At 30.9% G+C, this 61,478-nt stretch overlaps 2 protein-coding genes across 2 annotated transcripts in view; one reads left to right on the top strand and one right to left on the bottom strand.

The window, feature by feature from the left end:
• Positions 1-4,552: 4,552 nt before the first annotated feature.
• Positions 4,553-7,196, bottom strand: LOC124835762 (cytochrome P450 81E8-like). The gene is made up of 3 exons (XM_088101844.1): positions 6,668-7,196; positions 5,698-6,064; positions 4,553-5,320 (listed from the first exon to the last, which is right to left on the bottom strand). The coding sequence occupies exons 1-3, from the start codon at positions 7,180-7,182 to the stop codon at positions 4,697-4,699; spliced, it is 1,506 nt and encodes a 501-aa protein (XP_087957970.1). The 5' UTR covers positions 7,183-7,196; the 3' UTR covers positions 4,553-4,696.
• A 39,027-nt stretch (positions 7,197-46,223) lies between these two features.
• The window catches only part of LOC124837235 (cycloartenol synthase), a 24,527-nt gene continuing 9,272 nt past the window's right edge, over positions 46,224-61,478 (top strand). The window contains exons 1-11 of the mRNA XM_047312545.2: positions 46,224-46,501; positions 46,647-46,832; positions 47,862-47,951; positions 48,029-48,223; positions 48,303-48,387; positions 49,128-49,294; positions 58,390-58,578; positions 58,780-58,893; positions 59,248-59,370; positions 59,463-59,585; positions 60,747-60,845. Coding sequence (XP_047168501.2) covers positions 46,304-46,501; positions 46,647-46,832; positions 47,862-47,951; positions 48,029-48,223; positions 48,303-48,387; positions 49,128-49,294; positions 58,390-58,578; positions 58,780-58,893; positions 59,248-59,370; positions 59,463-59,585; positions 60,747-60,845 — 1,569 coding nt within the window. The 5' untranslated portion in view covers positions 46,224-46,303. The remainder of the gene's footprint in view (positions 46,502-46,646; positions 46,833-47,861; positions 47,952-48,028; positions 48,224-48,302; positions 48,388-49,127; positions 49,295-58,389; positions 58,579-58,779; positions 58,894-59,247; positions 59,371-59,462; positions 59,586-60,746; positions 60,846-61,478) is intronic.

Here is a 61,478-nt window from a genome sequence, read left to right as displayed (position 1 = left end):
GTCCACCTACTTCATCTTCTAGTGCTATATAAACAACATAAGGTCTCCTTTGTAAGTACACCTTCAAATTTGAATATAAAAAGTGTTTTGCATTCAATTGCATTCCTTCTTTGAGATAGAATTATGTCTCTTAGTCTAAATTTGGATCTTATCTTATGAAGAACTAGTGGCGATCCTCCTTGGTATTTATCTTGGTTCTTTTCAAGTGGCATGACTTCTAATTCATAAGTTTCCTTTCCTTTAAAAGTTGTAAGTCATTTATAGTTTCTAATTCATTTTCTATGTTATTGAATGATCTAAATTCTTAACTATTTAGTTTGTCATTTTAGTGTAACCAGCAGCTAGATTCATGGGAATGTGGCTTCTATGTGATGTGTAAGACCATCATTCGAGCTGTCATTACAGATGACTGGAATGAGGTAATGATGTATACCTTGAATACATTACAAATCAAATTCATCTTCAAACATATATGAAACCATAATGAATCTTTCTTGAATTTTGCAGCGCTTCAAGAGTACATCGCCTATTCCAGACGACACAATTAAACAGATAAGGCAGGAGTGGACCGCTTATCTTCTTCAAAGATGGAGTTAGGAATAGTTTTATTTGTTGTTGAACATTGCTTAGTTTTAGTTTAAGTTTTATGTTGATAGTTTTAGTAGTGGATTATAGTTTACATTAAGTAGAACTTTGTTTATATGAAACGATTATTTATATTATTGCAAAATTGTTCTAGGACAATTTTCTGCTTTTCAGGTGTGGTTTTATTGCAAAAATAAATTAATTTTAAAAAAAAAACGCCCAGTAGACGTCGGTTAGTGCACTATCGGACGTCTATAGACGTCTGGCAGTGCACAAACGGACGTCCAACCCTAGCCCCTACCACAAAACAATCAGGCAGGTAGACGTCGGGGGAGGGAGGAGACGGACGTCTATGGGGACGTCAGACGGGCACGTGGGGACGTCTATATGGACGTCCGGCCTGACAAACCGGACGTCTATATACACGTCCGGCCTGACACACCGGATGTCTATATACACGTCCGGCCTGACACACCGGACGTCTATATACACGTCCGGTGTGAACCCCCGACGTCTGAGTAACGTCACCCACAAAGACGTCGGGGGAACGTCGGACGTCAAAAGGCCAAAAGAACGGACGTCTAAAGCCCTTGTTGCACTAGTGTTTCTCTTACAGTTTTAGTCTTTTGATTCCATTTCCTAGTTATTCTTGTTTAGTTCTTAGTTTTATTTCTATTTAGGCCTGTTGTTCTATATCATCATCCTATTTTCATTTGCCTTGAGCATACAATTATACCTTTCCCACATCACGTTATACCCGAATGAATAGAAAAACATCATACCATATACAAGCAATCAATAAAAATTGGAATAGCTCCCCATACCTAGAATTTGTTCTTCCTCACAACAAAAGCACTACCACTATGCTCCAAAACCCTTTGTGTCTCTCTCTCAACTCATTCTCTCACTCTTAAGCTACTAGAATGTTTGCTTTGCATGCTTACACCCCATTCTCTCTCGTCCATTCTATAAGTTTCTCCTCACACCCCCAAAATGAATTATTGAACCCTAGAATTATAATATCCTAATCTTATATTCCCTAAACCCTAAAGAAAACACAAAGAAGTAAAAGGAGAAAAAAAGTTTCATTGCCAGTTAGGTTCGAACCCACTCATAAATAAGCATACAACATACAACCACTAAGTCAAGCTTAATTCATTGATTATATGTCCATTAAATATATATTTAAGTTATCTTATTTCTCCTATTTCACATTTTATACAATTTAACTTAAACAATTTTTTTTACAACACATAGACATTTGCATGAGACCTTTACCCCCACCATACTAAGCTCTGACTTATTAGCAACATGGTACTTTTATAATTTATTTAAAAACAAACAAGATTCTCATACAAATCAAATATCCAATGACGTCTACAACCAAAGACTTACATATAATACGTCACTTGAGTCTCTTTAAAGGGACTTTATGGATATTCACATCATGTAAACAAGCTACAAAATTCTCAATAAAAATTAAATCAAATCTAAAACAATTTGAGCATACGTTATGAAACCATGTACAACATTATACTCCTCCACAAGAATCTCAACAACCATTCACAACATAATTACAACAAGTTACAGATATACACAACAAAAACTAAACGAACTCACTTTTCAAGACCCAAAAAAATTTCAAAAATTTGTCTCACCACAAATGCAACATCCCAATTTAGGATGTTAGTAGGAAAATATAGTACCTCTACCAAAACAAGACTTTCATGTTTACCAAAATAAGGCATACTCATCAAAGTAGGACTTTCCTAATCGCCAAAGCATGACCTATTTACCAAAATAGGACTTTCTTGTTTACCAAAACAAGGTCTACACATATGACTTTCTCGAGTTTACCACCAAAGAGATAGTAAGAAACAAAGTGTTAGTAATCAATCACACACAACCAACACTACACAATGATTCACCATATAAACCTCATAACTCATTCAAACCCACCTCTTTATCCCACTCAAAAACTACATAGCATAAAACATCACAGTTCATATAAAAGATATATGATCAAACCCAAAAACGCACTATAAAAAAAATATGACTAACATTATAACTTAACCATCCAAAACTGATTGTCATAATATACCAAACAATCCCAATAATATTGTAGCGGCTAAATTAAAGAGTTTATCACACCAAAATATGCCCAAAACAGCCCCTACTATCATTGCACCAAATGCCAACTTTTTCCAGCCAATAATAGCGCACTGAAAATCAACACGTTTCAAGCCTCAAATCCTTCCAATTTACTTGTCAAATTGCATTATATTTTTCAAAATTAAACAAGGCACCAAAACAGATTTATAATCATCAAATATCATTGCACCAATACAATTAAAAACTCATATCCCAAATTAATATCACAGTTACTAAAACCAAATAAAAAATACCACACAAGTTCTCAATTATTAACCAAAGCCAACATTTAAATATCTTGAATATTTTAATAACTACCAAAACTATAAGTTTTAAAAAAATATACAACTCAGTCATATAATTAATATATATATATATATATATATATATATATATATATATATATATATATATATATATATATCCCAATACTACAATCTTCTTTAATAATACTTATTATTAGTAAATTTTATTTAATAATAAAAACTATAATATTAACAATAACAAAATAAAGATTATGAATTGACGTAACCCTGGATATAAAAAAATACATGAGTTTTTATATAAATTATTTTAATCTATCAAAACCATGATATCAATGCCGCACTGATCAAGTGGTCAATACGTCACTCCAATTTCTAAATAAAGGTCGAACTTCAACATAAGGCGCGTTGGCTTGAACGCTGTCACTTTTAACGCCCAAAGGCTTTTGTCTGAGGAAATGTTTTGAAACAAAAACATTCACAACACTTTACCTAACAATTTAAGATTGTGCTATTGATGACATCAGTGTATGAACGCACACAACTTTTATAAAAAACACCATAATATATGTGATGAGAAAATCAACGTGATAAAAATATACTTCCCGGTGCTGTTTTTGTTCTTAAAGAAAATTTTCCAATCACTTTTCAAAAACAATTTCATTGGCTTAACAATAAATAAAAGCACCGCATGACTCAACGTTGGCAAGGCAGCAACAGAAATTAATTTAGAGCCAAAACAATTCTTGAAAACAATACTAGCGTAAGTGATTTTTTTCTTCCAATGCATAAATTTTCAATCCAAATCTCAATGACCCAATCACTAAAAAATTCATGGATAGACATGGCAGCACATCTCACAAATACAAAAGGCAATGTTAGCACCCTCATAACAACAAACCTTTAGAATTATACAAAACAGACTCTAAACATACCTTTCCTTACCTCACAACCAATCAAAAAGTTCCAAATCTTCTAAGTTTTCCTAACAACTTGATTTCTAGATTTGAAGCAAAACTGTTCTTCTCTCAAACATCTCTCATTATTTTCTTTTAATGACTAGTATTTTCATTTTAACATAATATAAATAAGAGACATACTTGATGATATTAGGTTTATTGTGTGAAATGTAAAAGTTTATTGTTTTCATAATATATTAAAATAAAATTATCTTTATCTTAATTGATTATGATCAATTATTAGATAATATATTTTATTTTAATATCTTTCCACACATATTTTAATTAATATGTTAATTTCATTCTCCCCACTTTAACTAATTTTTTTCAATCACATGCACAAATTATTATAAATATTAGTGCACACCACATGCTCATAAAACAAATAATAAACATGTATTATGTATACAACAAGAATTTGACTAAAAATATATAAGAAAAAGCTTTAACCATCGCTATTATATATACTTCATTACGCTAATACTTATCTTTTATTATTTTAATTCATAATACTCTCAATAATTATTTTTCATAACACATACATGAGTAATCAAATGTTATAAAAAAAAAACTATTATATTAAAAAATATAAAGAAAGTAATAATTTATTGTAAAAGAAGAACTTAAAAGATATTACATGACATTCACTTCAACCCTTACAAAATTATTAAATAATGCTTACTGCATACATACTTATTCTCCATACGAACATGTTTATTATTTAAATAACGTCATAAATCAAGACATATTCTCAACTGACATATTCTCAACTGTTGGTGATTGACGGAGTAGGCACATAGCTTCCAATGGATTTTTTCTTGAAATAGTAATTCCATTTGCTTCGGACATATCAATTTCTTTCTTACCAATTCGTTTCCACTCAAAACATTGAAGTAATAAAGCTATGGATAAGCCAACTGTGCGTTGAGCCAAGTTTGATCCAGGGCAAGCCCTCCGTCCTAACCCAAATGAAAGTAACCTGTTTACTTCATTTTCGTTCTCAAACCTTTCAGGCTTAAAGTGTGTTGGATCACTCCACATTTTTGGATCCATATGGGCAGCCCAAGCATTCACCAACACAATTGTGTCTTTCGGGAGATTATATTTTCCTACAATGCAATCTTCTGAAGACAAATGTGGTGACCAAATTGGAGCAGCAGGATGCAATCGAAGTGTCTCGTAAACAATGCATTGAATGTAAGGAAGTTTTGACATGTCAGATTCCTCTACGAGACGATCTGATCCTACATGAGTGTCTATTTCATTTTTTGCCTTCTTTATAACTTCTGGATGGTTCAATAAATTAGCCATTGTCCATTCTAAAGTTAAAGCTGATGTATCTGTTCCGGCAAGTAGCAAGCTCTGTAAAAACAATAAAAAATAGTATCAATGCATAAACAGAAGGGAAAAATATCCTTCTTAATTTCTTTAAAATTAATTACTAGATAACCAAAAATTTTATTCTTTTGTTTTGAATCTAAACAAAATGGACGATAAATTTGTTACTGAAGTAAATATACTTCTTCTTTTTTTAATACACACAAAGGTTTTAAAGTTATCATTTAAAATTACACTTTAGATTAAGTGATGATGATTGACATACATATTGCACATTCACATATTTCTAGTAATTATTTGGATAACTATGTTCATCATGTTAATTTTATCACTTTCGAAAACAAAATAGTGATGTACACATAAAAATGAGAAACACCATATTTAAATAAATGATTAATTACCAGAGAAAGTCCTTTGATGATTTGGTCGGTATATTGTTCAGGTTGTGATCGTTGTAGAGTAAGAAGATGATCTATCATAGTATTTCCATTGTTTTTTCCATTACGATGCTCTTCGATGAGTTCTTGTAAGAATGCATCGGTTCTCTTACCAATTCCTTTTAGCTTCTTCTCCAAATTATCAAAATCAAACCATCTCACGAAAGGCAAGAAATCTCCACGATTATTCACTCCTGCTAATATCACTAACTCTTTGATGATTCCTTTGAATTCTTTTGCTTTTTCCACATCGCTCACATCACAATCGTCACCAAAAAGTCTTTTTCCAGACACGATTCTCATCATAGTGTTAAATGATGTCTCCATAAACCTTAATTACAAGATATTAACATTAAAAATAAAATAAAAAATACAGAACATGTTTTATTTAGTTACGTCAACTGTATAACCATCTCTTTCTTATTTATTTATTTATTCTATGTTTACCTTACTTCCTTATTCTCTTTGCATGGAGCACCCTTCAATGGTTTGGAAACATCATAAAAACACATTTTTCACATTACGACAACTCATTTATGTATCTGAAATAATTATATTGTGTATTATTTACAAGTGAGATTACTAAGTATTAAAAATTCCAGATAATATTTGTGTAACATCAGGAAACTTCAATCATGATCAATATAATTTACTTAAAATTATATTAGTAATAAAAAAACATTTTTATTTCTTAATTAGTGTTATAAGAATAGCAGTTTACACTTTCTGAAGACGCTATAAATTATATACAAAAAATGTTGAAAGGCATTTGTCGTCACTATATTTTTTTAATGTATAATTTTAGTTTATTTATTTCAAAATAAAAAATATTTAATCTCAAGTTCTTAGAATGGGCTATTTTATGTTGACTTCTATATAAGACTCTTTAACCATGTTACGTAAACAAAGTTTGTTTGACTTGATGAAAACTCACATGGCTTTTAGATCCACTTTGGTGAAGTGGTTCGATGAGAGGTTAGCGAGCTTTTGCACCAGCCTCATGATCTCGTCCCTTCGGACCTCGTAGAAGGAGTTTAAACGGTTCGTTGAGACAACCTCCAGCGACAAGATGCGACGGAGGTGGCGCCAGTGGTCGCCGTAGGAGGAGTGAAGGATGGTGCTGTTATTGTAGCTGATGTATTTGCCAAACAGAAAGTGAGGTCGGTTCGCCAACACGATGTCGTTTTTGGTGAAGCATTCTTGCACCGCGGATTGTGAACAAACGACGACAACGAGTCGGGAACCGAACCAGAGAGAGAAGACTGGACCGTATTTTTGCGACATTTGAGTGAATGTGCGATGGAAAGGCTGTTTGAGTTGGAAGAGATTTCCGATTATAGGGTAAGAAATTGGCCCTGGAGGAAGGTTTCTAAATGTTCTTGTTTGGAACAAGAGCTTAAGAGAAAAGAGAAAGAGCAGACTGAGCAAAGCAAAATACAACAGAGCCATGCTTGAAGATTTGCTTGTGCTGTTGATTGTTGGCTTTGATTGCCATGCATGTCTATTTATAAAGTCCTGAAAATGGTAAGCTGGACAAAAAGAAGTCAAGAAAAAATGGCGGGGCAATTGGTTGTTCAAAGTAGCTGGCAGAAAACAATCTCGAAATTGAATTTGGGGTCTTTTCGTAAATATGATTTTAATTGATTTTATAAAATAATTATACTGTCAGCACCAAGCCATACCGCCAGTTGGCTTGTAGTAATTGAGCGGGGTCTGGAGTGAGATTTCATTATTACCTTAGCCTGTGACATAATAATAGTATTTTAAAATATTGTTTCAGTACATGCAACCATAAATAGAATATTTAATGTTGGTAGTACCGGATGTTTATTATTTGTAGGTTCTGAATAGTTGATATTTTAATATCATTATACTATCCAAATTAGATACTTGTTACTTAAAAAAATAAAAATAATAATTTAATTTATATTTAATTTATATTTAATTTATATTTAATTTATATTTAATTTATATTTAATTTATATTTAATTTAATTTAAGTTAAAATAAAATTAATTTATATTTTTTAGATTAAATTCAATTAACATTAATCTATAGTTTATATTTTATTTTATTTATATTAAATTTTATATATTATTTTTAAATTTTATTTTAAAAATGAATAAAATATATATTTTTTAATATTTGTGAATATCCGCGAGTTTTAAAATATCCAGAAAATTTTTTGAAATAAATATTTGTAAGAGTAGTAAGTCATATTAGGATCGAGTTGCAGGTGAAGTTTTCATTTTTAAATCAGGTTGTGTGTAAACACTATCTGTATCTGACCATACTCGTTGTCATCTATAATGTTATACATTCATGAAGCCAACAACTTAATGATTTCAAAGAATTCAATATCTCAAAACTTGATTTCTATTTTCATCACCTCTATATAAGTTTAATTTTTCAAACAAAATTTTACTCCCAAGATCATCATTATTTAAGTACTTGATTACTGTATAAAATAAAGGCTTAATAGCCTCTTTTGTCTCCAATTTTGCTCGATTATGTCAATTTAGTTTCTGATTTTAAAAAAATATCAATTTGGTCCTCATTTAGTAATACTAATTTTACCTTTAATAAATATGTTTTTTTGGCTTTAATAATATATGTAACAATTCATTAGATCAATAGAATTCAAACAAAATGAATAAAAATAAAATTTTCTACTTTAATTATAATTATTTATTACATTAAAAATAAAATATATTAATGTTGATGGTACTAAATCGATTATTTATCTAAAAAAAATTATAATTACCATAATCAAATTTAAGTAACTTAAAGAAATTAAAATAAAATTATATTTAAATTTTAAAAACATAATTAAAAATACACTACTATATATATGTAGTCTTTCCACTACACACCATTTTTTCTTCCAACCTTAAGCTTCTTTTCAGGAAAAAAAGACACTACCATGGATTAGGAACTACCCCTGCAACCTTTTTTCCAATTTATTCTTCAAAATTAAATTTAAATTTTGTCACGATTCAATTTCCAACATTTCCAAGCATGAACTACAAAATTAATTTGAAAGAAATAGCACTGCATGTTACCATTTGCTTTTCCACGTTCGATTATTTTAAAAAAGAGACATGTGAACTTCAAATCACCAAATAACATTCATGGTTTTTGCTTTTCTCAACTTTCTTTTATGCTTTAAGACTTTTTTTTGTATGCTGCATAAAAAAGAAATCACTTTTTAAATATATTTATTCAATTTTTAAGTAATAAATATGATATTATATAGTTAAAAAAGTCCTGATCATGTTTCTAAACATAATCTAAAGACAAAAGAAAAGGACCTGCATATAGGCCTGACAAATACTGTTGTTTGCACAGAGGAGCAGAGGGGAGAGAAAAAAAATTAACGACATTTCTGTGTACTTAACGGAAGGGACTTGATTGAGACAAATTTTACTAAGTGGGAATACGACACTTTTTTAAAAGAAGGGACTTAATTGACACAACTCACCAAAAATTGGGACAAAATAAGCTATTAAACCAAAAATAAAACTATATCTTTACACATGTTATATTTCTTAAATCTTCGATTAAGAGGATCCATTGTTTGGTCTACAATATATAAAAAAATAATGGATCCTAAGGCTCAGCAAAGTTTGATTGTGTGTATTTAGGGTATATGAATTGTAATACCCTAAATACTTCATATTAATATATATTTTTTTCTTGATTTCTATCCTGACTTCTTTTTTATAGTTTTGAGGCTTTTAAAGAAACTCTCGTCCAATCTTCATTTTATTCTAACTACAATTTTATTTTTGTTTAATTTAATTTACAATGGTTAATTATTCAAACGAAATAATTAATTATAATAACTAAAAACCAAAATGAATTTGATAGAATGAGAAAATACAAAATAGCTACGTTGTAATACTCCAAAATAATCTTTAATTTTAGTGTTAAGATCTTACAATATCACAGTGAAGAATCACATATAATACTTGAGAATTTATATTTAATAATTTTTATATACCATCGTATCTATCTTTCATATATAATCAATTATCATATTCTTATACTTTCATTAATATAAAGGCTATGAGATTTTAAATTTAGAATATTATATACATTTTTAAAATAATAAGGAAATTTGTTTATCCTATCATTTATAATATAAACTGTAAATTTTTATTTTAATGCCACTCTAAAGTAAATAAAAGACACCTAAAGATAAGTAATAGTCATAAAAGAAAAAATATAAAAACTAATACTATAAAATAATATTATAAAAAAAAATGTAATTAAATAATATAATACCTTCTTTAATAATAAAATAATTACATTATAAAAATAAAAAAAGCTATAAACAAACTATGATAAATTAACTCATGCTAAAAAGTTCAGAATACATTATATTTTTTTATGAATTGGAATTCGTTTATATTCATAACTTTGAGACGCTAATTTTTTTCACGTGTCATGTTTTTCAGTCAAATATATAAACAACTCAAATATAATAATGAAATGTATTTGATACGATAAAAAAAATTAACAAAATTAAATTAAAATAACTATATTCATTATTTTTAAAGTTTGAAAACTAAAATATATTAAAGATTAAAGTTTCGGACAGAATTCTAATTTTAAAAAAACTAAGATTATATTTAACTTCAAAATTTTACAACCATTCACTAATGATGCGAGATACAGTGAAACGTAATCTATTTATTTACTGGTAATCTGTGTAGAATTTAAAGCTAACTATTTTTAAATAATATAAAAGTGTGTCTATACATTATTTTGAATATACATAAAAATTAGTTTTAATGTTTTATTTTACATTTTTAAACGAGTAAAGGAAAAAATAAATACATAAAAAAGGAAATCCCCATGAAATTTGGTGAATTTATTATAAGATAAAGGGACACGTGAAAGTAGAGTGTGTGAGGTGGAACTCAAAGAAAAATTATAAATAAAAAGAGTAGGCATCATTCGATTTGTCGATACAATAACTAGATAGAAAAGAAAATTAGGTAACATTATTTGATTTGTTGATACAATAAATAGATAGAAAAGAAAATTAGGTAGACGTTGAGAATGCATATATTAAAAAAATGCATGCATGAGGATCCCAGCTACAACTACCGGTTCCGTATATTGACTTCACGTGGTATAGTTATCAGTAGAAATTCTACTCAGATTTGGTTTTAGACTATCATAAACATGCAGCCAAAAAGATAGTGTTTTCTTAATCTTTTTGAGTATAAGTTTTCTAATATCCTTTTTAAATTATTATTAATTTTTTTAAAATATTAAAAATTAGTGAAAACACATAAATGTGTTTACTTTGTTTTATGATAAAAAATATAATTAAATTTTATAATTTATTGTAAATAATTTTTATTTATTCTATAGATATTTTTTTATTATAAATAGTTATTTTAATTCAAAAAATAGTTAAATTTGAAAAATAAGGATCAAATAAAAATGATTAATTTAAAAAAAATATTTAAAAGATAAAATTGGTATAGAGAAAAGATAAACGTAACAAAGCTATATAAATAATTATTATTAATAATTAATAATACCATTTTAAAAGGAACTATGACGAATGAAATCGTGTCAATTTAATTTTGAATTTAAAACGATAAGAAAATCCCCACATGGATTTTATAATTTGGGTTCGGTTTTTGACGTTGACTACAATGCATTAGCAACATGTAGAACGTGGAGGCGTAAGCTTAAGAGTTCCATGTGGAGACAAAAACCACCTCAAATAAGAGTGTGCGTCGCGTAGACATAACCGCAGATCGGTTTCACATGGTCGACCAATGATTTTTTTTTTTCTTTTTTTTATCATCACATGGTAGACGAGTGTGAATGAATGTTCTACTACCTACTTTCCAATTATTTGAATTAATGTACTAGTAAAGTAATATTTAATACTGGTGGAAGATTTTTTATTTTGAGAATAATCGTGATCCAAGAAAATTTTATATCAATATAGATGGGAACAGTAGATTATTTTAAGCTGTATGTAAGAAAGGTTCTCCTGCAATGTGATTTTATTTTATTATGTTACAAATAAATGTTTAAATGAAATTGACTTAGAGACAATATGTACTTAATTGACTAAGGATTATATTTTGTTTCTCGAAAATTTGATAATCCATTAAACTTTTGCTTTTTGTTATATTTCTGCACACTTTGTTGGTCGAAAATGATTGTGTAGATTTGATTTGTTGATTGAAATATTTGTGTTTGAATTTTATTATTTTAAGTACTAGAAAAAGGAGGAGATTTTAGTTTTGATTAAAACTTTTTGACAAAGTGTAAAACCTGAACAAGTTTCATCTATTTTGAAAAATAATAAATTATGTAAGATGGGAGTTTTTTGCTTTAGGGACGAAACAATACTTTGCACATAGTTCTTAAACTTATGTTGTCTTTTAACAAAGATATTTTCCAAGTCTACATGTTGTACATACATTAGGCCAACAATTAAATGACTTCAAAGAATTCAATATCTCTTTATTAACATGATGATGTTATTTATCTATATGGATATGTATAGTTATATGCTTGTACTGACACTTGTGAATTCAATTAAAGTTATGTTTTTCTTCATTATGTTGTTATCCACATTAAGTTATATACATGTATTATTGATTGTGGTAACATGTTATATCTCTTTTAGAGACATGAAAGTTATAAGATTGATTAAAGTTATGTTGAGTTGGTTTGATTATGTGATACATGGAAGGAATCTTGTCGTTAATAACTTTTGTCCACCATGATTCGATCATTTCAATTGATATAAGGATGATGACTTGATAATTCTAATGAATGGTGTACACTTAAAGTTTAGTTTTAGATCTTCAAGTCATCACATGAACCAAGTGGGAGAATGTTAAATTATATTAATTCAAGAATTGGTTCATGTAATTTAAAGTATAACTTTGATATACAAATTCTAATGTGATGATTATTAGAATATAAGGTATTAAAGTTATAGGCATTATTTTAGAGTTATTAAAATTAATCCCTCTATTCTCATTTGAATAAAGGGCATTTTGGTATTTTATTAAAGTTGGTTAAATATCATAAAAGAGGGAAAACATTTTACTTCTGTTGACACGTTAAGTTTCTGAAAAGTAAAAGAGAAAAAAAAACAACGTTCTCAAGAAAGAAAAAGAAACTGTGACTTTGACAGAGAAAAACATCTTTGACAATTTCTATATCATCAAGAAAGCATCAAAGAGGAGTAAGGGAAGGGAGAACAATTGACAGGAAAGAACTATACAATGGATCGAGGTAAGTTCTCTTCTCTATGTATGTGAGAATAATGAGTATCATGAAAATTGAAGATCCTATGTGTTTTTCATTCAATTGAAAATTAAAGAATTGCTTACATCTTGTTGACCAATGATTTTAACCACATACTCTAATCATGAAATTTGGATCTATAGGTATAGATAGAGTTATCTGAGCTGAAGTAGTGATTGATGGTCTTTTAGAGCTATTTGAACTTCCAATCAAGTAAGGGAAGCTAATTTTGTATTTGTATAGATTTTGCAAGTTGGTAATCTTTCTGATGTGCTTTAAATTGAAATGAACTTGATTTGGTGTGTATGAATTGGATAGCTTGAGATAATGTAATCATATGATAGAAATGATTTATTAGAATTGGACTAAACATATGTCATGTGAGTTGTAAGGGCATTGTTGTGAACAATTATAGATTGTTAACTATTTTCATTATTTAAGATGAGGTTATAATCTTATAATTAGTTGAATTCTACTGGTACTTATTGAGGTAGTGAATAGAGTTGAGTCTTGGACTGTTTTTGGGGTCTTCTTTCGGGTTTTATCAGATGAAAATTTAAAAGAGTGGATTTGGGAAGAAGTTAAAGGTTTGGGAATTGTTTTTGAGTTAATTGTGACTTGTTTACCCACTTATAGAACACATCTATGGTTTGTAACATTTAGAAGTCAATTGTGAGCTTTTGGGTGGATAGTTTGATTTGGTGATCCTTATTCTTGAGCAAATAAGCAAATTGATACTCAATTTCAGTTATGATCATGTTTTTGAATATATTCTAGTGTCAAGGATATCAATTTGATCATTTGGATAGGTGTGGGATGTAACCAAATCAGAAATCAAATTTTGTTGGGATGTAAGGTGCTAATTTAATTAATAAGGATAATCGATTATCTTATTTGATAATTGATTATCTCCTCTAGAAGTTCATTTTTTATTTGAAAACTCTCTGGAATAATCGATTATCTCGTTGGACAATCAATTATTTCCTTGAGAAAGTCATCCTTGCATGAAGAACTCTAGAATAATCGATTATCGGTTGAGATAATCGATTATGTTAGAAGAAAATCATTATGTATCCTATCCCTGGTTATTAATGTTTTTTTTCCTTGATTTCTTTTCTTGGTTGTGTGATTTGCTTGTTATTATATTATGTGTATCCTTTTAGGTTTATCAATGGTTATGAATGGTAATGATAAATGTGTATTTGGTTAAGAATGTGGTGACAGGAATTCCAAGGAGAAGATCCTTGTGGTGCTTTTGTGTAATGTATTGTTGTAGGAGCTTTGAAAAATGGAAATGTTTATGACACTCCAATATCCATCCAATCTTAAGTAGAGACGGATGATTATGTCGTAAGGAGTAGCAAGAAATCCTTAGCCTAGGGTTAGTTTGACCATAGATTTATGACAGATTAACCTTGTGTGGTAGTTTTGGCAATATGTTGTTCACCACACATGTGCAGGTTCCCTAAATAGTTCGACACCAATACATGTATCTAGATGGTTTGTCTAGAGTCTAATATTATGTAGTTAGGTGTATTTGCTAGTTGTTTAGAATGAAAGTGCTAGATTCTTGCTTTGAGTGAATTAAATGTTTGTGTCTATTATAAATTAGCTTACCATGTTATTTGTGTTTGTTTGTTGATTATTTCTCTTTCATAATACTCACCTTATTGGTATGAGTAAAGGAAAATGTTACAATTGAACATGTGCTCGGAAATAGGGATGAAATGCCTATAATTAGAATTATATTAGATTTAAATTCATAAACAAATAATCTATGTTTTGTATGATATTAAAAAATAAAATCTTGTATATAAAGTTTGAGTTACGATTATATTTTGGATTATTGTAATTCTATTTTATATGTTTCTTTTTAGATTAACGGATTGTGTGTGATAATTTCATGATAGTGTTAAAATTATAAATTTGGATGTTACAACCTTTATATTGAAATAAAATATAAATAATAAATAAAAAAACTAATAGTAATACAATTATATTGATATAATATTCTAACTTTAAAATATTATAAAAGTTATCGTAATAAAATAATATTATAAAAATTAATATTATTATAAATTAACTTATGTTAAACATTTTATAACCATTTCAGATAAAATAAATTAAAATAATATGAAGTAGTCAATTTTTCTACTTCTAATTTATGAAATACTTAAGTAATTATTTTAAAATCATATAAAAGAGTATCTACAAATTAATTTGAATTTATATAAAAATTAATTATAGTTTTTTATTTTTGAATTTTAAAATTATATAAAAGAACTTTATTTGGTTTTACTGAATTTTTTACAATAATAAAGGCACACGTCAAAGTAGTGTGTGTGAGGTGGAATTGGAAGCAAAAATATAAATAAATAGTAAACATTATTTGATTTGTTGATGCAATTATTAGATAGAAAAGGAAATCAGGTACATGTCAAGCATGCATGCATATAAAAATAGGCATGCATAAGGATCCTAGCTACAGCTACCGCGGTTCTGTGTATCAACATGTTCAACATCACGTGGTTCAATCATAAGTAGAACTTCAACTGAGATTTGGTTTTATATATTGTCATCATGCAGTTAAAAAATAGTATTTTCTTAATCATTTGACTACAGTTTTTCGTAATATGTAATGAAGAATAGTTTAATACTTACTTATAAGTGGATGAAGATGAAAGTGCGGGTATTTCGTACTCGATTTTTAAAAAATTAAAAATTAAATTAAATTTATATTTTTATTAGGTTAAATTTAATTGAAATTAAAATTTAATTTATATTTCTTTATAAATTTAATTATAATTAAATTTAATTTATATTATATTTTATATATTTTTTAAATTTATTTAGATTTTAGTTTAAAAATCTATAAATTATATTTTTTAAATATTGAGGATTAGTAGTTTTTAAAATCTTATAAGTAATTTTTAAATAGATATTTGATGCGAAATGAAACAGATAACATTGTTGGATTTTCTGTCAGGTTGAGTATTCATGTCCAACCTAACCCATTTCCATTCTTACATACGTGGAACTTAGATAGTATGAGCTCAGAAAAGGCAACATCATCTCAATAGATCATTTACACCAACTAATATTAATATAATAAATAAAATCAAGATGATTAATAAAGAATTGAGCAGAAATTAGAATACACAAGGCACCATATAGCTTAAACTTTGCTAGCATAGATCTATTCATAGAAAACAAAAGAGCACTATTTACGGGAGAGATGTCAAACCGAGTTCTAACACGTGAATTAACTTAGTTCATTATGGGTTTGAGTTGGATTGAGGTTGAAAAAATTTTAATATGTAGATAAAATTGGATACAATTAACTTAACCTACAAATTAAACAAATTTGAGTCAGGTTTAGAAGTAGACTCCTCCATAATCCACTAACAATAACAATTGATTAATCTGTTTAGAATTTTTTATTAATATTTTTTATAATTATTTACTACTTCTAATTATATATATTCACAATTTGATCTTTTTAAATATTAAAATATTATTCAATAATGTTTGAATAGTTTGGATATTTAATTTATTTGTTTGTCAAATTATATATCTTTATACTTTCAACTATTGTCTTTATAATAATACTTGAAAAATTACATGAGCACTTTAATTCTACTATTGTAAAATCCTAAATCGAATTCATCCACTTTTACTATACTACAGTAAATATATAAAATAAATTAAAAAAATAAAACATTCATCAATAAGCCATTTCACTAACCCATCAACTGTGAGTTGAATGAGATTATTAAATTTTTGGCTCACCAAAAAATAATAAGGTTGAAGTGACTTGTAAGTTAAGTTGACTTAATTTAACATTTTTATTTATGATATAACTCTCTTCACTCAATAATATGACTTATCTATCGTTGGTATAATATTAACTAAACTAATTGAGTCAAATTTAAAAACATAAAACTTAATTAAAACAAAAATGTAAATAAAAACTTAAAATTTTTCAACCAAAATTAGAACTAACGGAAAAATTATGCGTAAAATTTAAAATATCATACACACTTTTAAAATATAAATTGTTAATTAAATATTATATTCTAACAAATATAAAGTAAATGATAATAACACACGAATATAAACAACAGTTATAAAATATAAAAACTAAAACTAACACAAGAAAATAAAATTGTTTAAAATTGTGTTAATTCATATTATAGTCTATATACGAATTAGTTTTATTTTTTAATTTCATATTTTAAAATGAGACAATAAAAAAAATCCCCACATGAAATTTACAACATGCATTCAGAACGTGGAGGTGTAAGATATAAGATCCACTTATGGAGACAACCACCTCAAAGAATGTGCGCCTGATCCAAGAAAGTATTCTATCAATACATTTGGGAATAGCATATAGTTCTTGTTCTCCTGCAATGTGATTTTATTCCAAAAAGAATTATAATTTGACGCCACTTCTCATTAGCATCCATTATGCAACTATATTCTTAAAAAAATATATTAACTATAATAAAATATTAACTTTTTTATAACACTGATCATTTATCTTTATTTTATTATGGTTTCAAATATGTTTAAATAAAATCAGGTTCCGGGTCCAAATTTTTATGCACCGTTTTCAGTTTTTCTTTACAAATAGGATATAATAACATTATAAATATAAATTTCAAAAGTTAGTTAATCAAACTTTTAAAACTAAATTTATAAATATTATCTAAAATAATTTGAAGACAGGTCAATTTAAAATAAACATAAATATTTAAGATTATAATAAAAGATTACTAAAATTTAATTTAAATATTTTAATAATGATCTCCTGCAATGTGATTCTATTTTATTATCGTTAGAAATATGCTTTAAATGAAATCGAGCTGGAGACAATCTTATAAATCTAATATTATACATATATACATATACGTTGTCATCTTTCCTTTTGCAAATATTAGAAAAGTGAGTCTTTTGGTCTTTAGGAGACTGTTGAAGATATGTGTCTTTTCTTTTATGATAGACGGCTAATAGAGTTTCGATTTCAATCATGACTATGATACCATATTAGATAGTGGTTTTAAGTTAATTTAACTCCACAAAAATGGTTTGTATAATCAAATTTGCACTTACTTATATATTATAATTTGTCCTTATCTCTAGTTGATGTGAGGCTTTCAACACATATGTGTATAAAGATGACTAGTATTATACATGTTGTCTTTAATGAATATCTTGTATAGAATTAGTGGTTTGGACATGGTTCCTTATAATAGAATGCATGGGGAGCTATAACTTTGTTTGAGTGTGATTTATCTTGTTTTTGATTGCTTAACTAATTGGTGGTAAAATATGCATGCTCCCCTGTTGGTGTTTCCTTGGCGCATATTGAAGTGGTTGAATGTTATATACCTATTTTGTTAAAACGAAAATGAGGTGCTTGTAATTGGATAAAGCTCGGTGTCTTAATTAGGGGTGGGCAAACTGCACTATTTGTACTGTACTATAAATCTATTACAATTAACTATAAAATAGTTTAAAAAAACTTAACTGCACTAGAAAATAGTTCAAAAAAACTGAACTAAACTATTTTTTAGTTCAGTTAACTACAAAACAATTCAGTTAACTACAATGCACCTTTTTCTAATAAATAAATGTAGTTTTGCACTTGTACAACTGTCAATGGCTAATTATCGATAGAGTTAAAAGAATTAGTTCAATTTGATTTTTTTTAATAATTACAAACAAATAAATTAATATTCAATAACATCACATCATTTAAAAAAATTAAATTATAAATCTATATAATTAGAATTAGTAAATAATTATAATAAAAAATTTAAAAAAATTAATGAAATATTATTCGTACTATTTTATCATATTATTAAAATTAAATTAATAACTATAATTATTTATCATTACTATTTATTATTAATTTAAAAATATAAAATGTCTAAAATTTGATTCTCATATTAAATATAGTTTAATTTAATAATATAAATTTGTTTATATATTATTTTATATAGATTAAAAACTTAATCTCTAAAAAATATTTCTGTTTATCTCTGTTTTGCGTTATTCGAAATATTTTTAATTTTGACAATTATCTAGTTTAATATAAAAACTCTCATCTTTCTTCTCTTCTCACCTTTTTCTGAATTCTCATATATATATATATATATATATATATATATATAATATTATATTTTATAATTATTTACATAAGTACTTTTATCTTTTTATTTTTACAATTATAGTTAATTTTATTAAGTTATAAAAATAATTACCAGTTTTTGAAATATAATTACAATATAATAAAATTTAGTTTTTTTTAAAATATATAATTATTTTAGTATAAATTTAATAATATCATTTTATTTTAATAATTATTATAATAATAGTTAACTTTTTAAGAGACTTGAAAAACAACATTTATTTATTTATCTATATTAATAAATTTTGAAATCTAATAAATTTTTACGTACATATACCGATCTTGCTTATAGAAAAAATACTAATCATTGCTTACACCACACACAAAATAGAAAAATATATATATAATTGTATTATATTTTATAATTATTTTCTCATACACACTTTTATCTTTTCATTTTACAAATATATTTAGTTTTATTAATTTAAAAAATAATTACCAATTCATAATCACAATTTAATAAAATTTAGTTCTTTTAAAATATATAATGAATTTTAGTATGAATTTAATAATATTATTTTATTTTAATAATTATTATATTAACTTTTTAAAGAACTTTAAAAACAGTTATTTATTTATTTATCCATAATATATATATATATATATATATATATATTTAGTTTTATTAATTTACAAAATAATTATCGATTCATAATTATAATTTAATAAAATTTAGTTCTTTTAAAATATATAATGAATTTTAGTATGAATTTAATAATATTATTTTATTTTAATAATTATTATATTAACTTTTTAAATAATTTAAAAACAGTTATTTATTTATTTATCTATATTATATATATATATATATATATATATATATTTAATTTTATTAATTTACAAAATAATTATTGATTTATAATTTCAATTTAATAGAATTTAGTTCTTTTAAAATATTTAATGAATTTTGGTATAAATTTAATAATATTATTTTATTATAATAATTATTATAGTTAACTTTATAAAGTCAGTTATTTATTTATTTGTCCATATTATTATATATATATATATATATATATATATATATATATAATCTAAAAGATAGTTCAATGTTTATTTATTTTGAAGAAAAAAAACGAAACAACATAGTTCAAAGTTTAAAACAGTTAACTATACTCTTAATAGAAAAAGTTTAGTTTTTTTAAACTGCACCAAAAAACAGTATAATTCAGTTTTTATAAAAACAGTTCAGTTTTTATAGTACAAAATAGTATAGATTATCTATAGTTTACTATACTTAAGTTAATTATGGCCAGCCTTAGTCTTAATTGGTACGTGAATGGGGTTCTGGAAAATAATATTTAGATGTTTTGTTATACCTTAATACATTTTAGGCATGACCAGTTCTTGAAAATAGGTATTAAAATAATTACTTTGATTACTTAAAATTCTGGATCAGTAATAGGTGATATTAATTTAAAATTTTAGTGCTCCAGAAGGTGCTATAATGCTTGTAGAAAAATTAAGAATTTTAGAGGATGAAGGAAGTTGGACCTATTTCTTATACTAGCAGAAGATTAATTCGGGCATTAATTTGAATTCTGGTGTAACTAGTTTGGAAGTAAACGTGAGTTTGGGCTTGTTAATGTGGATGTGCAGCGTTGTTAATTAGACTATATATATATATATATATATATATATATATATATATATATATATATATATATATATATATATATACACACACACACACACATTACACATTATATTATATTATGGATATAAAATGATAAAGGTATTATTATATAGATGATTTAAAATATTTTGGAAATTAACGGTGAAATCAAGTTTTATTGGATTGGTATTTTACTCTAGAAAATGCTTTTAGTGTAGTGTCATTTTCTTTTGGAAAATGTTTTTTTTTTCAATGCGGTGTATATATATATATATATATATATATATATATATATATATATATATATATATATATATATATATATATATATATATATATATATATATATATATATATATATATATATATATATATATATATATATATATATATATATATATATATATATATATATATATATATATATATATATATATATATATATATATATATATATATATATATATATATATTGATAGGTCACTTGGATTGGAATCTGGTGAATGCTTCTAAAAGAAAATTTGATTTTGAAAAATAGTCCTTGGTGCATTGACTTTTTCTTCTCTGGAAAATTATTTGTATGAATGATTAAATTCAGTTTATTACAATGTTTTCAATTCGGAAAATTGTTTTGGTGCAATGAGATTAGAGGGTTAAAAATATGTTTGATGGATTGGTTTTAATTTTGGAAAATATAATGTAGTTTGACATGTAAATTGGGATAATTTGGTGTTTGATACTAGTTGTTTTTGAGTTATGGTGCTCTTTGAAAAAAAAAAAAACATATTTTGGAGTGCTTCTCCCTACAACACCACACCTTTCTTCTTACACCACCGCAAATTTTCTTAATTTCAAAAGTAACCTTAGGAAAATATATACTTTTACCTTATTTTTTAACTTTTTCTTCAAACTCTAATCTCTTCCCCTCCCTTTTTCACTCCACTGCCGCACCACAATCCTAGCCCCACATTTTATTTTCTTAATTCTCTCGTTCCCTCTTCATTCTCTCCTTCTCTTCCTTTTAGTTTTTAACTTCTTCAAATTCTAATCCCTTCCCCTTTTCACTCCACGACTGCACCCCACCCCAACCCCACATTTTATTTTCTTAATCATCTCTTTTTCTCTTTCCCTCTTCCTTCTCTCCTCCTCTTTCTTTACTTTTTAATTTCTTCTTCAAACCCTAATCCCTTCCTCTTTTCACTCCACGACATCACCACACCCTCACCCCCACATTTCATTTTCTTAATTCTCTCTTTCCCTCTTCCTTCTCTCATTCTCTCCCTCCTTTAGTGTGCTTCTGTTGGTGCTTCTTTTGATCTCCTCAACACTTCGAAATCGAGGTATGTGTTGTTGTGTATGATGTATGTACTATGTGGGAAAAAGAGAAAGCGGTGGAGGCCTCAAAAGAAATGGGAATCCGTTGGGCCTTCAACACCAATATCTGTTGACGGATATAGACATCCGTTGAAGGCCCAACGGAACTCCCATTTCCGTTGAAGCCTTAAACCGGTAATTTAATTTTAACCGAGAGGTATTTATGAAATGTGGTGGTGTAGAAAGAAACATGTGGTGGTGTAGGGAGAAACACTCCCTATTTTGGTGTAATAAATTGTTTAATTGAAGTGACAGAATAAATGTGGTTATTGTTTGGTGAACATTCTAATCTCTTTTGGATGGTTTAAGTGATCATGTTTGGTTGTTATATTTTTTGGTGCAAATTTTTTTTTTTCAGAAGTTTAATTGGTTGATATGTATAAGTTTTTGGGAAGTTTATGAATTTCTACATAATGTAAGATTATCTAGTAAGTGCAATTTTCGATGATGAAAATTTTTGGGTTGGGAAGAAGGTAAAACATAAAAAAAAAATCTAGAAAGATAGTTTAGACATCAATTATTTTTAATAAAATAAGAAGTAATATGTTAAATAAAAGTGAAGCGTAACAAAATTGGTTAGGGTTCATTGTTATTAGTTGATTATAATGATATTATATATATTTACACTAAAAACTAATTAAATTATTATCTAGTTCATTTAAGAAAAACTGAACCTATTATTTTTTTAGTACAATTAACTGAAAACCATGTTTTTGCTTATTTTTAATGCTTTCCCATTACTTCCCCATTTCTATTTTGTTGTAAAACATGAATAAGATGATGCCCTACGCTACGAAAATGAAAACCCAACCTACAGTGACTCTCCCCTGGTTTTGTCGTGATCCGGTCGCTGTCCACCGTGACCTTGTGATCAAGGTCGTACCCAAATCAAATTAATAAGTAATTAGAAATGCAATATACTAGAAAATAACTCCTAGGTCGTCTTTCGAGGACCAAATATGGTTCAGTTTAAGGATCAAACACATAGTGAGGGGTTGAACAGATTGTGCAAACCAAATTAACTGACTAAAACACGAATTAAAAACACTAATTACGGACAAGTTGACCACTAGTTCAATTACAATTGTTCCAATTCCTGATTACCAATAATTATCTACTCCTCTCACCCTTAATCCAACACGAATTAAACAACTAAGCGAAGTCTAAAATGGTTTTTATAAAATACACATTAAGCAAACACAATTGCACATAATCAATACTCCTACATTGCAAATTAAGCAACTATAGCTTCAAGCATACAACCTTAACCACTAAGCGTGACCAATTTGTAACAAACGAAATAGATTATGGATTCAAAATCAGAAGCACAAAGTCACAATACATCACAATAATCTCATGGAAACAATGCAACATCTCTAGTGGCCAACCTAGCAGATTCAAGCTACCATTAAAAGAGCAATAAAAGAAACACATGATTATAGACAAAATGGCAACAGAGGCAAACAACGCAGGAGGAAAACGCAACAGAGTAAAACACAGGACAAAACAAAATTATAGAAGCATATGGAAAACGAAAATGAAATTAAAAGACGAAATTGGAATTAACTCTGAAAAACGAAATAACAAAACCTAAGGTGGAGAATTGTTCACGTCCAAGCCATTAATGGAATATTGTTTTTGAGTTTTTGAAGTGTAAAATTTGAATGGAGAGCTGCTGGGCACTTAACCCTAGCTTAGTAAGTCAGCTCCTAAAATGGGCTTCTTCCGAATTGACCAAAATTAGGTTCAATGTTCAAAATTTTGACCCAAAAACTCAAAAATAAATTAAAAACGAAATTATAACTAAATAAAAATAAAAGGCAAAGTTGGAAGATGCTTGTTAACGTGGCAGTCCTCTATTACTTGTTAACCTAGCTTGATCTAGATTTCTGCAATGTGCTAGATTACTTGTTAACTTAACAATTGGGTTGTTATGTTAAATGAAGAGAAAAAAAATAATTTACACAAGGATTATATGTATTGAGTTTTGATTTTGTTTATTAAATTAAGAAGTTGGTAATTCGTGTCACTAATACAAAAACAAGTATAACGTTACACGTTCAATGTCCAACCACTAAATAGTCAACGTTAAAAATGAGTGGTGACATATTTGTAAATAAATGCAATTATTAAATGTTTGTACAATTGTAATTCGACGTAAAAGGATATAAAATGTCAAATGCCCTTTAAATTCGATGTCAAAAGGTTAGTGAATTCAATAAAAATTTGAGCTAGAGATTGAAAATTCATTCACTTTATCTTAGCGCACGATACCATCTTCTCTTCTCAAACTTTTCTCGAACGAAGTTTGACGAGCATCACATGTAATCTTTCTTTCATTTGATACAAATGCATGTTAATTAACTACTTTATGTATGATTTTTGTTTGTTTTAACCGATTATTTTCGTGCTCTTGTCCTTCATAGGCACATTTTTCTTTCTCTCTCACTCGTCACGAAACTTTATTCCGATGAACCCACCTTTTGAATGTTGGTTTTCATTTTCGTTTTGAAGAACTTATGTGTTGAACTTGTTTATTGTTTTTTTTTGTAGAACTTGTTTGTTGTTTTTGTTTGGTTGAACTTGTTTGTTGTTGTTTGATTGAACTTGTTTGTTGTTGGTTATTATTGTTTGTTGTTGATACTACACTACACGTTCATAGTTCATGCTTTATAAAATACCAAAAACTGAAATTTGTTGTTTTTCTACTTTTCAGGTTTCGTAAAGTTGTAAAAAAGGATCATAATTAATTAAAAAAAAAATTGATTAACGTCGAATATTGACAAAATTCGACGTTAAGGTTAACGTCGTACATTGAGAAAATTCGACGTTAATTTAACCTCAAATTTTTTAAATTTTACGTCAATTTAACATCGAATTTTTTAAATTCGACGTCAATTTAACGTCTCTTAATATGACGTCATTCGCGATTTCGCCGTTAAAAGCCCAAAATATTCGACGTTGTACGCAATTTTTGTACTAATGTATTGTATAATTAAGATATTTTAGGGGTTTTATGAATATGATTGGATGAATTAAAGGAGTTTTGGGTGTGTTAAACTAGAATTAATCCATAATTTATAAACACTAGTAAAAAAGAAGCTTTTTAACGCGCTATATATGCCTCGGTTCTACTGAAACTGAAGCGTATAAAAGCGCGGTGGCATTTTTGTAGTTTTAGACAACTTATATACCTCGGGTATCAGTAGAACTTAAGCAGAAAAGCTTTCCAACATCTGTTATGCGTCAACTGAGGCATATAACTAGTATATGTTTTTAAATTTTAATTATTTTTCGAAACTTTAGGCATCGGGTATCTTGAAACCGAGTCAATATGCCTCTATCACCTCAGGTAAATATGTAACCGAGGCAGTATACTCATACATATCTTTGCTTTCACGGTACCCTTCTCAATCTTCCTCTTCTTCTCTCTCGCTCAGATCTCCTTCTCACCTTCTTCTCTCTTCTCTCTCGCTCAAATCTCAAAGCCACCACTCCGCCGCTCCGCCGCCACCACTTCGTTGCTCCGTCGCCACCACTTCGTTGCTCCGTCGCCACCACTCTGTTGCTTTGCTTTCACGGTACCCTTCTCACTCTTCCTCTTCTTCTCTCTCGCTCAAATCTCCTTCTCACAGTTCCTCTTCTTCTCTCTTCTCTCTCGCTCAAATCTCAAAGCCACCACTCCGCCGCTCCGCCTCTCCGTCGCCACCACTCTGTTGCTCCACCGTCGCCACCTCTCCTTCAACGTCGCCGCTCCGTTTTCGCTGCCGAAAGCCATGGCTGCATCCCACCCCGCAACCCCAACCTGTCACGCCTCCCACCCCGCAACCCCAACCCCACCACTAATCGCCACCCAATCCGATCCATCAAACCTAGGACTAGTCGGAACCGTTGCCGGACACGATCTCACTCCACTAGCGGACGCGATCTCAGATCTAGTGTTGTTCGTGGACCGCCTAGTGCGGCCCGTGCCAGTGGTGGAGCCGCTGGCCTAGCACCCGGTCCAGCCCCCTTCCGAGCCCTCAACCCCCATGGATGAAGCTGTTGCGGGACCGTCTGGCTCTGCTTCGAAGGCCGAGGATGGCAACGTCAATGAGGATGACGGTTGGGTTCTAGCAATTGAAAAGGTGATTTCTTTGTACTGGGAAATGGGGGAGAAGGAAGGAGCTATCTTGAACTATTATGCTGGGAAATGGGGCCCGAGGATGGCAGCGTCAATGAGGATTCTCTTTCATTTTTTTTCCATTTGTTATGCTGGTTTTATCTGCTCTGTCATGTATCCTTATTTTGAACTATTATGAATCCAAGGCGCCTTCAACTCCTAATAATTTTCTGATTTTCTGATGCGGAAGAACTGGACCTTTTGATTCTTTCGTCCTAGTGGACTGGAGTTGCTTGTGAACGACAGGTTAAACACCTCAATTCTGCCTAAAAAACATATTTTTGGAGTTGGTTTGTGTTTTGGAATTATAACTACAAGAATGTCATGAAAATGCTTGACTTGGAATTCTATTCGGAGATAGGGATGCTGTATTAAAGGTTTGAGGAAAAGACCCAGTAATATAGAAAATGGTTCAGCAGTTTTCTGAAATTTTTTTTATTGAATTTTCTAAGATACTGACTCGGTTCAAAAAAGAACCAAGGAGAAAACCAATCCCTTTTTGACCCGGTTCAGAATCGAGGCATTATCCTTTTTACCTCGCTTGTATATGCTTTGGTTGTAGAACCGGTGCCTATAAGCGAAACTAACCGATGCCATTTCTCTTCATTACACTAGTGAAAGTTGTGAATAAAATTTTGGGTAATTTTTTTATGAATGGGATGATAAGTTTCAAATTGTGTATGCTATGTTGTGTTATAAAGGGGTTCAAGGATTGACTTATATAGTTGTACTGGATATGTTGATGGTCTTGTACGTGTGGTTATGTTGATATTAATGGAAGTTGTTTTGTTTGTAAATTGTAGAGTGATAGAATAGTTACTTGTTAATATATTTATCTACTTCACTCCAAAGCATGTGTTTGATAATTTTTTTTACACCTTATATAGTTGAATTAGATTCCATGGGTAGAAATGGATTAAATTTGGGTTTGCACAGCTTCAGTTTAAAATGTTTCTCAAATTTCAAATTATATCTTCACCCCTTTACCAATTAAATATTTATTTTGTAACTTTGACATGAAATTTTATAAATCATGTGTGTTTATCATTTTTTTATTGAAATTAAAATTATATTATACCTTTTAATTGATGTAGGTATTAAAGCAACGAATTGTTTTTAATTAGGAAATGGTATTACAAGTACATAAAATAAGTTATCCTTTTAAAAGTTTGATCAAACATGAAATTTATTTAAAAGATTGTACTGTAATAAATATTGTAAAATAAAAAAAATTGCCTGTAAAAGATTGTGGTTATGTATATTATTATGAATCTATATTATTGTAGTACCTCTTAAATTTCTAAACATGCTATAAAAATTTAAATGTCCAAACAAGACAGTAAAAAAAATTAATACTCCCAATTACACTTTATTCCTTAAACTTCGAAAACAAGCAGCAAATGATCTTAAATTTACAAAGTATAAATTTTAGTACTTTTTTCCAATATATTTTTATTAAATGCTTTATTACTATTATTTTAAAAATTGGACTCTGCTTTGACACAAGTTCAACTCACCCTCTCAAATGTAACCTATATCTTAAGTGTGTGTGAGGTGTTAATTTTAAATCATGATTGACTTATGAAGAGTGTAAAAAATAATTTATTGAAGACTCTTTAGTAAGTCTAACTAAACCTATCATTTATAATTTTTATACATAGGTAGTCTTAATTCTCTTAATAAACTTGGTTGATTATGTTTGAAGATGTATGAATGTTATAGATATTATAATTTTACTGAATTAATTTCAGATTTGTATATGATTGGTCATTATATGAATCAATGATGTGGTGGAGATAAATTGATAGCTTGTGATGTAGAGATAGTATAATGATTGTGCATTTAAAAATATTGGAATGTAATTGAGAAGTTGATGGTTGTTTTAAGTAGTTCAAAATACAACGTGTTTGTGCTTATGAACTGGTTAACATTGATATGGCGACTTAGTGTGTATATCTGTTGGATGGAGTGATTGTGTTGATCTTAATTATGTAGGAAATTTTGTTCATGGATGTTGTATGATAGTAGATGTTATATGGTTGTTCAATATCACTTTGATTGAATTGGTTGCCATATGAAATATCTTTTGCTCTCAAGTTGTCTAGTTATGTTTGGTGAACTATTGAGAAATGATAGAGTTAGAAATGTCCATGTAAGGTTGGTATGGATAGACTTAGAGTACTTGAAACTTTGAAGTGAATTAGAGAATTGGTTAGAATACTCTTATAGAGTCGAGATCTTCCTTTTGCCTGTGTGGAGCAGGAAAGCAGTAAGAGTGAGTTTCTGAATTCAATTTCAGAAAGTAAGACTATTCTAAAATTCTGCAGTGTTATCAATTGTTAAAAGATGTTTTCTTTAGTACTCTAGCTGATGCAATAAAATAAGGTACTATGAACTTGAATTTACTGCTTTCCATGATGATGATTAATATAAAGGTGAGTATCATGTTAAGGTTTAAAATGAAAAAAGTAATTATGGTGTCATAATTTATGAAGTAAAAGGATGTTTTATTTTGTATGAATCAATGGAGAATCTTATACGTTTGGAATTGTTTGACTGGTGTTTGTATAAATGTGAGTAGTGAATGAACTTTGGGTATGATTTATATTTGATGAACTATGACGTAATTGTGATTGAATAAATTGAAACAATGAGTAGGAGTAGAGACAGCAGTGAATGAACTTAAATTTGGAATTATCACTCGCATTGCGGTATTCAATTTTGTACCGAATACATGATTCCTTGCTATTAAAAAAAGTAACAAACGGTCATGAAACTATCATCTAAAAATAAGAACCTATAATATTTTTTTATTAGGTGGTATATATAATTTAATTTAATTTTACTTAATATTTTTGGGCTAAATTTAGACTTTCTTGTAATTGGATTATTTCGAAATAAATCCAAGAAATTTAACACGAGGGGGATGAACGTTAGAGATTAGAGATTTAAGCTTACTTTATATAGCATATAAATTTCGTAATCCAAAATCCAATCATTTGGATAAATACAAATTGTCATCGACGAAAATAATTACTAAATGATTTTACTTTCTTTCTAACAAAACATGATTAATCTAAGATAATATTTTTAACATGGAGATGATTATGCAATATAAAATATTATATTGACGAGTGAGAGATGAGATAAAAACTTGAGAAAATTTATAAGAAACATGCGTATTTAATGTATGGTTTTGAATCATTTTGTATCATATACTTTGATATTTAATATGTGAGTTCAAATAGGAAAACAACAAAGGTTATTTTCACTTATACACAGCGGTTCCACAACCGAAGCATATACAGGCGAGACAAAAAAGTAGGCTTTTCGCCTCGGTTCTGAACCAAGGCAAAAATGTGTGTACTTTTGCCTCGGTTCAAATCCAACCGAGACAATAGAGGAGTTTTTTCTTTTTTTTGTGTGTTCTGTTTTTTGTTTTTACCATTCACCAAGTAAGTTGTTAGCCCTTGGCCACACGCAATCCATCAACACCCACCGCTCCATCTAACACCACCATCATCAAAGATTCCTAATTGCGATAAACAAAGAATCCCATAAATCCAAATCAAATATCCCAATTTCAAGATCAAAATACAATAACAGTAAACCCTAAAAGAGAATCCCTAAATCATAACTCAACCATCACCACCTGCAAAGAATCAATCAAACACTACTACTCCCGCAGACAATCAATCAAATAGAAAACAACCCAATTGAAATCAGAAAAAGGGGAGAGAAGGAAGCTTCTCCTTGCTGTGAATCAGAACAGAGAGAAGAAGAACAACAAGAACGACCACCGCACCCTTACGTCCCCGTCGCGCCTCTGACGTCGCGCCATTGATGATCCCTCCGAATTAGCTGTCCGCGCGAGACGAAGAACCCTAGGCTAGGTTGGATGCATGACTTGAAGCAAGACAGATCGTAACATAGAAGAGGAAGGAAGCCTCCCTCTCGACAATGCGAAAGAAAATGGGCGAACAGAGAGGAGCAGCGCAACACCATGCACAAAATCGCTTCTGTCTGAAAAGGTCTCTATTCACGAAATTTAACCTAAACACATGTTATTACTTCGATTATTTTTTTAAAGGTATATTGTAGAGGAAGCTTATGATGGACGAAACAAAGAAAGTACAAGTAAAGCCGTGAATGCGTACTATTCAGCAGCTTTGGTGGGTTTACATATGCTGACTCACGTCTTGTTGCCACTGGATCAACGTTATTGGCGATGGAAGTTCTTGCTACACAAACTTGGTGGCATGTGAAAGTTGAAGACAACTTGTACAATAATGAATTTGCAAAAGACAATAAGATAGTTGGTGTTTTATGGTCTAATAAGAGGGATAGTGCATTATGGTGGGCCGCTACTACATGCAGAGAGTGTGGACTTGGAACCTAAGTGCTACCCTTATTGCCTATCAATGAGACATATTGTTCTCTGATGCTGCTTATGTGAAGGAGCTTGTGGAATGGACACTTCCATCTTTAAGTAATCAGAGTTGGAAGGGAATGACTTATGCCTTACAGGGAATTTACGATAAGCAATCAACATTGTGTGACATAAGAACATTGACAGCTTTTGAAGATGGAAACTCATTCACTAATTTTATATCTTTAGGTTATTACTCTATCACAAAAAGATAAAAGAGATTATGTTGAAGACAAAAACAATTTAAAACTAATTTTATCATAATCCCATATTATTACAATAAAAAACTAAAATAAAAAATATCTACACATTTTTTGCGGTTTTAGAATCCCGATTAGGTTTTACCGATAATTTTATTTAACCTCTGTTAGTTTTGATAGTTATAGCAGAACCCCGCTAATTCCAGCGGTTCTAGTAAAACTTCGCTAATTATGACAATTTTAGCAAAATCCCTGTTAATTTCAGCGATTTTAGAAAAATTGCGATAGCTTTTTCTAAAGATTTCCCTAATCTCATGTAATGTACTTTTCGAAGTTAAAATCGTCGAAAACGAAAAAAATAATTCTCAATAAAAATCTATTTTTTTTTCTCATTGTGACACTCTAATAAAGACATTTATTAGATTTTAAAATGACTATATCAAATTTTAAAGAAAAGTCATAAAGTTCATACGTTAGGATGAATTTTAAGAAAATAGTAAAAACAAACTATATTTAAAAAGTAATTTTTATTTATAGAATATTTAAAAATTGATTATATTTTTATAAATTATAAAAATATATATTTTATTTAATATATGAATACTCAAAATATATATTTTATATAATAACATAATAATAACAAATATAATATAAAAATATTAATTTAAATATAATAAAATTAAAATATATTAAATTATCTAATAAAATATATAATTTTATATGTATATATATGGAAATTCTTCCTAGGCTTATATATTTTCGTCTTGCATCCTCCTGAATTTTTAATTTCCCATGCCTTAATATGATTTCGGATTGTGCAAAAAGCTTTTGAATAGAATCTAGCATGATTCAAAAGGGTTTTGGAGTGCACGATTATACAATTCAAAAAAATTTATGTAACTTCCAGAAATTGAATAGGGTTAAAATTATAGTTTATAAATTGTATAATCCGTAAATCGTTTTTTACTTCATGCAATTCAAAAATATTTTTTTATGAAAAGTAAATAATTTCGAAATTATATAATCTGAAAATCATTTATTACTTTGAAATTATACAATCTGAAAACCATTTATTACTTTAAAATTATATAATCTAAAAAAGAAAACACAAAAATTTTCATAATCATGGGAGTACAAGTCGAAAAGTATAAAGGTGCATAAAGAATTTGCTTAAATAATATTATTTTTAAAAGTTAATTAAAGTTTTATAGTGGACTAAATATTAGTGGCAAAATCGCTTTTTATGAGGAGTGACCTGACATCATAGTTTTGAACATCATAATAGGTCTGCATTTTTTTATGATATAGCAGAAAAATACGTCATAATACATCCAATGTATTATGACATATTTTCACTAATCAATTATAATATGGCAAATTTGTTATGACGTAGCTAAATTTATCTATCATAACATGTAACGTTTTATAACGTAGATTTTTTCAGTTATCATAATATGTCGAATATATGATGACAAGTAATTGTTCATCCGTCATAATATATGTTTTTCAGAATTAACCTATTATTACATACATTGTCATGTATGTCATAGAAACTTGTATTTTTTAAAACAATCATTATTACATTTGACAATCTTTATATATTTTCTTTACAAGTCATTAGACGCAACATTACAAAAGAATTTCAAAAACACTATTCAATCCCCTCTAGTGTTTTTCCTATGATTTTAGTTTCCTAGTTCTACCCATTGTCATCCTTAAGTGTGTAAATAACTAACACTAATGCAGTAAAGGGAAACGACAATGGTTATTTTCGTCTATTCGCAACGGTTATGCAATCGAGGTATATACTGGTGAGGTAAAAAGTCTACCACTTTTTACTTCGGTTGTAAACCGAGACAAAAAGGTGTATGATTTTTCCTCGGTTTAAATGCAACTGAGGCACTAGAGAATGTTCCTTTTTTCACTCTCTTTTTTTCGCCAGACTTTTGGTCTTGGTTTGGAATTGAACTGAGGCTATAGAGAGCTTTTTTTTTCTTCAACCTTTCTGCAATTAATATGGGAAGACTTTAACCTTTCTTCAAACTAGAGAACATCAGGACTCATGCCTTGATTTCCTGACCACAGTATTGAAGCCTCTGAATATGTTGATGATTCCCAGGATAAACGCAGTGTACCCAATGTTGTGGTGATACGCTTTCCATATATACCTGTACTTGTGAGTCCTCACTGGCCTCAAGAACAATGCGAAAATCTGTAAAATTTCACAAAGCTAACACTGTTAAACTTCATCTTTATTGGATTAAGATATGAAGAAGAAGTAGAAGAACAAGAGTAGATTTACCTGTAGAGTGGCAAAGCAAAAGAGGGAAATTCCAAGATTGCGATGCACACTGTACTAAATCCCTTCTAATTTGCTTCCAAGTTTCATACCAGTTCCCCATTCCGAAATTAGAAAAAAAAAATCCCCATTTCGCTTCCAACTTCATAACACTCCATTGCTGCAACGAACCGGGAAGCTCCCTCAGAAACACCTGCAAGCAAGCCGCCACAAGCAGATATGCAGTCTCCTCCAATCCATACTCAATCAGCAACACTGTGACGTCTCAAAATATATATATAAAGCATATATAATAAAGACGTCATCATTTATTAATATAGGAAAGCAGTCAAGAGTAATTTAAGGATTACAATCATCCTTAGAATAGCATGGAATTGAAAACTTAGAGTATTAGGGTTTCTCCCTATAGAATTTAAAGCTTTAAACGTACAAAAGTTCATCAAAGCTAACTAATAAAAGCTAGCGAATCTAAGCTGCAGCATTGTCTTCCCCATCAAGTATTGTTTCCAACGTATCCTCCTTGCCATCTGCTCCCGTATAACGAATTATACGATCATCACACATACCCAAACACAAACACAAACAAGTAGGGTGAGCTAACATGCAACCAATCATTTATGAAACATGCATGCAAACCTCATATAATAATTATGTCATACATACTCATACCATTATACAACAATCACATCATACATACTCATCCATTACTTTGATACACATGGTAAAATGACATCACAAGACTTGTTACTTTATAACCCGACTCGTCCGGACTAGAATGATTACCGAGCTATGGCGGGTCTTGTACTCGTGGTGGCTTTATGAAACTTGGGCACTACCGCCCGACACTACCGCCTTATGAAACTTGGGCACTACCGCCCTACCACAGTCACGAGGTTAATCCGTCATCACTCACCTTGGATCATATGGAAGCACCCAAGACTAGGACCTCCTGCTACTCGTCACCACATGGTTCAATCCTCTCTACATGAGAAGAAATACCATTGGAGTTTCAGGATGACCCCCAAAACTAAGCTACCATGTAATCATTCTATACACCCCCACATCACCACCATGTATCCTCTCCTTGAGGATCATGGAATTACGTTCATAAATCATACTGTCACTTTGAAACTTAACCCAAGACATGAATAACCATATACCATCATATTATCACAGTGAATCTAACATATCTCATACATTCACATACTTTCCACATAAATCCCATCATTATAATTCACAATCATGTTCAGATGCATAAATTCAATTACAATATAATAAAATACAATCATCACAATTATAATTCATAATTTCATATCTACCACAATAACATGAATTCATCAGACATTTCCATTCCAACAAGATATATTACACAATAATTTAACAGTACAAAATCTGTTCAATAGGATTTAAGTTAAAAACTTATCGAGTAGACTTCCAGGAAAGAGAGGTGCGTCACAATGGACAACTTAAGTACCAAGTCTTTCCTTAGCCAAAGTGTTCCTCAACTAGTTTTTAACAAATTTCTTATTTACAGATTCAAAACAACAGCATATAATATTTGCACCGAATTTCAACATAGATAGATATACAGTAAGCATTAACAGTATTCACACAGAATTTCAAGACATAAATAGTAAAAAAACAATACTAAATCAAAATATAAAATCATAGAAAGGTTAGCTTCCCTACCTCTATTCCAGACTTAATCTCTTACTCCGAATTTGTTTCCCCGAAAACTCTTCAGAACCTCTACTCTTCTTGCAACTAAAAATTTCTCCCTAACTCTTTCTTCTCTATTTCTCAAGCTCTCACTTGATTCCTCTTTTCTTGGTGTAGAATACCCTTCCCTCCCATGGCTATTTATAGGTAAAAAAATTTACTATTCATTAATTTTTTAATATTATTTATTATTTTAATATTATTTAAAAATAATATTTTAATCATCCACTTGATTAAATCTGATCCTAATTTCTTCCATGCTAAGGAATTCTTATTCTAATTCCTTCCATGCTAAGAAATTCTTATCTTTTTTTTACTATTCACTATTCACTTTTTACTATTCACTATTCACTTTTTACTATTCAATTTTCTTAAAAAAATCCTAAATAAGTTATCAAAATTCGAACCTCTCCTTCTAAATTTTTATATCCAAAATTTTCATTTTTCTATCCATTAAAATTATTATTACTAATAAAATGTTAAATTTTACTATTATAAATATTTTTCATGAGTCTTACAAATTAAGCTACCGAAATTTCTTATTAATCTTTCCACATTTTATAAACTTATTATATTTTCCATTCACAAAGAAATTTATTACTACTGGTAATAAAATTATTACTATTAAGGTAAATATTTTTCATGGGTCTTACAAACACCGCGTTATCCATATCCAAAATCAGAGAAGCCAAATGCGTGTCACAAGCATGCTTCATCTCCTCACAACAAAACTTGTTCGAAAAAGAAAGCATCTCAAGAATAACATTAGGAGGGAACTCACGTAGCCTCTTGGTTCTACTAAAAACCTCAACAGCCATCATTGGCTTATTTTCATGCTTTCTGAAACAAAAATGGGCAGGGCCCAGATCCTTTTTATTAGGGTTTCCAATCTTTACCCAAGAGCAAGAGAAATGGGAGCCTCTTTTTTCGATTATTTCTTCACACAACAAAAAAAAAAAGAAAAGGAAACAACCACGAAAGCAATGATGACAGAGGGCTTCGACGACTGGAGGAAGATTGCTGGTCTAGGGCGACAGCAACATTCGATTAAGGGGTGAGAGGGTAGTGGCGACTCGCGGTGAGGAGACGACAAGCGCCGCGGCGGCGACGACGGAGGGATCGCTGATCTGGAGCAGCTTGGCGACAAACGCTGCAGTCAAGGGCAACACCCGCCGTAACCCATGCCCTCAAAGGTGATTAGGCGGCTGACTACATTTTGTAGGTTCCGTGGTGGTGCTGTCTTTCGTGACTGGTGATGACCGGAGGAGGACAGCCTCCTTCTTCAGTGCGCTGCGGAGGCCATCTCTGACGTACGACATGAACTCTGGCGGAAGGATCTCGCTGGCGGAAGGATCTCGCTGGCTACCGAACAGATGACCATTGCAGTGGCAGCCACCCATGCCACCGTGTAGATGACCGACTTGGCAATGGTGAAAATGCAGAGAAAATGGGATGCATTTGTGGCTTATTGGTTTAGGAAAGAAACGGTAGTGGCTTGGTTTTTATCATTGGGATGCGTTTAGGGTTTAGGATTGCGAATTTTTGAAAGGGGAAAATGCAGGAACGGTGACTGACTGCATTAGAAATAACAGCTTATTAACTCGGGTGTTCTCAGAACCGAGGCACTAGCCCCTTTAGGCATCGGTTACTAGACAACCGAGGCATATACTTTCCCTAAAATTATGAAATTGCCACTGCACTGTTATATGTCTGGGGTTTTCTTCCTTGGGTGTTCTCAGAATCGAGACAGTAGCCCCTTTAGATTCCTGGACAACCGAGGCATATACTTTTCCTAAAACTACGAAACTGTCATCGCATTTTTATACGCTTCGGTTTCAGTAAAATCGAGGCGTATGTAGCGCGTTAAAAAACCTATTTTTTACTAGTGTAAACAAAACATATCTCCCTTTGTTAAAGAATAAAATTGTTAAAAAAAATATGGCATTAAAGTTGTTTAAAAAGAACATATAATCCTTATAAAATAGTAAATATACAAAATATAATTATAAAATTAAAATATTATAAAAATTATTAAAATAGAAATTATGATCAATAAATAATAAAACTTATATTTTACTTATTAATTTGATAGGTTATAATTATTTTGTTTATATCAATCATCTCTATTTATTATGAGTAACTTTTATAAAAAATAAAATTAATAAAATGAACTATATTGCTAAAAATAAAATTGGTAACAAATCATCTTTTTAAATAGTTATAGATATCCTAATAAAAGTGAAATTATGATGCTTATAAAAAAATGTTGATAAAATCGGAAAACTTGTGCGCGCGCATATATATATATATATATATATATATATATATATATATATATATATATATATATATATATATATATATATATATATATATATATATATATTGTTTGCTAACTTAACGTAACCTATATCAAATTTTAGTTAAGAAAAATACTTTTATATATTATAAATTCTAAGTTTTAAAGTTAATAATGATTTTTATAATTAAATTACATCAGTTAACAATAAATAAATAAATATATATATATATATATATATATATATATATATATATATATATATATATATATCGAATTTAGTAATAATTTCTTAACATATTTTAGTTAATGATCTTAATTACATTGATTATAAAAAATATTTGTGTTAATTACATATTTCCCTCTGCAGTTGTTGAGAAGATATGTTGTAGGAGTGGTAGTGGAAGTCTTCCTCGTGCAAGAAAAGCAAGAAGTGGAAAGTTCTCAAAGCTTATAAGCCATCCATTAGTCTTCCATTACAGTAAAGTTTTTGGAAAACATGGAAGTGCTTTGGTTTTTTCCCCATGATATAAGGTGGGGAGAGAAAAAAGACAACCAATTATAACTTATGCTGAAAATTACTTTGGAAAACATCAAAAGTCCACCTGTGATCCTTCTGCTGAATGTGCGCAACCAATTATAAATTCGGCAACCCTTAGAAAAATGATACCACGAGTAAGACTTTGCCACCAGTTTTGTAAACATCCACATGAAAATGTGCACAGTCTTTTAGACGTAAGTGGTCAACAATAAAAAACAAATATCTATGTGGAAAGAAATACAACATTGAAAGAGATGAGCACCGAAAAGACAAATATTTAACATAAAATATGTAGATCAAAATGTGCGAATTTTAAAAATGTTTTTACTGCGTTTATATAAAAATTGTTATAAAAATTGTTGTGTTCTTACATAGTCAAGAATATACTTTGTAAAAGTTTCCGAAGACTGCAAATGTCTCTCTATCATTTAGAGTACTCATGTTCGTTCTTGTTAAGATGAAAAGGAATTTTATATATATATATAGAAAATACTCTCACACTCAAATTGGAAAAATCAAAATAGAAAAATTAAAGAAGAGTGAGAACCTGTAGTTGGTTTTTGAAATTTGACATCTAAGAGTGTTTTCACACCATCGACCGACATCGACTCATCCCAATCTTTAAGGAAGAGATCGACGATCCCAAGTTCTTTTACTCCATTCATAAAGTCTTTTTCTCCAAACGACTCAGAGGTAATAAGAGAGCCCTAACACCGTCACATATCGATCCTACGAGACAACATCTACATAATTAATATATATTATAAAACGTGATAATTATACTTATTGTTTATGGATTTTTATTGAGTTTTTACCTTGATGAACTTAAATAATAAATTTTACTTTATACAACGAAAATGATAAATTATTAAAATAGAGTCATTTTCTCGCAATTCTTTATTAAAGTTAAAATTACAAAATTAATCACTCTACTTCATCAAACTTAAGTTAATAGAATATAAATTATTTCAAATTAAAATGAAAACTAAAGAGATATTTATTCACCACAAAAAGGACTGGATTTATCGATGACATTTATTCATCAAAAATAGTAAAAATTCTTTGTTAATGGTTGTTTTTCGACATATTTCTAACAATCGAAAATGAGTCGATAAAAGGACTATTGGTAACATTTATCGATGAATATCGTCCATCGACAATTATTAATGGATATTTCGTTTGATAATTATCGATGAGCGATATTCGTCGATAATTACTAAAAGATGTATTTTTCGATAATTATCAAAAGATATTACTCGTCGGTAATTACCAAAAGATATTGCTAATGTGTAATTATCGTAGGATATATCCGTCCATACTTTTTTTGACCTAGTATTGAAATCGATGGATAAATCCATCGTTAAATGACTTGATAGATTCAAGTGTACTGGGCTATATTTCTTACCACACAATGAATCTTGGATATAAAACCAACTAGGCAACAAAATAGACAATCAAATCAGTGATCATATTAATATCGATATAAACATGTTTATAATGTAATTCAGATAAACATAGAAGTTTTTAAAGTGTAAGTTTATAAATTAACAAAGTTGTAATAATCTACATACACTAGTACAAAAACAATATATAATGTTATGCGTATGATAAGTGCAAAAAAAGCAGTAAATTTTCATATGAAATTTTGGCACTTCTGTTTTAAATTGTGTACATTTGTATCAATTTTCCCCAATCTAAGAAAGATGAAATGTAATCATATGTTTCTGAGTTTTTGATTAAAAGGAAATAATTTGATCCCTAATTTGTATATGCTTTAGGTGAATTAAGAGAGAAGAGCAAATCCTGCAACAATTCGCATAAGCTGGAATGATCTCGCCTAAGCGAGAGCTAATCAGAGAAATATATCTTCTACAAGTCATTCTCGCCTAAGCAAAATGATCTCGCTTGAGCGAGATTAGGAAGCCATTATTTAAAAGTCATTCTCGCTTAAGCGAGAATAATTTAGCTTAAGCGAGAATGACCTTTCTTCCCCCAAGAAGTTTCTTCTTGCTTAAGTAATAATCAGCTAGCTTAAGCGATAATTCAGGCAGTATATATATTCATGATTCAGGAAGAAAGAGAAGGACGGAGAGCGCAGAAACAAATCAGGGTTATTGAAAGAGTTCGTCTTCAACTTTAATTGTAGGATCTTCATCTTCATCTCTTAGAATGATAACGACTACCATGAGTGGTTAATCCTTTCTCTTGGGATTAAATGTAATCGATTCAAACACGGATGTAATCTGGTGATATTTATATATAACATTTCTATTTTTATTCAATATTGGTATTTTTGTTCTACTCTTAGTGCGTGATTTTATTTGATCAATAGTTTCATGGATGTGGATTTTAGACGTGACTGAAAAGTATTTCTATAAATTTGATCTAAACAAGAATACTTGATATCCTGTGATGCTAGGGATAGATTTCAGTTTATCGATTGCTTTTAACACCTAAATATAATGTTGGACAATTTGTTGGATATGTGAGGAATCAATATTCAAGGAACTGATCTTATGAATTTTATATGTGAGAAATCGGTATAAATGACTTTTGTGTGTTGCATCAATATTGGTAATATCAGATGCTATATGTTTATATTCATTCAGATTGTAGACGAGTGAGATAGATGAATTCAGTCGTAACTTCTCACATTAATTTTTTTCTAACTTATTTGCTGTTATTATCTTACTTTCACGCACCGTAGTATAAATTATAAGAATCCATTATGAATCAGATTGAATATCCTTATATATATATATATATGCTGTTTGAGATAAAATTATCTATTTAATTGAAGTTGTTCCTTGTAAGAACCATAAAATTCAAAGAAAGTGGGGAGGGCAAGTGTGTGCATTTGAGTGGACAGATCGATTTTTGACGGTTGTATATAAATGAACTTTTCAAAAGTTTGTGTCATTCTTTGCATGCACTTCTTCTCTCCAGATTCTGAGTTTTCCTTTTCTCCTCCTTCTCTCTAGAAATTCTCACTTTTTCTGCATTTAATCATCAATCAGGCTGTGCCTGAGCTTTCTTGGAGTCAAGAACTTTTCTTTTCACCGATCAAGATGTTGTGTTGGAGTTGGTAAGTCCAATTCCTTATTCCTTTGAGGTTTCTCCATTTTATGTTACATGCAAGCACTGTTCAACTTGCATATGTTCATCAACTACTCCTCTGAACCCGTTTTGCTGTCTTTGATTCTCTGGTTGGTTCCTTTTCACCGATCAGGAATTGTAGGCTGCCTTAGAAGTTATTTGTGGGTTAGAAAGGATTGTGGAAGTGTAGAATTTTTTGGATTATTCGAGGTAAGGGAAGTTAGTAATTTAATTATGTTTTTCTGTGTTGAGAATTTATGTTTGGATGTGTGCATGAATGAATAAGTGGATGTTTGATTGAATTGTGTTTGAAACTCTATATATAGCTGGAACCTGGGGAACGGTTGAAATCTTCTGTATAGAGATCAGTTTGAATAGATTTTTCTATTTTGGGTCAATATATTTGGACAAGGAAGAAAGTATAATACAAGTTTCAAAAAATATAGAAGTTGGTAAGAATATTGTATTTTGGTTAAGGATAGGTGTTGAACATAACGTTGTAGTATTCTGTGGAATTATGTTGATCGCTAAGAGTCATTAGTTGACCATGCAGATTTACTCGAGTGTTTGGTTTTAACTACATTTGAATTCTTATGGTTCTTATTAGTTAATGACCGATCGGTCATACTGTTCTATTGTTTGATCTCTTAGTAGTGATAAGTGATGATTAACATTTATTATAAATTTTCAGTGTTGACCTAAGCATTAGGTGTTAGATCTAAGGTAAAGGGTGTTCGGCTTAGGTGGGTAATATTTTGGGCAGTGTTTGTATTTGTATTAGTGTTTGGTCTTTAATAGAGGTATTACTATTAAAGTAAAAGTATGTTTGATCCTGATGGTGTTAAAGTAAAAGTATGTTTGATAGAGGTATTACTATTATCCTCAAGGAGAGGTGAAATGGTGGTGATTGTTTTTGGTGGTTTACTGAATAAATGGCCGGAGTTTTGCTGGGATTTATCCTGACATTCTAAATGACCATCCATGCTCAAGTAGAATGGGATGAGTCATGTGGTGAGAATAGCAGGAGGTCTGAGTCCAAAATGCATGTATGGCAAGAGGGCGTTTGTAAGACTAACATGGTGTTATGGCTGATGGAGTTTCTTGTACTTCATCACACCAGTGCACAAATCCTTAGAACTCGATAATTTATACAATCCGGATGGTCAAAGTCAAGCGTTCGGTCATTGCATGCTTGTGTGGTTGGTGATTTCGTAACTTTGAGTGTTTAACAGTTATAAGATTATGTATTTGCTTTATTTGTATGATTAATTAAATTACACTAGCCTACCCTTCTTTTGTTATTCTTTCCATTCAGAAATTCTGATTTGCAATGATCACCTTGTGGGTGTGAGCAGAGGGAGTTCGTTGGAGCAGGCGTTGGATGGCGAGGATCCTGCTGTGTAGATTAGGACCATTCGATACTAGAGTTGAGTGGTTCTGTATTAACCGTTCGGTTATAGTTCTAGTTTTGAAATGACCGCTCGGTTATGTTCCTAGTTTTGTAATAGTATAGATTTATTGTAAAGTTTGAACTTTTATGGCTATTTGGTAATAACTGTATGGATGTCACCTGTATATAGTTTTATGTTATATTTTAGGGATGTTACATTCCTCGTGGGATCGACACTTTCAATTACAAATCATTATACTGCAGTTGACTATTGGTACGCTTGCCAAAAGATTCAACAGTGTACAACGTCTAATTACCAAATAACCAACATAAAAAACTGATCGATGACATTTTTGTAAATAAAATAGCAAATTTAACGTCAGCTACCTATTCCCCAGATCTCTTATTCCTTATAATCGTCAGCTACGGCTACATCAAACGTCAAACCCATGACACAAGCACCCAAATTAGAAATGAAAGGCCAATTTTTTAAGTCATTAGACATCAGAAACCGTAACGCCGGTGTTTAATAGGTATTAGACATCAGATCCCCACCCCATGGACGTCAATAAGCACAAGAAAATATCCTAAAATGGCACCAAGCTAGAATTTGCACCACAATAACACGTCGGTGGAGTAAGTTTTATATAAAGAGACCAAGTGGAAGCACAAGGTACACTTAACAACTCCAGTTAGGAAGCAATCATCCACCACATTTCTCCTACTTTTATTTTCATCATGTATTCCACATTTCTCCTACTTCTAGAGCTATTTTACTGTAATTTTATTATGAATTTTGAGGTTAAGTTAAAATAATGTCTTTGTCTCTTTTGATTATTGATTTGGGTTATCTTTTTTGTTTTAGTCTAGATACATATTAATCATATGAGTTTAAAAGTTTATAATTTTGATTAAGAATGTACTTCAATTAAATTTAGAAACTTTCATATGATTGAATGAGTTTTTACGGTTAAGAATGTATTTTTATTAGTAATAGAAACTTTAATAATAATTAGTAAAAGATGTGGTAGCATCAGGTGCGTGTTACCACTATATTACATAGTGAAAAAAATGTTTAATTCTAGTGCAATTTAGACTTTAACACTATCGTTGAAAGCGTTCACCAATAATAAGGCTGAGAACTATTTTCTTTTCAAAGACCTTTTGTATATCTTGTTTATTTTTCTCTAAATGATATAATAAATTATAAATTTATTTTGAAAAGTTATACTTACAAATTCGTTTTCCAAATGTGAGATGATTAGTAAACTATTAATTATAGTGACTCAAGTTATAAATAAAATAATGGTAGAAAATAAGAGAACAGATGTTATTAAACATAATAAGATTTAATTGAGAATATACTTTGATTAAATTTATTATGAATAATCTTTAAAGGTCTTACTTTTATTTGAGAATCTACTTTGGTTAATGGTAAGATTGTCCTCAAATTAATTAAGAATTTACTTTAATTAATTTAAAATAAAAATAATAATCAATTGAACAATAATCTATAGTTAACCGACAAATCTATTTTGAAAAAACAGTGCACTTAGTTTATTTCCATTATAATTATCTCAAAAAAATTTATTTGTTATTTCATTAAGGGTTTAATCATTTCGGAAGTCTCTATTTGTACATAATTGTCTCAAATAGGCATTGTATGTTATTTGATCTCAATTAGGTCCCTTTTTCTGTAAAATTGAGTCAATTTTGACCTTGCCGTTAAATTCAGTGGATGACGTTAAAATTTGTGTGTCTAGGCTTGGTGATTGCGCAATTTTTAATGATGTGGCACAGTGTGGTGGAATTTATTTTATTTTAAGTTTTAAATACAATCCCTTTTTCAAACAACTTATATTAAGCGTCCCATTTGAATCTTGTTACCTTTCTCACTCTCTCTCCGGTGCCATGGAATCAAGTAGGCCCCAAAGTTTTTCTCTGTTCCTCCTCCTTCGTTCTTCCAGTCGAACTCACAGTGGCCGGATAAAATAAAATAAAAAAAAGAGAGAAAGACGAAAATGGGTAAGATTGTGGGTGGGTGTGAATGTTGGAAGGGGATATAGATGGGAGGGTCTACTGGGCATGGCAGAACATTGGCTCAGTCCTCATCCACCCTTAACCTCACCTCCTTGTCCCTCTCTGCCACACTTTACGATTACCTCTCCCACCTCCCTTTCCTCTCTTACCTCTTCCTCGTTGACAACCAGTTCTCCGACCCAATCCTCGCCTCCTTCTTCGCACTTTCCGTCCTCCACCATCTCAACCTCTCCAAGAACGCCTTCAACGCCACCTTCCCCTCCAACCTCGCCAATCTCCAAGTCCTTTACCTCTACAACAACAACATGACCGGTCCCCTCCCCCTCGTCGTCGCCGTCATGTTCCTCCTCCGCCACCTCCACCTCGGGGGCAACTTTTTCCCTAGCCAGATCCCTCCTGAATATGGCACCTGGCAACACCTCCAGTACTTCGCCGTCTCCGAGAATGAGCTCACGGGAAACACCCCTCCGGAGCTTGGAAACCTCACAGCGCTTCACAAGCTCTACATTGGCCACTACAACGCTTGGAAAACTCAATATTGTTTATCTTTCTTCGAACAAGTTCACGAGAATGCTTCCTCCTAATATGTGCTACGGGAATCGCCTTCAGACTTTGATAACTCTCGGGAATTATCTGCTCGGTCTCATTCCTGATTCGCTTGGGAAGTGCGAGTCTCTGAATAGGATTCGAATGGGAGAGAACTTTCTTAATGGTTCTATTCCTGTAGGTCTATTTGGGCTTCCTAAACTCTTTCAAGAAACCATTTAATTGGCTCAATTCCAGGTTCCATAGCTTCTATGCAAATTTTAACATCTGTTGATTTTTCCTATAACAATCTCTCTGGTTTGGTTCCTAGAACTGGGAAGTTCGGCTACTTTAACTATACCTCTTTCCTAGGGAACACTAAACTTTATGCTCCTTATTTGGGTCCTTATAAAGACGGGGTTGCCAATGGCCCTCGTCAACCTCATGTTATTCGGCGACTAGAAGAGCAAAGGAAGAGGAAGAGAGAAAAACTCACACAAGGCGTGAGAAGGAAGCATTACGAGGTTTGGTAGTTGCATTTATAGTTCCCTTGCGATGATTCCAGAACCGGAGAGAAAACACTTTGGGGCTACTGAATTCCATGGCACTGGAGAGAGAGTGAAAGAGGTAATAGGATGCAATCGGGACACTTAATATAATGTTTGAAATAAGGATTTTATTTAAAACTTAAAATAAAATAAATTTCACCACATTGTGTCACGTCATTAAAAATTGCGCAGTCAACCCAAACACAGAAAATTTAGTGTCGTCCACTGAATTTAACGACAAAATCAAAATTGACTCAATTTTACAGAAAAAGAGACATAATTAAGATCAAATAAAATACGAGGACCTATTTGAGACAATTTTACACAAATAGAAACCACCGTAGTGATTAAACCTTCGTTAAATTCATATCTACACCAAACTTCAATATCAATTTCATTAAGATATACTTTTAACATTGGGTTTGTCTTGTTAAGTAATAATAATTTGGTAGCGTGAATGACAACAACGTATTACCACTATACAACATATTAGTGAAAAAATGTTAAATTCTAGTGCAATTTAGACTTTAACACTATCGTTGAAAGCGTTCACCAATAACGAGGCTAAGAACTATTTTCTTTTTAAAGACCTTGTGTATATCTTGTTTATTTTTCTCTAAATGATATAATAAATTATAAATTTATTTTAAAAAATTATACTTACAAATTCGTTTTCCAAATGTGAGATGATTCGTAAACTATTAATTATAGTGAGTCAAGTTATAAATAAAATAATAGTAGAATGAAAAACTTATATTAATTGCTCAATAATCATTTCACTTGAGTTATCACTTCCTCTGAGTAGTGGCAGAGCAATAGTGATTCCCTCCTTTTGGGGGAAAATGTGGAAGCTGAAGGTCGCAGAGGGAGAGAGTCAATGGCTACGGACACGCAACAATCACCTTGGAAGACAGGTCTGGGAATTCGATCCCACGCTTCAATCACCACAAGAAATTCTCCAAATCGAAGAGGCTCGCCACAGTTTCTACCATAATCGCTTCACTCAGAAACAGAGCGCCGATTTACTTTTGCGTATGCAGGTTTTGTATATCTGAAGAGGAGGAATCAATACTCCAAAATATCCAGTTACTTTTGAAATACATTAACAAGTTCGTTCTGGTAAAATCATTTCCCGAAAATTGATTTAGTTGAATAATAGTTCATCTTTCTTGGTGTAAACTGTAGTTTGCGAAAGAGAATCCGATGCACGAAGTCTTGCCCAAAGCAGAGGTTAAAGGCATCGAGGACGTAACCGAAGAGGTTGTGACGAGAACGTTAAGAAGGGCAACGAGTTTCCTTTCAACTCTTCAGAGTCACGATGGACACTGGCCAGGTGATTACGGTGGTCCCATGTTCATGATTCCTTCATTGGTAAGTTTTATGCCGTATCAAATTCATGGTATGAATGAACAGATTTTTCAATAAACTTTTTATTACTTCAATTATTACATAAAATTAGTTCATTTATATTAACTTTTCTTTTTGTTGTTTTAATATTTATACAAACTAATTTTAGTCCGTAAATAACTTCATTTCATTTTTGTTTCTCAATTTTCTCTTCAGAAAGATTCACGAAAAGTATAATTAAATGTTTTCATCTGGTTTAGTATTAAGAAAATTATGTTGAAGATGTTTTCAGAAAAGATTTACAAACTTTTTTACAAAAATTTAAAAAATAAAATGAAATATTCTAGAAATTAAATACATTCGAATTTATAAAAAACAAATAAAGAATGAATTTATTGTTTTTTTTTCTTATAAATCTTTTATGCAATTTCTTTTGGTTTAATTCTTTTCGACATCCCTATTTATGTACGAATGTCTCAATTGGATTCTCGTTTTTTAAAATGTATCAAAATGGTCCCTAATTTTGAAAATTGATATCAATTGAGTCCTTTCCGTTAAGTTGGCTGGACGGCGTTAAAAAAATTGATGAGTGGATGCTGAGATGACGAACGAACACCAGAGAACGAACGCTCGTCGACCTCTTACTGCTGGACGACCGTTCGTTCCACACTGGACGACCGTTCGTTCGGTGGTCGACGATCGTTCGTTCGCTGATGGACGAGCGTTCGTTCGATGGACGAGCGTTCGTTCGCTGGTGGACGAGCGTTCCTTCGTCATCTCAGCATCCACTCATCAATTTTTTTAACGCCGTCCAGCCAACTTAACGGAAAAGACTCAATTGATATCAATTTTCAAAATTAGGGACCATTTTGATACACTTTAAAAAACGAGGACCCAATTGAGACATTCGTATATAAATAGGGATGTCGAAAAGGATTAAACCATTTCTTTTTGCATATATACAAATGTGTATTCTTAAAATTCCTAAATTTTAGTTTTCGGAATCGTCAGTTTTCCGGCCTTGCATACCTAACTGTGGTATTTACTTAATAGGTGATTGCTTTGTATATCAGTGGGGCGTTGAATTTAGTCTTCACAGAAGAACATACAAAGGAAATTCGGCGTTTTATGTATAATCATCAAGTAAGAGCTTCACATCCTTCTTCCCTGAAATTTACGCGCTTCTCCAAAGTCCTATTTGGTTAAAAATGGAACTGCAGAACGAGGATGGTGGGTGGGGTCTACATATTGAAGGTTCAAGCACAATGTTTGGCTCTGTTTTGACTTATGTTGCTCTGAGATTGCTTGGTGAGGGAGCCAGTGGTGGACAAGCGGAAATGGAGAAGGCCCGTGACTGGATTCTAAGGCATGGTGGGGCCACGTTCATAACATCGTGGGGGAAGATGTGGCTTTCGGTTCATATACTATCCTTAATTTAATAATTTTGTTATATATACGTGTGTTTATTTTCTGACTTTGTTGTGAATTATATAGGTTCTTGGAGTTTATGAATGGTCAGGAAATAATCCTTTGCCCCCTGAAATATGGCTCCTTCCGTACATGCTCCCGTTTCATCCAGGTTAGATCTTGCTTTATAAACTAATTATATATGTTTTTTTTTCTTATATATCTTGTTGAGTTACAAGAGAAAGTTAGATACGATATGACAATTAGAAGAACTATCACAAGATAAACTGGATTAGATAAACTTCAATCGTGTTTTTGGAATTTCTTTTAAGAAGAAATTTATCATTTGTGAAGATCGAGTTGTCCATATAAAAATACTTCATATCATTTTTTACATAAAATATTAAGATTTAATATTTGTAAGTCTATTTTTTTTATATACATAGTTTTTTTTTTTATTTCTACTTAAAATGATAGTTTGAAGTCATACTTTGATTCTTAACCGTTTTTTTAAGAAGTGTGAGTTAAGTATTAGTTTCTACTATAACAAAATATACGTGTTCCACCCATTTATCTTAATGTATTTTTACTTATTCTAACTGCGGTTGGATGTTCACCAGACCGAGATATATTTTTCTGTCTGTGTGAATCGGACACCAAAACAAATTATATATTCTAATATTATTGTTAGAATTGTTTCACTGAAATAAATTAGGAGGTTGTGTTAAATATTATATCAAGTCTCTTATATGAATAACTTATACAAGTGGTCAATTTTTAGTTTATTCCAATTAAAAAATTTCAACATATGTATCATAATTATATGTCTATGTTTAACCCAAGCAACGGTTAAATAAATTTTTTATTTCAAATACTAAACTAAGAAATCGTAATTTGTTATAAATCTGTCAGGAAGAATGTGGAATCACTGCCGGATGGTGTATTTGCCAATGTCGTACTTATATGGCAAGAGATTTGTTGGTTCGATCACACCGATAGTTTTGTCTTTGAGAAAAGAACTTTATACGATTCCGTATGAGGATATAGACTGGGATCAGGCTCGTAATTTGTGTGCAAAGGTTAGTCAATCCGCTTAATATTTTCCTCTTCCATTTTATCATTAGATAATATATAGGGATTGTTGTTAAGTCATCATTACCTGTTATTAGATTATCTTTAACATTTTTTGAGATATTACCCAAATTTCATATTTTATTTATTTTTAACATAATTAACTTTCATGATGCTTGTCTTACTTTCTAAATTATATAATTATTAATAGAACGTAATTATCTTTATTTAAATGTATCCAACATATTTTAATATTTTATAAATAAATTATTATTAATAGTATAATTGTTAGTAATTATATGAAAAGACCACGGTCTAATACCTAAGTTATCTTTTGATAGCATTTTAAGCACAAGAAATAGCGCAATATGATTATGTGTAAGTGTCCCGCTCATAAAAAGGAAAAAAGAAAAAAAAGTCAACCAGGAGTTCACCGCTAAATACGGCCGACAAAATGAGTTGCTGGTTATTAGGCACCAATGGTACTAATTAGTTATTTTAATATATATATATATATATATTAAAAAAATATAATTAATTAATTAATACATTTAATTAAAAAATTAAAATAACTATTATATTTGTATATTAAATTAATTTATTACAATTAATAATTGAAATTAATATTATATTATATATTTGTATCATCAAATAATATAAGACAAAAATATCATTTAATTTATTTTTATTTTAATGTTTAATTTAAAAAAAATTGATCAATGGCTAACTTTGTCTTGTCTCGTTTGTGGCTTATCATATTAGCTAGTTGTAAATACTAACCTGTGGTCTAATTTACTTGTTATCTTTATTAGTCAATATTTCAAGTACAGGGTAGAGTATCTTTATTAATCACATCTCCACATTTTATTCCGAGCATGTTTAGGTAATTCTAAATGGTCCTTAATTAAATTCTTCCTCTTTTATGTTCCAAATTATTCGAGAGTGCTTGTCAAAAGTACTTTAATGCTTAAGTCAGTAATCAATCCGATTGAAAGTCTTAAATTCACAATAAATGCAATCACGTATCCTTTTATTATTGATCTCTAATTAGGGTGTTACTACCTCCACTACCATCAATGCTCCCTACACCTCCTCAAATTTCCCCAAAATTTTTTTAATTATAAAAGTATCCATTTTTACTTTAATCATATTTATTTACCTTTTTTTGAAATTCTAAATCTCTTATTCATTTTCACAGTCCCACCCCCCTCTCATTTTTCCAAACCCGTTTGTTCTCACCCTCAACTATGACTTCGTTTCTTTCCATCTCCCAACTCTCACTTTCTCTCCTTCATATCCGTTTCCATTTCTTCTTCATTTTGGTTTTGATTCGTGGCGTGATGATGTGGCTGTTTGTGGTGCTTTTTGTAACACCCAAATATTTTAAAGGGTATTACTGATAGTAGAGACTAAATTAATTTGATATCTCATATAAACAATCAAACTTTATTTCAATTACTCCAAAGTACAATACCAAACTTACAAACTTTAAACAATATAGTCTTCACCACTGAAATTTCAACTTATAAGTTTTACACAACATAATCTTCCCAATACAAATTTATTCTTTTTACAAAAATCCCTGAAAGTTTTTCCCCGCATCTCTCTCATCTCTAAGCTTTTTCAACCGCATCTGCAACATTATCTAATCACATATAACATGAGTTATATGATCATAGTACAAATAAATAAGGGTAAGCTAACCATATCATAAAATCATTAAACTTGTAATAAAAATATTATAATCATGTATTTCTGCAATTGATAAAATATCATTATTCCGATGTCCTTAATTCATCATTATCAAAATCATCTTTCTCATTTCCATAAATCTTACAAGTGTACCATGCTTACTCATGAAGCCTTATGGTTAGACCGCTCTCTGCCTGCTTCCTTAAGCTTCACTTATATACTATGTCTTACTTTCTGAAGCCTTATGGTCAGACCCCTCTCTGCCTGCTTCTATAAAACTTACGAATCATATGTTTATGTCAAAGCCTTATGGTCAGACCACTTTCTGCCTGCTTTCATAAACCTCAGGTGTTACTTTGCTCATACCAAACTCTCATGGTATAACTCGAACATACTACTCCCGGTAGTAAACATCATTTCATAAGTAATGATTTCTCATATCCACTCCAACATTTCATAAAACCAACAATTCATACCCTCTTATCCACCTAACTCAATCATGTTCATTCTTTAATCATGAATTCATAATAACTCGTTTTGGTATCAATAAATTAAACATATTGCCAGATATCATGCTTCATATTATAAACTCATTTTGCCCACAACGAGTATAACTCAACATATTTTCACCAAACAAAGATCATGGATCAACCAAAATATATCAACATATCTTAAGAACTACATATTAAAGTCTGGGCTCAATGTAATGATAAATAAAATATATATGAAATTTTTACCATGATGATATTATGCATCTACAATCAACTTGTTTTATTTTATTTTCATCCTAATAGAGATTTTTCTTTACCCCAATTGGTCACCGGAGAGGACCTAGATGTCTGAACGCATCAAACTCACCTTCGACGCCAGCACATATGACTAGTCACAACTGACTGGACCAGGCCAGGGCTGCTCTATGATCACGGATGTGCCAACTCAGGTTTTTAAGGTTCCTCTATCCTACCAACAAAGAAGGCCCTCAATAATTAACAATTGATTTATTTAATTTATTTACCATGTTCTCTTATGCTCTAAATTTGAAATGCCAAATTTTAATGTGTTCACTTCCTCTCATAGCAACCTCAAACAATATTTGTACATCTATTTAATACCCATATATAAACTATTTCAGAACCCTTACTTCAGACCTTCCAGCAAGATCAATTTCAGCCAACAAACTCATTCAAAACAGACTAAATTCATCCCATCACAACATGTACAATTTCATAGTTTCAGTTATCATAAAAGTCATAAAATAAATTCATACAAAAACAATTAGCTCCCATTACCATCAAAATAATATTAATATAAAAATTTAGGGGAATCAAGAAGTTGAATCTGGCAGAGCCGGTTAGACAACTTCTCATCCTTCCAGAAAGATGCAATAACAAAAAAAAATAGATAAAACAATAAAATTTCTGGGGAAACAAGAAGTTGAATTTGGCAGAACCGGTTAGACAACTTCTAATCCATCCAAAAATACAATATAATTAAATAACAAGAACAATAACATGTCTGGGGAAACAAGAAGTTGAATCTGGCAGAGCCGGTTAGACAACCTCTAATCTTTCCAAAAATGCAATAAAATAAATAAGTAAAGCAATAAATAGTTTGGGGAAACAAGAAATTGAATCTGGCAGAGCTGGTTAGACAACTTCTAATCCTTCCAAAATACAATAAAAATAAATAAGGAAAGCAATAAAACGTTTGGGGAAACAAGAAATTGAATCTGGCAGAGCCGGTTAGACAATTTCTAATCCTTCCAAAATACAATAAAAATAAACAAGGAAAGCAATAAAATGTTTGGGGAAACAAGAAATTGAATCTGGCAGAGCCGGTTAGACAATTTCTAATCCTTCCAAAATAAAAAAATAAACAAGAAAAGCAATAAAATGTTTGGGGAAACAAGAAATTGAATCTGGCAGAGCCGGTTAGACAATTTCTAATCCTTCCAAAATACAAAAAAATAAACAACTAATAACATACAAATGACATAACATAATCAACATCACATTTTACAACTATCACACTTGGATATCATCACAGAAGCATACTCTTATTTAATTTTCAAGATCATACAGAAACAAAATACTCCATATTCAAGATTTAAGATCAGAAAAAAGCAGAATATAGCATATTCCAGACTCAAGATAATACAAAAGGAAATACTCAAAGTTAGCTCCCCTTACCTCTATTCCAGACTTAGTTTCCTCTTCTCAAACCGTTCTCCGGAAACTTCCAGAATTTCCCCTCTTCAATTAGAATTCCCTCCAACTCTCTTCTCTCACAATTTCTCTAGAATTTTGATGCAAATTTTCAGCCTCCCCCCTTGGTTATTTATAGCCAAAAAATTTTACTATTCATTTTTACTATTCATTTTTACTATTCACTTTTACTATTCAATTTTACTATTCAAAAATTATTTTTTTATTCACCATTCTTATCTCTGAATGATTAATTCTACGTGGAGTATTCTCTTCCACAATTTATTTTAATATATATTTTTTTTTAACTATTCACTATTCACTATTTACTATTTACTATTCACTATTCACTTTTCTTAAAAAAAAATCCTAAATAAGTTATCAAAAATTTGAAGCTCTCCCTCTAGAATTACTATAATTTTATATCCAAAAATTTACATTTTTCTATCCATTAAAATTATTATTACTAATAAAATGCTAAAATTTACTATTATAAATATTTTTTTTTTCATGGGTCTTACACTTTTATAACTCGGAAGCGGTGGTCACCTTCACTGTATGCTTGCAAGGCTTTCACCCACACAGCGCTCACAAGCCTCTGTGGGTCTCCGAAAAGTGACAACTTTCATCACAAAAGTTAAACCCAGGTGGTTGTAGTAAATTGCATAAGCAGGCACAATTATATGAGCTTATATATTGTTAATTGTCACCTATAGGTGGTGATGATGCTATATATATATATATATATATATATATATATATATATATATATATATATATATATATATATATATAATCTTTTATTTGAATGGATGTTCGTGATTGATGTAGTAGTAGTATTTGTTTTTGCAAGGAATAATGAGACATGAAGAGGAAGCATTTAGGAGTACAAGGAGTAGGTAGTTTATGAGAAAGAAATGTTTGATCAATCAAATCCACTCATCAATGCTTTATAAGATTAGGTTGGAAAAATAATAAAGCAAAAAACACATTAGCAGAAGATCCACTTTTTTTAAACGGATTTCAATGCCCGTAAACGGATGTCGACATTCATTTGTACTTCAACGAATGTTGATATCCGTTTAAAAATGCATATCCACATTTTTTCAATTTACGTTCATTTAAATATTATTAAAGGGTAAAAAAGAGATGGGGAGGTGGAGGGAGACACTCTGTAGTGGTGGAGGGAGTAACACCCCTCTAATTATAACTTTTAAGATGGGCCTAGGATTAGTGAAACCCTTATTACGGTCCAATCATGGCCCATTACCTACTAAGTAGTAGTCACCAGTAACTTTAGCTTAAAGCGGTTTTTAGGGATGTTTATTGCTGAGGGTGTTCGTTCGAACTTTGCTCATGCCCGACCGAGCAGTTCCTAATACTGCTTATCATGATTTCATGGGTTTAGATGTATGTGATCGGTTGTTCCTTTCTTGTGGCCTGACCATACAGTACACAGGCCCCCAAGCCCTGGGCACCTTTAGATGACGTTGGGATTTGTTAGTGCAGGTGCTAGTGGTCGCTCTGTGTTGACATAGATTCTATTCGTTCAGCCCAATTTTGAAAACTTAGCTAGGCGGGAAAACACGTGTCGTGACATCGTGTCCCGTGCCTCGTGGAAGTGGTAGGGTTGCGTTATCTGGGCCATTGATCGTGGTCTAGATCAATAGTGGGGATGTACTGACGGTTACGCCAGGTTTTTCCTATAAATAAGGGTGAAGGCAAGTTGTCATTTTCACCAATATCTTCTTGTTTGCTCTGCCTACCGTCTGAACTTCTATGCTGCTTTTAAGGTAATAATAATGACCACCGTTCAACTTTGTTCCTTTGAGGAGTTGACAGGGAGAGGTGACAGGGGTTTACTGGTGAACGTGGTCGGTCGTCGTCTCCAAGCTTTGTGCCTTTGTCTTTCTTTAAGACAACCACTGGTAGGATAATGAGAAAAGACACCGGTTAGATTTGGTTATAGGCCTTGGTTTTACAACCGAGGCATATGTGAGCGAGGTAAAAAAGCCAAACTTTATGACTCGGTTATGGACCGAAATAAAACGAGATAGAAATATGCCTCGATTCTCTAAGAACCGAGGCAGTAGCGTGGCGTGTTTTTTTTTATTTCTTCAGATTTAGAACTCAATTCATCATGCCAAACAAAAATTTCCAGCTAAAGAATCTAAAACAATCAGAAAGAAAACCATACACAAATCAAACAAGAAACAACACACAATATTAAAACAATGTTAAACCATTGATTGAACAATCTAAAACAATCAAAAGAAAATCATACAGGAATCAAACAAGAAACAAGACACAATATTACAATAATGTTAAACCATTGATTGAACAGAGTTTGACAAGAAACAACTAAAACTAATGAGAAGTTTGACGGCGACTCGCGGCTGCAAACGCTACAATCTAGGGCGGCGGCGACATTCGAAGGGGTTAGAGGATAGCAGCGACTGGCGGTGAGGAGTTTGACGACAAGCGCCGCGGCGGAGACGACGAAGGGCTCCGATCTGGAGCGGTGGATCTCGCCTATCTGGAACGGTGGAGGCAGCAGTGCGGAAGCAGCAACAGCGGATCTGGAGCGGCGGATCTGCATCTGGAGCGACGGATCTGCATCTGGAGCGGCTTGGCCCTTTTCTATTTCCGGTAGAGGCAGGAGTGCGGAAGCAGCAACGGCGGAGGCTCAGCGGCGGCGAAAGAGTGGAGTTGTTGGAGGAAGCACCACAGGCAGCAGCGGCGAGGCGGGGCACCAATGGGCCGAACACTGGCACGCGGAGAGCAGGAGGAAGAAGAAGCACGCGCAGAGGAAAAATAGGAGAGTAAAGGAAGGAGAAGCGCGGATTAGGTTAAGTCTGAATAAAGTGGAGAGGTATAGGCATCAGTTGCCTAGTCACCCGAGGCAATAGGGCCTTTTTTCTGAACTTGGTAGTGGTATATGCCTCATGTCTTGAATTAACCGGTGCCATTATCATTATTCTACCTCAGCTCTTACATTAACCGATGTATAAATCCTTATAGGCTTCGGTTCTCACATAACCGAAGCCTATATAGCGAATTAAAAACCACATTTTTTACTAGTGAACCGAGCGAAAAAGCAGCTCGGTTGATCTCTCACCCACTGTATATAGTGATAGGGCCATCTCAGGAATCGCGGTTGGTCTCCACGCTGGTTGGGGGAGTGGAGGTGGATGGCGGGAATGAGGGGGAAGAACCCGAGTGGGCTTTGTTGATCATTCTAGGTTATGACTAGGCCGCCCACAAGGTGGGATTGTATGTCACTTTCTTCTGCATGAAGAGGCATTTGGAGCAATAGGTCAACCAGTCCTTCGTTGTGTGGAACGTGGAGGATGTTGAGCAGATCCGATTGACAGTTTGTAAGGAGGAACGAGTGAGTGTATCATGGGAAGAGAGACAGTGTCGAAGACTTTCTCTTTGCATACACTTACCTATTTTCCCAAATCTTCGTTCGGGTTTCTTTCACCAATTTTGAAGTCGCCATGCTAAGAGAGCTGAACATCGCTTCCACCCAATTACATATGAATTGTTAGGCTAACATGCAGGCGTTCGTGGTATAGTATGTTCCACTTTGGGCATAACCCCTACAACTGTCATCTTCCTCCACTTTTTTAATGTTCGTTCGATCACCAAAAGGGGTTGGGTATCGCTCATCTCCGTGGAGAAGAAGTGGCTATTTAAGCCATTTTTAGTTTCTCTTAAAGGATTCAAAAGTAAATATTTTAAGGTAGTAATAAAAAAGTCGGGTCGGCCGAAATTTTTTTATGAAGCCAGACACTTGTGATTTTCCTTCTATTGGACAGGAAATTTGTGTACGATAAGGTCGTAGCCTCTTAGCTCCATGACTCTGACTGAAGTCAAAGCAGTTGGGGTCATCAACAGCCTTGCTCGCCGCCTTCCCGCCCATGTCCTCATTGAATGTCTTGGTCATGAGGAATTCAACAAACAAGTGTTCGGTATGATATCTTCTCTTTTATTGTTTTATTAAGTGAGTTGGTCTTAGCTTGGCTAAGTTTCTTACTCCATTTTAGAAAGCCAATTTTCACATGAATTCAGCCAAGTGGACAACTATGGAAAAAATGTCCGAAAAGGAGTTAACAATTGTCCGCTTGGAGGTTTTCTCCCACGCGATCATGCTGAATTGGTACTTGGCCAATTTCGTTGATCGAAGGGATGCTGAAGAGGTCTAGGCGGAGGTGGTCGAAAAAAAGAAAACCCTCTCCGGTCTACGTGTTCAACTGGAGGAACTGACCACTACCCATGAGGGGTGTGAGAAGTTCCAATCTGATTTAATTGGTACGTTAGATGAAGCCTGTTAGGAGGTGATCGTTGATTTCGCGCTCGACTCAAATTGTTGTTGCAATTAAAAATGTAGTATGTTAGGCAATGACTCCTAGGTCATCTCTTAAGAACCAATTTTGGTTTAGTCAAAGGATCAAAAATGTAGTTGGGGGTTTTGAACAGATTGTGTGAACTAAATTAACTAACTAAAACACGAATTAAAAACACTAATTAAGGACAAGTTGGTTATTAATTCAACTAAAATGCTTCCTATCCTTGATTAACAACAAATTACACACTCTTCTCATCCCTAATCCAACACGAACCAATCAATTAAGCGAAGATTAATCCAATTTTCATAAAATCGAATTAAACAAATGTAACACACTTATTTAATCAATTATGCACTACCATAGATTAAACAAATGTGACCTTAATCGGCGAAGCTTAAGTTAATACAGATTAAACACTAAGCGTGCATCAATTTGAAACGCACATAACAGACTAAACATTGTGCAAGGTCAGAACAATAAAAACAATGGTGCAACAACAACCTCAAGAAAATGCAATCTCCTTAATTACCAACTCAAGAAAATTTACCTTCCATTAGAAAAAAATGCAAAACAAAATACAAAATAATATAAGAAAATTATTTTGTAAATAATTTAATCCATCAATATCCACATAAAAATGAAAATAAAAAGAAAATCAGAAAAATGCAAAACTGAATTTTTGTTGAATTGAACATAAACCTTGTCGATAAAAACACTCCTTGATGTTTAAGCTATTAGCTTTCTGATAGACTTTAAATGTCTCTAAAAAATAAAATCAGAATACGACTTCTTATTATTTTATATTCAACAGCAACTAATTCAATTGCTCTGATAAATACCTTCGTTCTTATGCAGGAAGACTTGTACTATCCTCACTCACCTGTGCAGGATATTCTCTGGGCAACTCTACACAAGATCCTTGAGCCTATTTTCATGCATTTTCCGGGAAAGAAGTTGAGGGAAAAGGCTCTTAGGACTGTAATGGAGCGTATACACTATGAAGATGAGACCACTCGTTATATTTGCTTAGGTCCTGTAAACAAGGTAATAATTCTTGAGAGTTTTTGTTCTTCCATTTTCCACCCAATAAGAGTTTAGAATAATGGACATACTTTGCACCTTTTATTTACATTACCCAGAAAATTTACTTTTACTATTTTGATCATATTTTTACCCTAAACCAGGAAGTTCTTAGCAGTGCTACTGACAACTTAGTTATTATTATTATCAATGGAAATAATTCAGGTGTTAAACATGCTGTGTTGTTGGGTGGAAGATCCAAATTCTGAGGCATTCAAGTTACATCTTCCAAGGGTTCATGATTATCTGTGGGTTGCTGAAGATGGTCTCAAAATGAAGGTCAATATACAAGTCAACTTTTTTCATCTTGTCAAAGTTATTAAGGGATGCTTTCCTTCTAATTGGACAAATTTAATTTTTAAAATAATATATTATAAAAAAGTTAATTTTTTATTCAATTATATATATATATATATATATATATAATTGTATTTTAAGACTGATGAAATACAAAATTTTGTTAAAAAAACTGTATATAAAATTATATATACAATAATTATTTGTAAAAAAAACTGCAGTGAATTTATAAATCATGACTTTATTCGATTAACTTTGAAATTTGAATTGAAGTAGTTAGTTTAAATTAGTAGAATGAAAAAGGATGAAAATGTACTTAATCACTTTTTGTTGCAGGGTTACAATGGAAGTCAACTATGGGATACTGCATTTATTGTCCAAGCAATTATTTCAACAAACCTAGCAGAAGAACATGGTCCAACTCTAAGAAAAGTTCATACGTACATCAAGAATACACAGGTAATAATAATTTTTGCATTTACCGTTGCATTTTTGCATTGGTTTATCCCTGTTTATAAAAATATTCTTTCTATCTTTTTTTTTCTCCAAAGATTTTAGAAGACTGTCCGGGTGATCAAAATAAATGGTTTCGTCATATTTCGAAAGGCAGTTGGCCTTTTTCGACTGCAGACCATGGATGGCCAACTTCTGATTGCACAGCTGAAGGACTAAAGGTAACTTTCTTGACTTTCATGATTTAGGGTTATTTTAATTTTTTATTTTAAATTTAACTGTTTCTTATATTAAAATAACAATTTATTTTGTTTCGAAAATTTTTTATATTTACTTTTATAATCATAAATAAAAATTTTATTTTTTTATCTTTTAAGAGAAAAAAATAGACACACATGTGTGATACGTGTATGTATTTGTACTAATATTAAACATATAAAAACAATATTTTCAATCATAATATGTTATGCAAATTTGAAATATATATTATCCTTAAATTATATATATTTTTAACTTTTCGTCTCTCTTTCAAAGATTTATTTTTATCATTTTTATAAAAGTTATAGATTTAATAACTTATGACCAATGTTATTAGTTTTCTTTAATGTGACAAACGGTATGTCACTTTTTAAAACACATATATCGTGTTCCAAAATCGACAAGATAACTTGGTGGCAAATAGTGTGTTATGTCCCAGTCTGATAAGATCGACAAGACATGTGTATTTGTTTCTGGTCAGTAAGATATTTAGATAATTCAGTGAAAAGTGAAGACAATATAGTAAGGTGAATGAAGAGTTGAGATAACTCGATGGCAAGTCCATATAGTCCTATTAGGTACATGGGTAATTCAGATAGCTCGATGAGAGTTTCAAATAGCTCGATAAGGTGTATCGAGAACTCTGATAGCTCAATGGATTTTCTACATAACTTGGATAACACCTTACCGAACTCTTTAGACTCCCAACCGAGCTATTTGAATTCTCATGTTCCTTATTAAGCTATCTAGAGTTCACATCAAGTTATTTGAGTTCTCTATTCATCTTACCAGACTAATTGGACTTTCCACCGAACTATCTATATGTTTTGCCAACTTGAGGACTCAAAACATTTGTTTTGCTAACCTTAAAAGAGCGAAATAAAATTTGATTAAAGTTTGAAAAAGATACGAAAACTAAAAACATATAATTGTATAACAAAGTACATGATATATTGTATAATATAAAAATATTTTAAATTATGTTTTTTAAACTGTAATTTTTATTTGATTATATGATTTATAATATTTTATATATTAAGAGAATCGGAAAAGAAACTGTAGGAGTGTCCCGGTAAAAAACTATGATTTGGTTCTTCTTTATTGATTAGTAAATTTTTTTGCAGGCTTGTCTCTTACTCTCGGATATAGCACCAGAAATTGTTGGTGAGCCATTGGATGCAAAGCGATTATACGATGCAGTGAATATCATTCTCTCATTTCAGGTGACACACTCGATTCAAATCATTTGCAATTACAGTCGAGCAATGAAAACAAATGCACTCACTTATAATAATAAAAATTAAATTTCATAACTTTATTGTAAAGATAAATCATTTTTATAATTTTATTGTATTTTTTAGATAATTTTTAAATTAAAAATAATTAAACTTTTCTAAAGAGTTAAATAAAAAAATTCAGTTAAAAAAACGTTGTGTAAGAGTAATATTAATAAACTTTTATTTTTAAAAAAATTAAAATACACCCTAAAAAATCATTTTATAACTTATTTTATTTCGTCGATAAATATCAAAATCCATTAGTAATATTAATTTTGACAGATTATCAACAATAAAAAATTAGTTGTTAAATATTTTGTTAGAAATAATTATTGACTAATCATGATCATTGGTAATTATCGACGTTATATTTGTCAGTAATTATCGAAAGCTAGGTCGTCAGTAATTGTCGACGACATCAGATTGTTGTTAATTATTGACGGTCATGATCCTTCAATAATGACGTGACAAAATCGGTTACATTATCGACGATATTCATCCTTCAGTAATTCCCAGTGACCGTGATCTGTCGATAATGACATGAAAACGAGTTATATTACCGACAGACTAATTCGTCAA

Source organism: Vigna umbellata, chromosome 11 (genome assembly GCF_029865625.1).
Source record: "Vigna umbellata cultivar VRB3 chromosome 11, Vumbellata_1.0, whole genome shotgun sequence".
In the NCBI taxonomy this organism is placed as follows: Eukaryota; Viridiplantae; Streptophyta; class Magnoliopsida; order Fabales; family Fabaceae; genus Vigna; species Vigna umbellata.
Note: the sequence above shows the minus strand (reverse complement) of the source record. Positions and strands in the feature narration are given on the sequence as shown.

What these genes read in the sequence shown, in the direction of transcription:
- LOC124835762 (XM_088101844.1), bottom strand. Translation starts at nt 7,182, where the DNA reads ATGGCTCTGTTGTATTTTGCTTTGCTCAGTCTGCTCTTTCTCTTTTCT. An exon ending in AAAGTGGATCTAAAAGCCAT is followed by an intron (nt 6,065 to 6,667) that starts GTGAGTTTTCAT and finishes CTTGTAATTAAG; the next exon opens with GTTTATGGAGACATCATTTA. An exon ending in TCATCAAAGGACTTTCTCTG is followed by an intron (nt 5,321 to 5,697) that starts GTAATTAATCAT and finishes TTGTTTTTACAG; the next exon opens with AGCTTGCTACTTGCCGGAAC.